Genomic DNA, 72089 nt, shown 5'->3' on the forward strand with positions numbered 1-72089 from the left:
AGGTTAGTATTGTGGAGTAACTACAATGTTGTTGATCCATCCTCAGTTTTCTCCTGTCACAGCCATCAAACTCAGATTTGTCATTTTTTACAAATTTGTAATATATTTTTTAAACATAATTCCACTTTGACATTATGGGGTATTGTGTGTAGGGCAGTGACACAACATCTACATTTAATCTATTTTAAATTCAGGCTGTAACACCACCAAATTGTGGAAAAGTGAAGGGGTGTGAATACTTTCTGAAGGCACTGCATAACTATATTGACACATTTCAGAAAGATGTCTGAATCTACAGTATTGTTTGGTTGATTCTTCTCTAGGTTTGTAGGCTGAGAGAGACGTGAGAAGCAAAATTCATACTATTTACTTAGTTGCCACCCACACAACACGGGGCAAATTGAGAAAGCCAACCAGCATGTACATCAACATTTCAATCACACAGTAAGATGATAACAACGATTTGATCTGTAAAAATGATCCTGAAGATTCAACCCAGAGGAGATCGTCATGCTCAATTGACCTTAGTCTGTAGAAGAAGCAGAAATGAAGTCACAGGCCTTTACCAGCTGGTGGGGGAAATGGAGCTACTCCATATATACATATATCAGCATCATTTTCAAAAAGTGGTTTGGCCTTTACACTTTTTCAAAATGATGCTGATATATTTCCCCCACCAGCCGGTAAAGGCCTGTGACTTACCTTCTGCTTATTCACTAAAACTGGTATGGCAGAAGCACACATTTGAGGACAGACATAATGATAACTCCATGCTGTCATTGTAATTATTTATCTATTAAGATACCTAAATATGAGCTCTTGCATAGCATGACATGAATACGTTATAGAGATGCTATGGATCCATTTCATTAACCTTTAATAATGTGGTTGGGACCTGTACCTATAACACGTTCATGGAAGTCTTATAGATGTGCAGTGAATGCATTAAGGATATGTAGTCAAAGAAAATCGTTACCAATATTTCTAGGATGGTGCTTGCAACACCAGGGTTGTGGGTTCGATTCCCACAGGGGACCAGTATGAAAATGCATGTGGCTCTGGATAAGAGTGACTGCTAAATGCCTAAAATATAAATATGAGTTCCCGGTATGTCACAAAACTGTGTCCGTCATCATCCCAAAGAAGAATGCTTCAGATCACAGTAACTCAGTTAGCTAACGTAGAGAATAGTAGAGCTACAAGAGAAATAAACACATTCACCTCGTCACACACACAGTCACACACACACTGCACATGAGGACGAAGATGGTACTTTTTGGAGAAATGTACTCTGGTCTGATGAAACAAAAATAGAACTGTTTGGCCATAATGACCATCGTTATGTTTGGAGGGAAAAGGGGGAGGCTTGCAAGCCGAGGAACACCATCCCAACCGTGAAGTACGGGGGTGGCAGCATAATGTTGTGGGGTTGCTTTGCTGCAGGAGGGACTGGTTCACTTTACAAAATAGATGGCATCATGAGAGGGGAAATTATGTGGATATATTGAAGCAACATCTCAAGACATCAGTTTAAGCTTGGTCTCAAATGGGTATTCCAAATGGACAACCCCAAGCATACTTCCAAAGTTGTGGCAAAATGGCTTAAGGAAAACAAAGTCAAGGTATTGGAGTGGCCATCACAAAGCCCTGACCTCAATCCTATAGAAAATGTGTGGGCAGAACTGAAATAAGCGTGTGTGAGCAAGGAGAGGCCTACAAACCTGATTCAGTTGCATCCGCTTTGTCAGGAGGAATGGGCCAAAATTCACCCAACCTATTGTGGGAAGCTTGTGGAAGGCTATCCGAAACATTTGACCCAAGGTAAAGAATTTAAAGGCAATGCTACCAAATACTAATTGAGTTTGTAAACTTCTGACCCACTGGGAATGTGATGAAAGAAAGAAAAGCTGAAATAAATAATTTTCTCTATTATTCTGACATTTCACATTCTTAAAATAAAGTGGTGATTCTAACTGACCTAAGACAGACATAAGACAGACCTAAGACAGGGAATTTTTACTAGGATTAAATGTCAGGAATCTTGGAAAAGTGAGTTTAAATGTGTTTGGCTAAGGTGTATGTAAACTTCTGACTTCAACTTTATTTGACATTAGGTTGAGAGGCAGTGCATCAATTATCCCCTTGAGAAATATAGATTGCAGACCTGTGAAGAACATATCAGAGAGCTGTGAAAGAATACAAAGCACTGGCAGTACTCCTACAATTGATCCTTTGCACCCAAGGTGAGTTTTGCAACCTCAGACAACTATTTCCTGGGAAGCCCAATTCCCCATTTAAACTAAAGAAAACCCCTCACAATGACCTCGAACTGTGTTTTGAACATTATAAAACCCTGTTAACCTGCTCATAAGCCGCTCATCCCTAACTAGAGGTTCTGCGTTGTTTCAGGCCCTGAACAGTGCAGGCCTCTCTTTGCTGGATCTAAAAAAGGACAGAACTCCGCTTAAAACATCAACACTGTCCTTATAATGCAATTATAAAACATTGCAATATTAATATAATGGTTATGATTTGAATAGATAACCTCACAAAAACAAAATAATGATGACCATGTTGCCATCCCGAAAAAAGATTGCAGTCAGAGTTTAGTATATCTGCAGAATGCTGCAAATACGGTGTCCAAAATAACACTCTTTTTACTGCAGTAATTATGCAGTTTAACTGCAGTTACAGTGCAGTATAAATACAGTTTAACTGCAGTACACTACAGTTCTTCTGCAATTACTGCGTTCAAAATACCAGAGTCGACTGCAGTTACTGCACTTTTAACGCAGTTTCAAAAATGCAATATTTTTTGGGGAAGGTCTCTCTTTTATTAATATACAACTAAATGAAACACAGACTACCCCTTGCCAATCAGGAAACCTTTGGGTATGTTGTGGTGGACTGTCATTACAGTTGCTTCATGGGTAATATGTAAAAGGTTTAGTGTGGCTAGCCACTGGATGACTCTGAATTCACAGTGTCAACATAGAGTCAAAGCTACTAACCACTTTTGGATGCTCTCCTGATGGGGACAACAGATGAAAGTTATATTCATAATATAGCTAGCTTAGCTAGCTAACATTCATTTGTAGGAATGAATTTATATTACAGTTTTTCCCAATTGTTTACACACTAAAACTGGCCAATGAGGCACAATGACCCACACCTGTAATTATTTTATCAGAACCATATACCAAGTCTGTATTTGGTTTAGCAGAACCATACACCAAATCTGCAATACTACTGCCATGTGTTTTCCTTTACACTCAGATTGTAATTCTGTCACAAACATTTGGCAAAACACAAGCCACAATTCTCTTCCTTTGGCACAACCTTCACAAATAAAATGTATTGTGTTCAAATGCAAAGCAACACTGTTCAACAAGCTAAGCTTAGTTACCAATTGATTACTTTCACAGGTGCAAACAGTAATTGCGTAAACGTTGGCTTTGATATCAGACTTTTGGTGCAGGTAAAAAGGCTCCAGTTGAGTACGCCTGTGTGGAAGCAAACTTAGCAGGTGGAGGTGGAGGTAGAAATCAAATGTTATTTGTCACATGTACCGAATACAACAGGTGTAGACCGTACCGTGACATGTTTACTTCAAACCCAGTGGTACAGAATATAGCACTGTAAAGACTGTAGATTCCAATATGTACTGTAATGGGAAACAAAGGCAATGTTTCATGTGTCACGAACTGGCTCAAAGTTCGGAACAAAAAGGGAGACAATGAAGATAATAAGGAATAACAAAGTATATTTATTAACTAAAGTAAACTAAATACAATTAACATTGGTGTGTGTAGTCAGTAGTGTAAGTCAGTGGTTGTGTGCATAAATGTGATAATGAGGGGGTGTTGAAAGGTACAAACGCAAACAAACAAAAACAGCCACAAAAACTGTCACAAACAAAATCTATCAGTGTCTGCATGGAGAGAGTCTCCTCGATGAATGGGGAAGACGTGCGTTTATCCTGGGACACACCCGAGCCCAGGTGTGTCCCATTTCGCTGACGACCCTTCCGGCTCCGCCCACCGACATCCTATTAAGGAAAACAAGAGCAAAGAGAAAGATTTCGGGAGACAGAGTGGGAGGGTCGTCACACATGTATTACTACTGTATGTATGAAATTGGGAGCTATACTATTTTGTAACATGTTTATCTTGTATACTGTACTACTGTAGTGTTCACTGTACTGCATGCTATTTTGGTTTTGTAGAATTGAAAGACGACCACCACGTACGTGGTGGTAAAACGTGTCTATTTACAGACAAACAGGAGGTGGCCATTGTGTAAATGGTAGTTGAAAATAATGCCACAAGACTGCGGGAAATCCAACAACAGATTATTTAAAACCCTGCCATCTTCCATCACATCAGAGTGAGCTTATCAATCGTAGCCCGCGTCCTTAAAAACCAGCATCTCCCTGGATGAAGCACATCTGCAGTCCCATTTGAAAGGAATTCCCAAACAGTGAAGGTAAAATTGTACAAATATGTGCAAGTAAGTAAAGCACTAGTATTACACTCTAAATACATTAGAGACTCATTAATGTTGCCTGTGAAGTTTACTAGACAGCAATTACAGTATTTATTGTCATTTCAGAGATTCATGGAGTTGGATGCAAGTCCCATCCCCCAGGAACTCATATTCATGTATGAGGCTGGATTCAATTTGGTGAAGACGAGGAGGAGAGGAAGGAACATCATTGGTCAAAACATGGTCCACTGCCATGCCACCCTTGGACCATACAACACTGCCCATCTCCTTAATTTCATGAACACTTTACATTAAAATCTTTTTCAGCCAGAGCAGAGAGGGCCAGGTGATCCTGAGCAGAGAGGGCCAGGTGATCCTGAGCAGAGAGGGCCAGGTGATCCTGAGCAGAGAGGGCCAGGTAATCCTGAGCAGAGAGGGCCAGGTGATCCTGAGCAGAGAGGGCCAGGTAATCCTGAGCAGAGAGGGCCAGGTGATCCTGAGCAGAGAGGGCCAGGTGATCCTGAGCAGAGAGGGCCAGGTGATCCTGAGCAGAGAGGGCCAGGTGATCCTGAGCAGAGAGGGCCAGGTGATCCTGAGCAGAGAGGGCCAGGTGATCCTGAGCAGAGAGGGCCAGGTGATCCTGAGCAGCAAATGTATGTTCTAATTTTCCATCGGGCTGCTCATGACCACAACTGTTTCCATGACAATCCCAGGTTTACAACTTTCTATTTCCCACCATATTCCCATTTCTCAACCCCACCGAGGAGATGTTTTCAGCATGGTGGTGGAAGGTGTATGATCACAACCCCACTGAGGAGTTGTTTTCAGCATGGCGGTGGAAGGTGTATGATCACAACCCCACTGAGGAGTTGTTTTCAGCATGGCGGTGGAAGGTGTATGATCACAACCCCACCGAGGAATTGTTTTCAGCATGGCGGTGGAAGGTGTATGATCACAACCCCACTGAGGAGTTTTTTTCAGCATGGCGGTGGAAGGTGTATGATCACAAACCCCATGAACGTATGACCCTTCTCCAGGCACTGGAGGAGGCCTGTGGTGACATTCCAGCAGAGTCCTGTCAGGGGTGGATGCGTCATGCAAGTAGATATTTTCCCTGTTGTCTGGCCAAGGAGAATACCGCCTGTGATGTTGATGAAAATCTGCAGCCGGACCAAAACACTAGACATGACTGATTTTGTTTTCGCAGTGGAGTATTTGAGTCTTGACTTATGATTTTGATGTTACTATATTTTGACAGTTTCTTTATCTATTCTGTACAATTGATCTAACACATGGTACTGTGGCACGAATAGGCCTGTTTTTCTTCCTTTGCATATGCAAAATATATTTACTGTTATGTTTGCATTTTTACTGTATGTGTGCTTACAGTATGTTAGACATGTACTGAGTCATGTTGAAATATAGAACTAAAATGTTTGCATTTGTGTTCCTTTCTTGTTTGAGTACACACACACAATATATATACAGTTTAACAAGAGAATATTAGTATTTACACTGAAACAGGTTATGATAGTAGTGTTTTGAATATGTTACATTTGTGTGATCTCGGTTGTCACTAAGTTAGATTAATTTAATGTGTGTGTGTGTGTGTCTCATTTGCATGCAGTTTCATTTTGAGCATGGAGTACATGATTTTGATTGCTGTGTTTAATTTTGCAAGATGTCTGTGGGGAAATTGGCTAACTGTTTTGTGTTTAGAGTTTTAAGTACCTGAGATGTAGTTTCAGCAAACGTGTGTTAACAATTGGGAAAATTTTAACTGGCTGGACAGCTAGCATTAGTCGAATTTTCAATTGTGGCCAGTGGAGATAGCTAACCAGCTAGCAAACAACGTAACAAAAGTATAATTTCAGATTTGAAAAATACTCCAACAGGCTCTGCATTTTAAGAATCACAGCCGCAAGTACCCCTGGTACATTGTTAAATTATGTAGCCATAGAAACAATTTTTTATTTTATATTAAAATTGTCTATTTTATTTTATTATTAAAATCCATTGCCCCTCCCCCGTGCGTTTGAAACTAGAGCTTGTCTGATGGCTGGTCGGCCATGAGCTTGGTTAGCGACAGTTGCTATCCATCGGAGCACTGCGATTGGTTGCCCACAATTCTGGGGCGTGGCTTAGCGAAGAGTCAATTGTCTTCCATTGTCATAGCCACTGTCAAACCAATATTCTGTATGGAATTGTTCAGTTCAGTTCAGTTCCAAGCATGTTTGCATAGGGAATTTCTCGTCCGTGTTATCAAATAAGTGTGGGTTTCACAGAGCTTTAGCCAAAAGTAATGTATTATCTGGGTAAAACAGTGTCATCTGAGATTTGCATGGTGTCACATTGATGGGAAAAATAACTAAACTAGGTTGGGCTGGAATAACAATATAATTGATTATCAAGAGTACTGATTTTGAAAGTTGTGACTTGTTATAACACAGATGGTCATGGAGCTGCTGTGTGTGTGCAGACGTTTTAACACATCTGATTCTAATATTCAACTGATCAAGGTCTTAAAGTTGGATCACAATTATTTGAAACAGATGTGTTAGTGTTGGGCTCTTGAAGTTGGCCACCCCAATTGGCCTACGTTAGATCAGTCACGACTACTTGTCACACAGGCTGTCACCTGAAACCTTGGATACGTCCGGGTCTGTCTGGGTTAGTAGCGGTTATATTAAAACCAGAATCCAGAAGAAGTTTCTAGGTCAGGCAAAACCATTTTCTCCTCTATCTCAGAGAGTGGCATTTTTGTAACTATCAGAGAGAAAGTCAAGAAGTACTAAAGAGGATTTTCATAATTAAAATAAACCTGGAAAACTTCTGATGATAGCATAGGTACCAGAATCCTTGGGACCAAACTGCAGCACTGTGTGTGTGTGTGTGCGTGTGTTTAATTCACAATTTTTATTAGGATCCCCATTAGCTAACTCCGTAACACTAGCTAATCTTCCTGGGGTCCAACACCAATTAGTAAGACATTACAAACAATTACAAATCAAGACTTCACAAACATTCAACAAGTAGACAATAAAATACCTGACAGGAAACACATTTAATATTCAGTTGATGCGTTCCTGTCCAGTCACATGGTCTGTGGCATTAGATGTTCTTTCTATTTCCCATCCAGTCACATGGTCTGTGGCATTAGTTGTTCTTTCTATTTCCTGTCCAGTCACATGGTCTGTGGCATTAGATGTTCTTTCTATTTCCTGTCCAGTCACATGGTCTGTGGCATTAGATGTTCTTTCTACTTCCTGTCCAGTCACATGGTCTGTGGCATTAGATGTTCTTTTTATTTCCTGTCCAGTCACATGGTCTGTGGCATTAGATGTTCTTTCATTTTTTTTCTTGAAGGTGGATTTACTTTTTACCTGAGAAATATGGATTGGTAAAGAGGTCCATTCAGCTATGGCTCGATATAAAACTATAGATTTAAGGCAATCTGTCCTTGGCGTGAGTGTGTGTGACTTCATCGGCACAGCGAGTAGCAGAATAATGAGTCACTTCTAAGAAAACATCTGCTGAGACACCAATATGCAATTGACCTGTGAGGGGAGAGAGCGAGGGAGGAGAAGGGACTAGGAGGGGGCTTGAGAGGTAAAAAAATGTGTCTTGAATGAGAGAAAGGTAGGGTCAACAGGGAGGAGAGAGAGGGAAACCAAGAGAGGGAGCCTTGAGAGTGTTCCTAGAACCCTTAGCTACACTCTGCCTCAGGAAACCAGCTAGTCAAAATAAAAACATCTACATTCACTTTGTAATAAGGAGAAGTTGGCTCCGACGGAGAAAGGCGACATCAAACGAGTTTCATGTTTGTCTTTTTAAAAAAAATCTACAGAATGTTCATAGTGTTATCACATATGACCGCCAAGCACTTCTGGACATCAGATCGACTCTGACTCAGGTGTTCAGCTGTTCGTACTGAACCCTATTCCTGTGTTCCATGGGGGACCTAAACGCTGCAGGCGTAAACGTGGGAGACGAGGTGGAGTCCTACTGAAATTGAGGCGAAGAGAAAAAAGAACTGCCCTCCGTTCTATTGGAAAATGTCCAGTCACTTGAAAATAAGATGGATGAGCTTTGTTCGAGATTTTCTCTTTTTTTATTTTTTTATTTTTTATTTTACCTTTATTTAACTAGGCAAGTCAGTTAAGAACAAATTCTTAGTTTAAAGATTCTCTTATCATAGAGACTTGAAAAGCTACAATATCATAGGTCTTACTGAAATGTGGCTGGATGACGCTATGCACGTAGTACTCCGTGGATTCTCCATGCGGCGGCAGGATCTGGAGGTGGTACCAAAGTTCATCCATTTCAGAATGATGGAGTCCACTGTGTCCTTGGGGACCTTTAATGCTGCAGAATGTTTTGGTACCCTTCCCCTGATCTGTGCCTCAACACACTCCTGTCTCGGAGCTCTACGGACAGTTCCTTCGACCCCATGGCTTGATTTTTGCTCTAACATGCGCTGTCTTCTGTGAGACCTTACATAGACAGGTGTGTGCCTTTCCAAATCATGTCCAATCAATTGAGTTTACCACAGGTGCACTCCAATCAAGTTGTAGAAGCATCTCAAGGATGATCAATGGAAACAGGATGCACTTGAGCTCAATTTCGAGTCTCATAGCAAAGGGTCTGAATACTTATGTAAATAAGGTATTTCTGTTCTTTAAAAACCTGTTTTTGCTTTGTCATTATAGGGTATTGTGTGTGCACTGATGAGGAAAAAATGTAATTTAATTGCTTTTGTAATAAGGCTGTAACGTAACACAATTTTGAAAATGTCAAGGGGTCTGAATGCTTTCCGAATGCACTGTACACAACATATGCACAACCACTCACACCCACTACACTGTCACTCCCACACAAATTCCTCACACATTCCAACACTACAAAGAAAAAGACGTACACGCACACTCACACACTCACACTTTTACACTAATCATTTGCTACTCCATTCTTTGTTTTATGTGTATTACTATCTATCTTGATGCCTGATCACTTTTAACCTGCCCTCATGTACATACTGTATCTACCTCAAGTACCTCATACCTCTGCACATTGATCTGGAACTGGTACTCCCTGTATATAGCTCCACATTGATCTGGTACTGGTACTCGCTGTAAATAGCTCCATTCTTGTGTATTTTATTTGATTCTTGAAAATGTTACACATCTTTTCTCTTCCACTCTGCATAGTCGGGAAAGTTTTGTGAGCGTTTCACTGTAAAGTCTACACCAGTTGTGTTCGGTCATTAATAGAATTTGGTTTGATTGGATTATTATCGATTATTAAGTTTAGCACTGTTTATTACCATTGACATTCTGGAGAGATAAGCACACCCTTAAACGAATCAGGGGAGGCAGTAGTTACTCCTTTACGGGAAAAGTATTTGTGGAAACAACCGGTAAAACTACCACATTGATATTTGTTAGAGAGCTAAACAGGCCTTCCTATCAAACTGTGTATCAGAGAGTTGGCGTTCATTGGTCCCCGAGGGGCTGGAACAAATACAGAGGGAGAGAAACTGTGTTATTAGAGACTGTAGTCTGATGTGGACCTTCAACTTTCATTTTTTTCTTGCTCTTTTTACCCTACAAAAGTAATTATGGCATTCCTTCCGAATGATTGGTAGTTTAGCCACTGGCTCACAAGCACTGTACAGTACCCTCCCCATAATCTGCCGACTCCGGGAGTGTGTGTAACCGATGTCAAGTATCTAGCTAGTGGCGCGCTAGTAGCGTTCAACTGGTGAGGTCACTTATTCTGAGACCTTGAAGTAGTTGTTTTCCCCGTGGGGGGGCTTTTGTTGTATGTGGCAGGGCTTACAGACGATGACAGATTACAAAGAGAATCCACACACATGGAGCAATAGGTAATGATGCTTCTTGGGTGACAGAGGCTTAATTAAGATAGTTGTCTTGACTACTTTCTTGTGTTCTTCTCGCTGGCACCAAAAGTAAAAATAAATAAATAAATGTAATGATAAGAGGGCAGAATGCGGACAGACCATCAAGTAATTAGCATCCACATTATTCTTACAGAATTTCCATGTGCACAAGGATAATGGAAATTGAATCAAAGCCTCCTGGATGACAACCTGTTTTTAACCAAAACAACATCATTTGTAACTGATTTTTTCCTACATAACATAGGCACAGCAAATCACCTCTAAGAAGTGGGGGTTCAACAAGGGTTATTTTAAGATCCTCAAAGTTCTTCAAAGAACCTTAGGGTTCTTGGCACTAAAAATTGCCCCCAAAAGAACCCCATAGGAGGTGGGGTTCATCGAGGAACCTCCTTAGTTGGTCAGGGTTCTGATCAACACTGCCGAGGCAGCGGTGTAGCCTAGTGGTTAGAGTGTTGGACTCGTAACCGAAAGGTTGCAAGATCAACTCCCCAAGGTAAAAATCTGTCATCCTGTCCCTGAAAAAGGCAGTTAACCCACTGTTCCTAGGCCATCATTGAAAATAAGAATTTGTTCTTAACTAGTTAAATAAAAGGAACATAACTTCCCAACTGAAACATTTGAAAGGACAGCAGGTGCAGGAACTTAAAGGAAAATATCAACATAAGGTTTGATGTTGTTTTATGAGGATACCATCTATATTTTCATATTTGTGGAAATCTTTCTAAAACACAAAATGGACACAAGTCAATGGATATCAGTCAAGAAAGAGGTAAGAATATGTAGGCTATAAGAACATGTTGAAGGCTAGCTGTATTTGGTGCAGATGACTGAACTGCTCACTTTTGCATCTGTCTGCAGGCATACAGATAAGGAGGCATACTAAGGTATGCAAATTGGTATTGGTATGTTATGCAGATCACATGTACCATCCTCCTCCTTATCCCTTCAATACATGTCCCATAGGCCTCTACATTATGGACTAGGCGTATGAAAACCATCATTAAAACCTTTTTCTTCAGTTCACATTTACGACATAAACTAAAGTATGAATACTGTCGTGTGCATGTTTTGTTAAACATCTCTATAATTACATTTGTTTGGACTCACAGAATTCACCCTCCCTACACTTCCCATGAATATAACAGGAAACCTGTTCAATCCCCATGCACTGCAAAATCCTTCTGGCTATGGGTATGGAGAACATCAACACATTAACATCAACAGGCCAGAGGATATATACCCATTGGACTTGGGGCTTTGCTGGGAGTTTACCTCATATTTAGATTTTGTTATTCTGCTTTACCACTAAAATCATAAAAGACGCTCACAACTAAAAGATAATGTTATTGTTGTCATTGTTATGCGTATTATTAATAACAACAACAATAATGGGAGGGGAGTTATTTAAAAAATGTACTTTTGGGGGGTATTTTTAAAGTACAATAGGTACTTTAAAAGGTTCTTCGACGATACGTTTGAAGAACCCTTTTAAAGGGTCCGTCGAAGAATTTATAGATGTTCCCCCCCCCCCCCCCCACAGTTTCAATTGGAATTATTTTAGAATCCTCAAAATAGAAATGCTATCAGAAACTTCTTACAAATGACGGAGTCATCCGTGATTCACCAAACAATACTTTAAAACAAGAAGCAAACTACTTCAAGCATATGTTCTCTTTTCAGTTTCCTCCATTTCTACTAACTGAAGTTAACGGTCAGGATTTTTCACTAATAATTGTGTAAAATTAATAGATTTACATAAAGACTTGGGGGCCAAATTGCAGAGTAGGAACTTCTTGATGCAAATGAAGCCTTTATGCCAGGGAAAACTCCAGGGCTGGATGGCATTAGCATGTTTAACCGCTTCTATAAAAAAGGTAAACTATAAGATACTCAGAAAGAAGGTCTGATTTCACTATTACTAAAACAGGACCCAGGTGGTAAGTATAACGATTCAGTCCACCTATAAAACTGAAGGCCCCATCTTCAGTGTTGTGATGTAAAAATTCTAGCAACATGCATAGCACAGAATTATTTATTTTTTTGCTGAATACTATTCATCCTGATCAGACAGGTTTTTTTACATGGTTGATACATTGGAGATAATATAAGACAAGTACTTGAAACAATAGAGCACTATGAAAAATCTGTGAAACCAGGTATTCATAGCAGTTTTGAAAATGATTTTGATAAATTGTATATCATACACTGCAGTTGAGGAACAAATGGGAAAGTAATTCTGCTTTGAAAGTTGATAAACGTGTAACCCCACTTTTGAGAAAATGGCCTTTGAATGTGTTGGTACCTACTGGAGAGCTCTTCTTTGTCTACACCCATTCAGCATCGTTCACACCCTCTTATGCCTTAGCCCCACCCATCTCTTTAAGGATTCACATGTGAGGCCATGTGCTAAACAGTGAGTATGGTAGTGTACAACAAAGATTTCAAGACTAAACCTGGTTTATACTACTTCTATCTACATGTCTGTATACAGTTGTCGCAGTGACATCAAGAACATTCTATTGTTGTCCGACATCAAACTTGTCATTGTTTTATAATATGTTATTTAACCTTCATTTAACTAGGCAAGTCAGTTTAAGAACATTGTTATTTTTATTTTTTTTCAATGACGTGCTACACCGGCCAAACTCGGACGACCCTGGGCCAATTGTACACCGCCCTATGGGACTCCCAATCACAGCTGGTTGTGATACAGCCTGGAATGGAACCAGGGAGTCTGTAGTGACCTCTCTGAGATGCAGTGCCTTAGATCGCCACTCGGGAGCCCAATGATGACAGAGTATTAACATGACATCAGCAGCCTCCAAAAATAACTGATGCATTTTACCACCAATAAACCCATCCGTTTAAAGCTTCATTTAGTATTTGTCAATCTAGCAAACCAGGCAACTAAAAGCAACTTTCTAAACAATGTTTTTGGTTCATTTCTAGCTTGTTAGAAGGTGTAAATGGTACAGCGAAATGGTTATGATGGAGTCTTTTGTTTAGACATGTAGCTAGCAAGCTAAACAATGAACCATAATCCTAACTTGTAACATTACTACCCTGCATGAATCTACAGTTACCTAAGGCTAACCAACTAGCTAGGTTCAATGTTAGCTAGCTAGCTAACGTTAGGCTATGACTAGCAATGCAAATGGCTCTACATTGATCATACACGTAACGTTAGCTAGCGAGCCAGCCAGCCATCTAACGTTATCTAGCTAGCTAACAGTACGCATTAACTTGCAATGAAAATAACTTTCTGACAAAATTAGAAATGTATTAATTATGAAAATGTAGCTAGCTAGACTCTCTCTCTAACTGGTATACATGGAGGAACGCTTCTCCCTCTCTGTCATGGATGCCATGGTTGCCCTTAGTTTGAAGATGTTTACAATAGCCTTCTGTGTTCTCTTTTCGACTCCTTCCGCACCTGCATTCTCCAGTGCGCTTCCACAGGGCATTCCACTGATTTAAAAAATCCAGAAAGTGGAGAGCCTTAGCAACACTTGTGCAGCTCTTCATGATATCTTTCAAAAAAGCTGCTTTAGAAAGGATTACATACACATACTAAACAGATAATGTTATAGACAGAAGTGTGCTACATGGCAGACCAATCTGCACTCATCACTCGGCATATCCAGCACATCCATTATCTCAGCCAATCATGGCTTGAGGGAAGGTTCCTGGCTTTTTCCGTGGCTAAACCAACTAGGCTCTTCATTAAACAACTGTACTCGTATTTACAGATGGAAAACACACTTGCTTTTAAGGCGCATGAAAGTTCACTTGTTTCAGAAGGCATTTTGATTAGAATGTGAAGTAGTGACGTGCGACGTACTCCTAGATCCCTGAAACAAATCACAAATCTGCTTTACAAGTCACATAATAAATTGCATGGGACTCACTCTGTGTGCGTTAGTAGTGTTTAACATGATTTTTTAATGTCTACAACCTCTCTCTATCCCTCACATACAATTATCTGTAAATTTCCTCAGTCGAGCAGCTAATTTCAAAAACAGAATCAACCACGAAGACCAGGGAGGTTTTCCAATGCTTCGCAAAGAAGGGCACCTATTGTTAGATGGGTAAAAAAACTAAAAACAAAAGAGACTTTGAATATACCTTTGAGCATGGTAAATGTATTAATTACACTTTGGATGGTGTATCAACACACCCAGACACTACAAAGATACAGGTGTTCTTCCTAACTCAGTTGCCAGAAGGAACGAAACCTCTCAAGTTTAATGGTTGGGATATTAAAACTGGATGGATCAACAACATTGTAGTTACTCCACAATACTAATCTAATTGACAGAGTGGAAAGAAGGAGGCCTGTACAGTGATGGTAGGGGTCCAGATTTTGCAGCTCATTCAGAACATCAGCTGAACGGATTTGGGAGAAGGAGAAAGGAGAAAGGAGTCTTGGTTTGTCTGGACACCCCTGGGAAGGCTTGGTTAGCCTGGACACCCCTGGGAAGGCTTGGTTAGCCTGGACACCCCTGGGAAGGCTTAGTTAGCCTGGACACCCCTGGGAAGGCTTGGTTAGTCTGGACACCCCTGGGAAGGTTTGGTTAGCCTGGACACCCCTGGGAAGGCTACAGTAGAAGTAGTCATTTGGGCTGATTCAGATGCCCATGATATTTATTGTGTTGTGGGTTCCCAGACCCAATAAAGGTTATTTAAAACTCAAACACTCTCTCTCTATATATATTTGTTCTCTCTCTCTCCCTCTCCCTCCCTCCCTATCTCTTTCTTTTCTCTCTCTCCCTCTCTTTCTCTTTGTTTTCTCTCTCTTTTTTTTCTCTCTCTATTTGTTTTCTCTCTTCCTCACTCTCTTTCTTTTCTCTCTCTCGCTCCCTCTTTCTTTTCTCTCTAACATCTCTCTCCCCCTCTCTCTTTTCACTCTCGCTCTCTCTTTCTCTCTCTCCTCTCTCTCTCAATGAATATTGTAGATACTTGTTGAACCTCTCTGGTATGATAACTATACCATATTAAAAGCCCCTGAGGTTGATCTCTGCGCCCCTACAGAAGTCTGATTAGCCTAGATACATCTGTTGTTGTTTGCATTGGACGCATCTCAATCCACCACATCCACCTGCGTTCCACTTCCACATCTGTTGTGAAAGGTGACAGAGCTAAAGCAGTGTTTGTCAGACCATGACCCATCCCGAAAAACGTCTTGGCCTAAAAACTATTATGGAAATGGAAAACCTCCATGGAAATATTAGACTCTCACGAACAGAGTGGTTTTCCATTTTGCTCTACGAGCCCCAGCTAGTGTTTTGAGACTCGTCTGATGTTGGTACAACCGATCTGCCAACTTCAGTCCTTAGCGTCCGAACAGTTCGGACTACACACCACTCTTTGGAATGATGAGACTCTCACGAACACGTACATGTCGGTTGTTGTGCTCTAGGACTTCCACAGGCCTCACAAGACCCGCCTGACCCGCAAAAAACGAATGGAAGTGTTTATGGAGTCTGTTTACTGCCAAAAATAAGGGGTTAAATACATGTACAAAAATGCTTATAATGTTTCCTGATCTTTCTTATATCTCTCAGACAGATACTTCAGAATAAACTAACTTACATTTTTTGGGGGATTGACTATCTCTTGTTCAATGTAGTGACTCTATTATTCAATGTATTTGTATGGGCTAAAAAGGACAACTTACTTACTTATCAAATAATTGTAAAGTATACATTTTTGTACACTTCAAATTTAAAATTGAATAGCAAAATGATCATTGGTATGACCTTGAAAATATTCCATATAGTTTAGTAAAACCTGTGAAGAGACAGAATCATTAGATTATTATTCTGGTATTTCCCCAACACAGTTTGTTTCTGGTCGTAATTTGTAAATCGCAATCTGTTGATAATATGTGATTAGAATGGTTCAGAATCGATCTAAGACATTTGCAGCACAGTTGAAAAACATATGGAATTCAAAAGAGGGTGTTCTATGGAAATGGGTGGGATTGGCTGAGAGACAATGAGAGGTGGATTTAATCTGTGATAGGGGGATGGATGGCCCCAAACAAGGGCCAAGGGATTTTACTTTGCGTTCTGTTGAAGTGTGTGATCGTTGATTGTGAGCTTAAAGCCAATTTAACAAAATACATTTACAATATTGAAAACTCACAATTCCAAAGCAAACCTCTAAAACAGACGGAGAGAGTTGCCGTAACTGCAGGCAACAGAGATTATGGAGTGTGTGTGGCCGTTTTGATTTACAGAGTGTGCTGCAGTTTTGTCTAGTTCACGTCCTGTTAGCGTGACGTTTAGGCATTCATTCCAAGTGGTTAAGGTCAGGTAACTTCACCATTCTAAGAACGGCTTGGCAGTGGATAATCTGTTGGAGCACGGCCTGCTCAATTTACATTCTCAAGCATGGTTACTGATTTTCTGATTTTAAAGTACGTCTTGGGGCAAAAAAGAGAGAAAATAATTAAATGTCACTTATAATCCATTGAAAATTCATAACAGTCGAGGCATAAGTCGATCCAGGCCTCTGGGTTATCCAAGGTCTCTGGGAGTCCAGCAGCAGTCATCTCATTTTAAACGGCCCATCTTTGATTGATCTGCCCTATGTCTCAGAGTCGCTCTGAGAGGGGAATACCCAGGTTGATTGATCGAGACTACGAGTCTGTAATGGAAAAATAAAGAGAGTGAACAAATGTGAACGATGATGAAGGCCAATGATAAAGATGTGTCTAGTGACTTGCTGGCGTCGAGGCTCAGCCTGATGGACACAATCACGATTTATGGCATTGTTTGCATGACAGACCATCTGTGGGCTATCATAGGGGTCATACACATCTTATCTGTGGCAATCTCAATGAAGATAGATTCCCACAGAAGTCTTAGGGTCACTGAAGCCAGAGGAGAGGTGAATACTGATGAAACTTGAATCGATGAAATGAATGTTACTGTGTGAAATAAATTGTCACATTTGGATTATTTAAAGAGTTCATAAAGAGCCATGGGCATTTTGCTATGCTTCATTTCTACTATAAGTGCTATGGATTTATTGTTACAGAGAAACTAATGGCGGATAGTTCGAAGAGGAGGGACACACGGGTGCGCTCTGATAATTTAGATAAGAGGTGTGATGATTAGATCCCAGAATGTGTGTTGTTTTCATGCCTTTGTTTAAATGTTTTGGGCCAAGCAAAGTGATGTTAATTGGACGATGGAAGATATTGGGAGTTGGCGTTCTTGGAAAGAATCAAAGCTGGGTTTAATAAACGGTGGTCATGGAGTCATTGGCAAACCGATTTCCTGATGTACGTTTTTTATGTCATAGTGGTGAATTTTCTATGAGGTTAAAAGACTGAGTATTCTTTTCATTGTGAGGATTTCTGCTATGTACCATATGTTAATTTGTATTCTTATTTAATTGTAATGAATCTAATCATTTTTTAAATGGATACCGACCGTAGTCCTCACATTCCAGAGTAATATTCCTTGATTTATTATTTTTGTTTAATGGTAAATGTTTTTCACAATATACATAGCATATATGCTCACTCTCTAACTGTGTATCTCTGAGCTAAGGTTAACTCAATCATTTAATGCCAGGACATTGATTGCAAGATACTAGCTCTTTGTTCCGTAGCCTCTTAGTTAATTGCATAACGGTAATGTCATGTATTGTCATGTTGTGTCTTTCTGTCCTTTCCTTTCACCCTGTCTCCCTCTGCTGGTCGTACTAGGTTACCGTTTCTGTCCCTCTTTCCCCCAGCTGTTCCTTGTCTTCTCTGACTACCTCATTCACCCCTTTTCCCACCTGTTCCCTTTTTCCCTCTGATTAGGTCCTCTATATCTCTCTCTGTTTTTGTTCCTGTCTTTGTCGGATTCTTGTTTGTGTGTCTCATGCCTGAACCAGACTATCATCGTGTTTGCTGCAACCTTGTCCTGTCCTGTCGGAATCTACCTGTCCATCTGAGCCCACGTGTGTTCATCATTAAAGAAACTCTGTTTGTTAATTCGCTTTTGGGTCCTCATTCACGCACCTGACAGAAGAATCCGACCAAGAATGGACCCAGCGACTTCGGATCCTCTCCACTCAGCCGTCGAGATCCAGGGAGCGATGCTAGGCAGACACGAGCAGGAATTGTCTGCTGCTCGACATGCCGTTGAGACCCTGGCCACCCAAGTCTCCAACCTCACAGAACAGGTTCACCATCTCCGCCTCGATCCACCGGCCACTTCCAGGGCTTTCGAATCTCCGGAGCCCAGAATCAATAACCCGCCGTGTTACTCTGGGGAGCCCACTGAATGCCGCTCGTTCCTCACCCAGTGTGATATTGTGTTTTCTCTCCAGCCCAACACTTACGCCAGGAGCACTGCTCGTGTCGCCTACGTCATATCTCTCCTTACTGGACGGGCTCGTGAGTGGGGCACGGCAATCTGGGAGGCAAGGGCTGAGTGTACTAACCAGTATCAGGACTTTAAGGAGGAGATGATACGGGTTTTTGATCGATCTGTTTTTGGGGAGGAGGCTTCCAGGGCCCTGTCTTCCCTATGTCAAGGCAATCGATCCATAACAGACTACTCTATTGAGTTTCGCACTCTTGCTGCCTCCAGTGGCTGGAACGAGCCGGCTTTGCTCGCTCGTCTTCTGGAGGGTCTCCGCGCAGAGGTAAAGGATGAGATTCTCTCCCGGGAGGTTCCTTCCAGCGTGGATTCCTTGATTGAACTCGCTATTCGCATTGAGCGACGGGTTGATCTTCGTCACCGAGCTCGTGGAAAGGAGCTCGCGTTCTCCGTTGCCCCCCTCTCCGCATCACTACCATCTTCCTCTGCCGGCTCGGGAGCTGAGCCTATGCAGCTGGGAGGTATCCGCATCTCGACTAAGGAGAGGGAACGGAGAATCACCAACCGCCTCTGTCTCTATTGCGGTTCTGCTGGTCATTTTGTCACTTCATGTCCAGTAAAAGCCAGAGCTCATCAGTAAGCGGAGGGCTACTGGTGAGCGCTACTACTCCTGTCTCTCCTTCAAGATCCTGCACTACCTTGTCGGTCCATCTACGCTGGACCGGTTCGTCAGCTTCCTGCAGTGCCTTAATAGACTCTGGGGCGGAGGGCTGTTTTATGGACGAGACCTGGGCTCGGGAACATGACATTCCTCTCAGACAGTTAAGGGAGTCCACGGCCTTGTTCGCCCTGGATGGTAGTCCTCTCCCCAGGATTCAGCGTGAGACGCTACCTTTAACCCTCACTGTTTCTGGTAATCATAGCGAAACCATTTCTTTTTTAATTTTTCGTTCACCTTTTACACCTGTTGTTTTGGGCCATCCCTGGCTAGTTTGTCATAATCCTTCCATTAATTGGTCTAGTAATTCTATCCTCTCCTGGAACGTTTCTTGTCATGTGAAATGTTTAATGTCTGCTATCCCTCCTGTTTCCTCTGTCTCTTCTTCACAGGAGGAGCCTGGTGATTTGACAGGGGTGCCGGAGGAATATCACGATCTGCGCACGGTGTTCAGTCGGTCCAGGGCCACCTCTCTTCCTCCACACCGGTCGTATGATTGTAGTATTGATCTCCTTCCGGGAACCACTCCCCCCCGGGGTAGACTATACTCTCTGTCGGCTCCCGAACGTAAGGCTCTCGAGGATTATTTGTCTGTAGCTCTTGACGCCGGTACCATAGTCCCCTCCTCCTCTCCCGCCGGAGCGGGGTTTTTTTTTGTCAAGAAGAAGGACGGGTCTCTGCGCCCCTGCATAGATTATCGAGGGCTGAATGACATAACAGTGAAGAATCGTTATCCGCTTCCTCTTATGTCTTCAGCCTTCGAGATCCTGCAGGGAGCCAGGTTTTTCACTAAGTTGGACCTTCGTAACGCTTACCATCTCGTGCGCATCAGGGAGGGGGACGAGTGGAAGACGGCGTTTAACACTCCATTAGGGCACTTTGAATACCGGGTTCTTCCTTTCGGCCTCGCTAACGCTCCAGCTGTCTTTCAGGCATTAGTCAATGATGTCCTGAGAGACATGCTGAACATCTTTGTTTTCGTTTACCTTGACGATATCCTGATTTTTTCACCGTCACTCCAGATTCATGTTCAGCACGTTCGACGTGTCCTCCAGCGCCTTTTAGAGAATTGTCTTTTTGTGAAGGCTGAGAAGTGCACTTTTCATGCCTCCTCCGTCACATTTCTCGGTTCTGTTATTTCCGCTGAAGGCATTAAGATGGATCCCGCTAAGGTCCAAGCTGTCATTGATTGGCCCGCCCCTAAGTCACGCGTCGAGCTGCAGCGCTTTCTCGGCTTCGCGAACTTCTATCGTCGTTTCATCCGTAATTTCGGTCAGGTGGCAGCTCCTCTCACAGCCCTTACTTCTGTCAAGACGTGCTTTAAGTGGTCCGTTTCCGCCCAGGGAGCTTTTGATCTCCTCAAGAATCGTTTTACATCCGCTCCTATCCTTGTTACACCTGACGTCTCTAGACAGTTCGTTGTCGAGGTTGACGCGTCAGAGGTGGGCGTGGGAGCCATTCTTTCTCAGCGCTCCCTCTCTGACGACAAGGTCCACCCATGCGCGTATTTTTCTCATCGCCTGTCGCCGTCGGAACGTAACTATGATGTGGGAAACCGCGAACTGCTCGCCATCCGGTTAGCCCTAGGCGAATGGCGACAGTGGTTGGAGGGGGCGACCGTTCCTTTTGTCGTTTGGACTGACCATAGGAACCTTGAGTACATCCGTTCTGCCAAACGACTTAATGCGCGTCAGGCGCGTTGGGCGCTGTTTTTCGCTCGTTTCGAGTTCGTGATTTCTTATCGTCCGGGCTCTAAGAACACCAAGCCTGATGCTTTATCTCGTCTCTTCAGTTCTTCAGTAGCCTCCACTGACCCCGAGGGGATTCTCCCTGAGGGGCGTGTTGTCGGGTTGACTGTCTGGGGAATTGAGAGGCAGGTAAAGCAAGCGCTCACTCACACTCCGTCGCCGCGCGCTTGTCCTAGGAACCTTCTTTTCGTTCCCGTTCCTACTCGTCTGGCCGTTCTTCAGTGGGCTCACTCTGCCAAGTTAGCCGGCCACTCTGGCGTTCGGGGTACGCTTGCTTCCATTCGCCAGCGTTTTTGGTGGCCCACCCGGGAGCATGACACGCGTCGTTTCGTGGCTGCTTGTTCGGTCTGCGCGCAGACTAAGTCCGGTAACTCCCCTCCTGCCGGCCGTCTCAGGCCGCTTCCCATTCCCTCTCGACCGTGGTCTCACATCGCCTTAGATTTTGTCACCGGACTGCCTTCGTCAGCGGGGAAGACTGTTATTCTTACGGTTGTCGATAGGTTCTCTAAGGCGGCTCATTTCATTCCCCTTGCTAAGCTTCCTTCTGCTAAAGAGACGGCACAAATCATCATCGAGAATGTTTTCAGAATTCATGGCCTTCCGTCAGACGTCGTTTCGGACAGAGGTCCGCAATTCACGTCTCAATTTTGGAGGGAGTTTTGCCGTTTGATTGGGGCTTCCGTCAGTCTCTCTTCCGGCTTTCACCCCCAGTCTAACGGTCAAGCAGAACGGGCCAATCAGACTATTGGTCGCATCTTACGCAGTCTTTCTTTTCGCAACCCTGCGTCTTGGTCAGAACAGCTCCCCTGGGCAGAATACGCCCACAACTCGCTTCCTTCGTCTGCGACCGGGCTATCTCCTTTTCAGAGTAGCCTCGGGTACCAGCCTCCGCTGTTCTCATCTCAGTTCGCCGAGTCCAGCGTCCCCTCCGCTCAGGCTTTTGTCCAACGTTGCGAGCGCACCTGGAAGAGGGTCAGGTCTGCACTTTGCCGTTATAGGACGCAGACTGTGAGGGCTGCTAATAAGCGTAGAACTAAGAGTCCTAGATATTGTCGCGGTCAGAGAGTTTGGCTCTCCACTCAGAACCTTCCCCTTAAGACGGCTTCTCGCAAGTTGACCCCGCGGTTCATTGGTCTGTTCCGTATTTCTCGGGTCATTAATCCTGTCGCAGTTCGACTTCTTCTTCCGCGATACCTTCGTCGCGTCCACCCGGTCTTCCATGTCTCCTGTATCAAGCCCGTTCTTCGCGCCCCCGCTCGTCTTCCCCCCCCCCATCCTTGTCGAGGGCGCACCCATCTACAGGGTCCGTAGGATTTTGGACATGCGTCCTCGGGGCCGTGGTCACCAGTACCTCGTAGATTGGGAGGGGTACGGTCCTGAGGAGAGGAGTTGGGTTCCCTCTCGGGACGTGCTGGACCGTGCGCTGATCGAGGATTTCCTCCGTTGCCGCCAGGTTTCCTCCTCGAGTGCGCCAGGAGGCGCTCGGTGAGTGGGGGGGTACTGTCATGTATTGTCATGTTGTGTCTTTCTGTCCTTTCCTTTCACCCTGTCTCCCTCTGCTGGTCGTACTAGGTTACCGTTTCTGTCCCTCTTTCCCCCAGCTGTTCCTTGTCTTCTCTGACTACCTCATTCACCCCTTTTCCCACCTGTTCCCTTTTTCCCTCTGATTAGGTCCTCTATATCTCTCTCTGTTTTTGTTCCTGTCTTTGTCAGATTCTTGTTTGTGTGTCTCATGCCTGAACCAGACTATCATCGTGTTTGCTGCAACCTTGTCCTGTCCTGTCGGAATCTACCTGTCCATCTGAGCCCACGTGTGTTCATCATTAAAGAAACTCTGTTTGTTAATTCGCTTTTGGGTCCTCATTCACGCACCTGACAGGTAAACCTAAACATGAGCATCTTATAATATTCTTTACGCAAGGCTCGCAACCTTGGCTATACCCACTAGATACGATCATAGGCCTATAGCATTCAAATAATAATGGAGTCAGATAGTACATTGTATTAGGGTCATAGACCCGGTACACTTAGTACATTGCCATTATTCTACAAGTCAAAGTGATCGCAGGGCTTTAAGCTTCAGCAGTCCTCTCTGATGAAAGCCCGTTCTCTCTCTCTCCTCTCCCTCTTCCTCTCCCCTCCTCCTCTTCAGCTTGAGTTTTGACCCTCCCTCCTTTCCTCCCTTATCTGATTGAAAGCAGCTAGTCTAGTCATCAATAAGGCTGAATAGAGCTGGCCAGCTATATTTATGTTTTCATTAACACTCTCCAGATGTAGCCGTCTTCAGATCGTTTCTCGCACACGCACACACAACCACACACACACACACACACACACACACACACACATACACATACACATACACACACACACACACACACTCACTCACTCACTCACTCACTCACTCACTCACACTCTCTCTCTCTCTCTCTCTCTCTCTCTCTCTGGAGGCCCGATGAGCTTCCCACTATGACTACAAATAATCCATATCTTTTGGTTTTATAGCTTTTATTATTATGAATATAAACTGAATTCATTTGATATTTATTTATTTTGTTAGATTTATCAGGAAGGCTAAAAGCACTGGTATTTCTTCTCTGTGACATGGTCAGGTTCCCATGATCCAGCATCCTGGTCTTTTTTTTTTTTTATTTTTTTTTTATTTCACCTTTATTTAACCAGGTAGGCTAGTTGAGAACAAGTTCTCATTTGCAACTGCGACCTGGCCAAGATAAAGCATAGCAGTATGAGCAGACAACACAGAGTTACACATGGAGTAAACAATTAACAAGTCAATAACACAGTAGAAAACAAAGGGGGAGTCTATATACAATGTGTGCAAAAGGCATGAGGTAGGCGAATAATTACAATTTTGCAGATTAACACTGGAGTGATAAATGATCAGATGGTCATGTACAGGTAGAGATATTGGTGTGCAAAAGAGCAGAAAAATAAATAAATAAAAACAGTATGGGATGAGGTAGGTGAAAATGGGTGGGCTATTTACCAATAGACTATGTACAGCTGCAGCGATCGGTTAGCTGCTCAGATAGCTGATGTTTGAAGTTGGTGAGGGAGATAAAAGTCTCCAACTTCAGCGATTTTTGCAATTCGTTCCAGTCACAGGCAGCAGAGTACTGGAACGAAAGGCGGCCAAATGAGGTGTTGGCTTTAGGGATGATCAGTGAGATACACCTGCTGGAGCGCGTGCTACGGGTGGGTGTTGCCATCGTGACCAGTGAGCTGAGATAAGGCGGAGCTTTACCTAGCATGGACTTGTAGATAACCTGGAGCCAGTGGGTCTGGCGACGAATATGTAGCGAGGGCCAGCCGACTAGAGCATACAAGTCGCAGTGGTGGGTGGTATAAGGTGCTTTAGTGACAAAACGGATGGCACTGTGATAGACTGCATCCAGTTTGCTGAGTAGAGTGTTGGAAGCCATTTTGTAGATGACATCGCCGAAGTCGAGGATCGGTAGGATAGTCAGTTTTACTAGGGTAAGCTTGGCGGCGTGAGTGAAGGAGGCTTTGTTGCGGAATAGAAAGCCGACTCTTGATTTGATTTTCGATTGGAGATGTTTGATATGAGTCTGGAAGGAGAGTTTGCAGTCTAGCCAGACACCTAGGTACTTATAGATGTCCACATATTCTAGGTCGGAACCATCCAGGGTGGTGATGCTAGGCGGGGATGCGGGTGCAGGCAGCGATCGGTTGAAAAGCATGCATTTGGTTTTACTAGCGTTTAAGAGCAGTCGGAGGCCACGGAAGGAGTGTTGTATGGCATTGAAGCTTGTTTGGAGGTTAGATAGCACAGTGTCCAATGACGGGCCGAAAGTATATAAAATGGTGTCGTCTGCGTAGAGGTGGATCAGGGAATCGCCCGCAGCAAGAGCAACATCATTGATGTATACAGAGAAAAGAGTCGGCCCGAGAATTGAACCCTGTGGCACCCCCATAGAGACTGCCAGAGGACCGGACAGCATGCCCTCCGATTTGACACACTGAACTCTGTCTGCAAAGTAATTGGTGAACCAGGCAAGGCAGTCATCCGAAAAACCGAGGCTACTGAGTCTGCCGATAAGAATATGGTGATTGACAGAGTCGAAAGCCTTGGCAAGGTCGATGAAGACGGCTGCACAGTACTGTCTTTTATCAATGGCGGTTATGATATCGTTTAGTACCTTGAGTGTGGCTGAGGTGCACCCGTGACCGGCTCGGAAACCAGATTGCACAGCGGAGAAGGTACAGTGGGATTCAAGATGGTCAGTGACCTGTTTGTTGACTTGGCTTTCGAAGACCTTAGATAGGCAGGGCAGGATGGATATAGGTCTGTAACAGTTTGGGTCCAGGGTGTCTCCCCCTTTGAAGAGGGGGATAACTGCGGCAGCTTTCCAATCCTTGGGGATCTCAGACGATATGAAAGAGAGGTTGAACAGGCTGGTAATAGGGGTTGCGACAATGGTGGCGGATAGTTTCAGAAATAGAGGGTCCAGATTGTCAAGCCCAGCTGATTTGTACGGGTCCAGGTTTTGCAGCTCTTTCAGAACATCTGCTATCTGGATTTGGGTAAAGGAGAACCTGGAGAGGCTTGGGCGAGGAGCAGCGGGGGGGGCGGGGCTGTAGGCCGAGGTTGAAGTAGCCAGGCGGAAGGCATGGCCAGCCGTTGAGAAATGCTCATTGAAGTTTTCGATAATCATGGATTTATCGGTGGTGACCGTGTTACCTAGCCTCAGTGCAGTGGGCAGCTGGGAGGAGGTGCTCTTGTTCTCCATTGACTTCACAGTGTCCCAGAACTTTTTGGAGTTGGAGCTACAGGATGCAAACTTCTGCCTGAAGAAGCTGGCCTTAGCTTTCCTGACTGACTGCGTGTATTGGTTCCGGACTTCCCTGAACAGTTGCATATCACGGGGACTATTCGATGCTATTGCAGTCCGCCACAGGATGTTTTTGTGCTGGTCGAGGGCAGTCAGGTCTGGGGTGAACCAAGGGCTGTATCTGTTCTTAGTTCTGCATTTTTTGAACGGAGCATGCTTATCTAAAATGGTGAGGAAGTTACTTTTAAAGAATGACCAGGCATCCTCAACTGACGGGATGAGGTCAATGTCCTTCCAGGATACCTGGGCCAGGTCGATTAGGAAGGCCTGCTCACAGAAGTGTTTTAGGGAGCGTTTGACAGTGATGAGGGGTGGTCGTTTGACTGCGGCTCCGTAGCGGATACAGGCAATGAGGCAGTGATCGCTGAGATCCTGGTTGAAGACAGCGGAGGTGTATTTGGAGGGCCAGTTGGTCAGGATGACGTCTATGAGGGTGCCCTTGTTTACAGAGTTAGGGTTGTACCTGGTGGGTTCCTTGATGATTTGTGTGAGATTGAGGGCATCTAGCTTAGATTGTAGGACTGCCGGGGTGTTAAGCATATCCCAGTTTAGGTCACCTAACAGAACAAACTCTGAAGCTAGATGGGGGGCGATCAATTCACAAATGGTGTCCAGGGCACAGCTGGGAGCTGAGGGAGGTCGGTAGCAGGCGGCAACAGTGAGGGACTTATTTCTGGAGAGAGTAATTTTCAAAATTAGTAGTTCGAACTGTTTGGGTATGGACCTGGAAAGTATGACATTACTTTGCAGGCTATCTCTGCAGTAGACTGCAACTCCCCCCCCTTTGCTTTATGGCCTCTGTCAGAATGGACTGTAATGCACCATAATCAAGAGATTAAGGGCTACACTAAAACATGTGGGTTCCTCAAGGATTCTTTGGGATGGGTGATGGTTCTATGTGGAACCATACCAACCCAAGGAACTCTTTGAGCCCTTCAATGGTTCTTTGCAGTTAAAAAAAGGGCTATTTCCCTTTTAACCTAAAATGCAGGTTGAGAATAAGGTGAGAGTGTCATTCCAGTTTATGTAATGTGTTGTGTTTTGTTATTGCATATTATATGTGACTATAACGAGTGATGGTGTCTTGTGATAGAATCACATATTGCCTTGTGTCAACTGAGAGTGGATGACTAAGTCAGTAGTTCTCAATTGTCGCCTCAGGGACCCAGTCGTTTCAGAGCTAGCACACCTGATTCAACTTGTTAATAAACACAATAATAAAACCTATGGAATTTTGACAATATAATGCTGTTAAACCAGAATAAATAAAAACCTGTGTGGTTCTACAAAGAACCTTTCAGATTGCGAATGGTTCTGTATAGAACCATTCTCCATTGATGTTCTATAAAGAACCATAAACAGCATTCTATATAGCCCCAAAAAGGTTGTAACCATAGCAGAACACTTTTTGGTGCTATATAGAACCATTTTGTATTGTTCTTTCTAGAACCTTAGGAAAGGACTTTTTATAGAACCATACAGGTTCTAATTATAGCCTTATAAAAAAAGCTATCACATAGCACCAAATAGGGCTCAGCTATGGTTACAAGCCAAATAACCCACACTATATAGAACCATTTGTTTTTAGTGAGCAGATTCAATCAGATTTACATCAGCATAGTGTTGTATGGCAGTGACAGACGTGGAACTGTGTTCGAGCTGTCAAATCCACAAGTCGCTCATTGTTGTGTTACCGTATAGCAGACACTGCCAGTGGATACAACGAAACCACACCCACTATAATCCGACAAATCACATGCAGACGCCTTAGATGTTCAATAAACCGCGTTACAAATGAAAACGTTGGAATACTGGTAGGCATGAATCTCCCCAATCTAAATCAACAAGAGAACATGCATTATCTTAACATCAATAGTTTGACATTTGAGAGACATTATCTCTAGCGTTGATAGAGCCTACACTTCCTGCCGCTGTTTTGAACTTCTAGCGCAGCAGGGATAATAATGAAGGGAGTGGTTTGTGACTCAGAGCAGCCGCTCACCGATATGTCAGCTCATACCACAGTTATACCTCCAAGCCAAAACATCTGCTATGTGGCTGTCGGCCAACGTTGGTTTAACGGTGGTTAATGCTGAGTGAATCCAAGCCAAACTTAAATACGCATAGCTTAACACTGACCATGGCACATAAGATTTTTTTTTTTACAGATGATACAGATATATAGTCTAGAAGAGAGGTCTGTTGCCATTCAACATACAGTATGCGATTGTAGAATCTCCCACATTTACTGTCAAACAATGGATATCGAACAAGCTGTTATTCCCTGTAGACTTACCTCTTTCTATCATCAACCTATTTAGAACCATGTAGTTTTCTTTGGCTGCATCCCACAGATTTCCCTGTAAAGATCTGTGGATCCCAGCCGAGCCTGTCTCTCTGTCTCTCCAATGCTGTGACGGATTGAGGAATTCTGTGGGACATGTGAAGAGTTCCAGAAAGTCAACCCCTCTCCGTTCCAGAAAGGCTCTGTGTGTTCCTGTCCCACTTTCTCACCAGTCAGACTGTGTGTGTGTGTGTGTGTGTGTGTGTGTGTGTGTGTGTGTGTGTGTGTGTGTGTGTGTGTGTGTGTGTGTGTGTGGATAAAGAGAATAACCATAAACTCTATAGGGAAGCCTGTCTCCAGTCTCTCTGTCTCCAGTCCCTCCGTCTCCAGTCTCTCCGTCTCCAGTCTCTCCGTCTCCAGTCCCTCCGTCTCCAGTCCCTCCGTCTCCAGTCCCTCCGTCTCCAGTCCCTCCGTCTCCAGTCTCTCCGTCTCCAGTCCCTCCGTCTCCAGTCTCTCCGTCTCCAGTCTCTCCGTCTCCAGTCCCTCCGTCTCCAGTCTCACCGTCTCCAGTCCCTCCATCTCCAGTCCCTCCATCTCCAGTCCCTCCGTCTCCAGTCTCTCCGTCTCCAGTCTCTCCGTCTCCAGTCCCTCCGTCTCCAGTCCCTCCGTATCCAGTCCCTCCGTCTCCAGTCTCTCCGTCTCCAGTCTCTCCGTCTCCAGTCTCTCCGTCTCCAGTCCCTCCGTCTCCAGTCCCTCCGTCTCCAGTCTCTCCGTCTCCAGTCCCTCCGTCTCCAGTCTCTCCGTCTGCAGTCCCTCCATCTCCAGTCTCTCCGTCTCCAGTCCCTCCGTCTCCAGTCTCTCCGTCTCCAGTCTCTCCGTCTCCAGTCTCTCCGTCTCCAGTCCCTCCGTCTCCAGTCCCTCCGTCTCCAGTCTCTCCGTCTCCAGTCCCTCCGTCTCCAGTCTCTCTTGTTTTCCAAGTATTCACATTTCTGTTTTGCATTCCATTCACCGCCAGTGTAAGAACTTCTAACTAATGCTTACAAAGTCTGGGACAGGGGAGTTTTCCAAGACTTCCAAGATAATACTGTCTACTCTCTTGCACCTGTACATTACCTTGTCATCCATAAGCTTTCTTTATCACTTTAGATCTCACGCACCTCTGGTATCAGCCCCCTAAAAAGCCTGTCGTTGAAAAAGAGACATGGGAGTAAATGTTAAATTAGTGGCTTCAAAGTAATATTTAAGTGATGTCATAGCTCGGAGAACCACTGACATCTTTATTATCCCCCCCTTGCGTACGTTAGTTAGTGACTCTGCCTCCACCATAAGGTCATAGGCTCCGGCAGATGTTTTCCACAGGGTTGCTGTGAGAAGGCGGGAAGCTGTCTGGAAAAAGAAAACCCATTAATATAATGAGTGTGGGAACGGATGCGATATTAGGCCTTCTGTGATACGCTCGCACCACCATTACTTTAATCATGGCAGAGCTACACAAACACTGGCATGGTGGGCATACTGGAAATAGAAAAAAAAGAGTAGAAAATAAGATAATGGTGTGATGGATGGACAAAAGAGACACGGAAGGAGGGATGTGTGGATAGAGAAACGGTCTGACATTGACCGGTAGTCAGGTGAGTTAAGTGAACAGCTGGTGGTAATAGTTGTGCGATGTTTAGAATATGTCTGACTACTGATATGAACTTCCAGTATGACTTTCAGTTCAATATTACTTGAGAGTTTGTTGAGTCCATATTGGGGTCAAATTAAGAACTTGGGGGAGGCGACAGTGATTCAGTGGTCAATTAATGATGGGACCTTTACGGCAAAGTCTGTCACATAGAAAGAGATCAGGAAATGTTAGTTGAATATAAAATGTTTGTAGTCACTTACTAACCTAAAGCTAACCCAACTAACTCATCTAAATAAATATGTGGATATGGGATGATTATCACCAACTGACACATCCATTGTCCCAGCCGTGATGGAATGGGATAGAACTAAGAGTTAGAACTAGAGATCCTATGGGAACAATGGTCATGGAACTGGAAGCAATTTATATGGTAATAGCTAGAAAGGGATGAAGGAAGAATTACAGGGACGTTATCAATGTCACTTTTCTCTAGGAAATACATCTGCTAAATGGAAGCCTCAGTGAATAGAGCTGAATTAATTCATACATAATGATCTCTCTCTCTCTCCCTCTCTCTCTCAATACAGGTTGTTTTATCTTATAAACACATTTCCTCAAACAACAACACTGTGGTTTTCCAAAAGAATAGGCATTGTATATAGAAATTATGTCTTTCAACAAATACTTATTAATCAGAGGGTTACTATAAGAAAGAGAGACAGAGCGAGAGAGAGAAAGACATTTCCATAGCTGATTTTATACAAGGTATAAATGTGGCATCGAGCTGATGATTCATTCTCTATGAACTGGGGTGTAGCAGCATGTGAATAGGATTTAGGGCTTATGTCCAGTGTTCTGTGACATTATCTCAGTAATTACAACCTCGCCCACTCACACCTGTAGCTCCGTTTATCATACGCACGCACGCATGCACGCACGCACGCACGCACACACACACACACACACACACACACACACACACACACACACACCTGCAACCCCAGGTTGCTGGCGTGGTCTCTGGAAGAACATATAGATGAAAAAGGAGAGGAAAAAGTTGAGTTAGTTGAGTAGAAAAAAATCTCATTCCTCGTAAAAATGTTAAATGCGAAAATGAAGGGGTTTGGCTCTCAATAAGGCACCTGAGAGGTATTACAGTACAATAAATTCCCCAGAATGTTCTCAAGTGGGGTAAGAGAAAGCAGAGGACATATTTGGAAGGAGGGAGCGAGTTGAATGAGCAAAGAGAGGTTGAAAGAAAATGATTGCAAAATGTTCCTAAAGTTGTAAAAAAAAGATAATGTGCTATTAAAAAGATAATGTGCTACTAAAAAGATAATGTGCTACTAAAAAGATAATGTGCTACTAAAAAGATAATATGCTACTAAAAAGATAATGTGCTACTAAAAAGACCATGTGCTACTAAAAAGATAATGTGCTACTAAAAAGTTAATGTGCTACTAAAAAGATGTGTTACCAAAAAAGATAATGTGCTACTAAAAATACAATTTGTTACTAAAAAGATAATGTGTTACAAAAAAGAGCATGTGCTACTAAAAAGATAATGTGCTACTGAAAAGATAATGTGCTACTAAAAAGATAATGTGCTACTAAAAAGATAATGTGCTACTAAAAAGATCATGTGCTACTGAAAAGATAATGTGCTACTAAATAGATAATGTGCTACTAAAAGATAATGTTCTACTAAAAAAGAATGTGTTACTAAAAAGATAACGTGCTACTAAAAAGATAATGTGCTACTAAAAAGACAATTTGCTAATAAAAAGATAATGTGCTACTAAAAAGTGTCATGTATTGTCATGTTGTGTCTTTCTGTCCTTTCCTTTCACCCTGTCTCCCTCTGCTGGTCGTACTAGGTTACCGTTTCTGTCCCTCTTTCCCCCAGCTGTTCCTTGTCTTCTCTGACTACCTCATTCACCCCTTTTCCCACCTGTTCCCTTTTTCCCTCTGATTAGGTCCCTATATCTCTCTCTGTTTCTGCTCCTGTCTTTGTCGGATTCTTGTTTGTGTGTCTCATGCCTGAACCAGACTATCATCGTGATTGCTGCAACCTTGTCCTGTCCTGTCGGAATCTACCTGTCCATCTGAGCCCACGTGTGTTCATCATTAAAGAAACTCTGTTTGTTAATTCGCTTTTGGGTCCTCATTCACGCACCTGACAGAAGAATCCGACCAAGAATGGACCCAGCGACTTCGGATCCTCTCCACTCAGCCGTCGAGATCCAGGGAGCGATGCTAGGCAGACACGAGCAGGAATTGTCTGCTGGTCGACATGCCGTTGAGACCCTGGCCACCCAAGTCTCCAACCTCACAGAACAGGTTCACCATCTCCGCCTCGATCCACCGGCCACTTCCAGGGCTTTCGAATCTCCGGAGCCCAGAATCAATAACCCGCCGTGTTACTCTGGGGAGCCCACTGAATGCCGCTCGTTCCTCACCCAGTGTGATATTGTGTTTTCTCTCCAGCCCAACACTTACGCCAGGAGCACTGCTCGTGTCGCCTACGTCATATCTCTCCTTACTGGACGGGCTCGTGAGTGGGGCACGGCAATCTGGGAGGCAAGGGCTGAGTGTACTAACCAGTATCAGGACTTTAAGGAGGAGATGATACGGGTTTTTGATCGATCTGTTTTTGGGGAGGAGGCTTCCAGGGCCCTGTCTTCCCTATGTCAAGGCAATCGATCCATAACAGACTACTCTATTGAGTTTCGCACTCTTGCTGCCTCCAGTGGCTGGAACGAGCCGGCTTTGCTCGCTCGTCTTCTGGAGGGTCTCCGCGCAGAGGTAAAGGATGAGATTCTCTCCCGGGAGGTTCCTTCCAGCGTGGATTCCTTGATTGAACTCGCTATTCGCATTGAGCGACGGGTTGATCTTCGTCACCGAGCTCGTGGAAAGGAGCTCGCGTTCTCCGTTGCCCCCCTCTCCGCATCACTACCATCTTCCTCTGCCGGCTCGGGAGCTGAGCCTATGCAGCTGGGAGGTATCCGCATCTCGACTAAGGAGAGGGAACGGAGAATCACCAACCGCCTCTGTCTCTATTGCGGTTCTGCTGGTCATTTTGTCACTTCATGTCCAGTAAAAGCCAGAGCTCATCAGTAAGCGGAGGGCTACTGGTGAGCGCTACTACTCCTGTCTCTCCTTCAAGATCCTGCACTACCTTGTCGGTCCATCTACGCTGGACCGGTTCGTCAGCTTCCTGCAGTGCCTTAATAGACTCTGGGGCGGAGGGCTGTTTTATGGACGAGACCTGGGCTCGGGAACATGACATTCCTCTCAGACAGTTAAGGGAGTCCACGGCCTTGTTCGCCCTGGATGGTAGTCCTCTCCCCAGGATTCAGCGTGAGACGCTACCTTTAACCCTCACTGTTTCTGGTAATCATAGCGAAACCATTTCTTTTTTAATTTTTCGTTCACCTTTTACACCTGTTGTTTTGGGCCATCCCTGGCTAGTTTGTCATAATCCTTCCATTAATTGGTCTAGTAATTCTATCCTCTCCTGGAACGTCTCTTGTCATGTGAAATGTTTAATGTCTGCTATCCCTCCTGTTTCCTCTGTCTCTTCTTCACAGGAGGAGCCTGGTGATTTGACAGGGGTGCCGGAGGAATATCACGATCTGCGCACGGTGTTCAGTCGGTCCAGGGCCACCTCTCTTCCTCCACACCGGTCGTATGATTGTAGTATTGATCTCCTTCCGGGAACCACTCCCCCCCGGGGTAGACTATACTCTCTGTCGGCTCCCGAACGTAAGGCTCTCGAGGATTATTTGTCTGTAGCTCTTGACGCCGGTACCATAGTCCCCTCCTCCTCTCCCGCCGGAGCGGGGTTTTTTTTTGTCAAGAAGAAGGACGGGTCTCTGCGCCCCTGCATAGATTATCGAGGGCTGAATGACATAACAGTGAAGAATCGTTATCCGCTTCCTCTTATGTCTTCAGCCTTCGAGATCCTGCAGGGAGCCAGGTTTTTCACTAAGTTGGACCTTCGTAACGCTTACCATCTCGTGCGCATCAGGGAGGGGGACGAGTGGAAGACGGCGTTTAACACTCTGTTAGGGCACTTTGAATACCGGGTTCTTCCTTTCGGCCTCGCTAACGCTCCAGCTGTCTTTCAGGCATTAGTCAATGATGTCCTGAGAGACATGCTGAACATCTTTGTTTTCGTTTACCTTGACGATATCCTGATTTTTTCACCGTCACTCCAGATTCATGTTCAGCACGTTCGACGTGTCCTCCAGCGCCTTTTAGAGAATTGTCTTTTTGTGAAGGCTGAGAAGTGCACTTTTCATGCCTCCTCCGTCACATTTCTCGGTTCTGTTATTTCCGCTGAAGGCATTAAGATGGATCCCGCTAAGGTCCAAGCTGTCATTGATTGGCCCGCCCCTAAGTCACGCGTCGAGCTGCAGCGCTTTCTCGGCTTCGCGAACTTCTATCGTCGTTTCATCCGTAATTTCGGTCAGGTGGCAGCTCCTCTCACAGCCCTTACTTCTGTCAAGACGTGCTTTAAGTGGTCCGTTTCCGCCCAGGGAGCTTTTGATCTCCTCAAGAATCGTTTTACATCCGCTCCTATCCTTGTTACACCTGACGTCTCTAGACAGTTCGTTGTCGAGGTTGACGCGTCAGAGGTGGGCGTGGGAGCCATTCTTTCTCAGCGCTCCCTCTCTGACGACAAGGTCCACCCATGCGCGTATTTTTCTCATCGCCTGTCGCCGTCGGAACGTAACTATGATGTGGGAAACCGCGAACTGCTCGCCATCCGGTTAGCCCTAGGCGAATGGCGACAGTGGTTGGAGGGGGCGACCGTTCCTTTTGTCGTTTGGACTGACCATAGGAACCTTGAGTACATCCGTTCTGCCAAACGACTTAATGCGCGTCAGGCGCGTTGGGCGCTGTTTTTCGCTCGTTTCGAGTTCGTGATTTCTTATCGTCCGGGCTCTAAGAACACCAAGCCTGATGCTTTATCTCGTCTCTTCAGTTCTTCAGTAGCCTCCACTGACCCCGAGGGGATTCTCCCTGAGGGGCGTGTTGTCGGGTTGACTGTCTGGGGAATTGAGAGGCAGGTAAAGCAAGCGCTCACTCACACTCCGTCGCCGCGCGCTTGTCCTAGGAACCTTCTTTTCGTTCCCGTTCCTACTCGTCTGGCCGTTCTTCAGTGGGCTCACTCTGCCAAGTTAGCCGGCCACCCTGGCGTTCGGGGTACGCTTGCTTCCATTCGCCAGCGTTTTTGGTGGCCCACCCGGGAGCATGACACGCGTCGTTTCGTGGCTGCTTGTTCGGTCTGCGCGCAGACTAAGTCCGGTAACTCCCCTCCTGCCGGCCGTCTCAGGCCGCTTCCCATTCCCTCTCGACCGTGGTCTCACATCGCCTTAGATTTTGTCACCGGACTGCCTTCGTCAGCGGGGAAGACTGTTATTCTTACGGTTGTCGATAGGTTCTCTAAGGCGGCTCATTTCATTCCCCTTGCTAAGCTTCCTTCTGCTAAAGAGACGGCACAAATCATCATCGAGAATGTTTTCAGAATTCATGGCCTTCCGTCAGACGTCGTTTCGGACAGAGGTCCGCAATTCACGTCTCAATTTTGGAGGGAGTTTTGCCGTTTGATTGGGGCTTCCGTCAGTCTCTCTTCCGGCTTTCACCCCCAGTCTAACGGTCAAGCAGAACGGGCCAATCAGACTATTGGTCGCATCTTACGCAGTCTTTCTTTTCGCAACCCTGCGTCTTGGTCAGAACAGCTCCCCTGGGCAGAATACGCCCACAACTCGCTTCCTTCGTCTGCGACCGGGCTATCTCCTTTTCAGAGTAGCCTCGGGTACCAGCCTCCGCTGTTCTCATCTCAGTTCGCCGAGTCCAGCGTCCCCTCCGCTCAGGCTTTTGTCCAACGTTGCGAGCGCACCTGGAAGAGGGTCAGGTCTGCACTTTGCCGTTATAGGACGCAGACTGTGAGGGCTGCTAATAAGCGTAGAACTAAGAGTCCTAGATATTGTCGCGGTCAGAGAGTTTGGCTCTCCACTCAGAACCTTCCCCTTAAGACGGCTTCTCGCAAGTTGACCCCGCGGTTCATTGGTCTGTTCCGTATTTCTCGGGTCATTAATCCTGTCGCAGTTCGACTTCTTCTTCCGCGATACCTTCGTCGCGTCCACCCGGTCTTCCATGTCTCCTGTATCAAGCCCGTTCTTCGCGCCCCCGCTCGTCTTCCCCCCCCCCATCCTTGTCGAGGGCGCACCCATCTACAGGGTCCGTAGGATTTTGGACATGCGTCCTCGGGGCCGTGGTCACCAGTACCTCGTAGATTGGGAGGGGTACGGTCCTGAGGAGAGGAGTTGGGTTCCCTCTCGGGACGTGCTGGACCGTGCGCTGATCGAGGATTTCCTCCGTTGCCGCCAGGTTTCCTCCTCGAGTGCGCCAGGAGGCGCTCGGTGAGTGGGGGGGTACTGTCATGTATTGTCATGTTGTGTCTTTCTGTCCTTTCCTTTCACCCTGTCTCCCTCTGCTGGTCGTACTAGGTTACCGTTTCTGTCCCTCTTTCCCCCAGCTGTTCCTTGTCTTCTCTGACTACCTCATTCACCCCTTTTCCCACCTGTTCCCTTTTTCCCTCTGATTAGGTCCTCTATATCTCTCTCTGTTTTTGTTCCTGTCTTTGTCAGATTCTTGTTTGTGTGTCTCATGCCTGAACCAGACTATCATCGTGTTTGCTGCAACCTTGTCCTGTCCTGTCGGAATCTACCTGTCCATCTGAGCCCACGTGTGTTCATCATTAAAGAAACTCTGTTTGTTAATTCGCTTTTGGGTCCTCATTCACGCACCTGACAGGTAAACCTAAACATGAGCATCTTATAATATTCTTTACGCAAGGCTCGCAACCTTGGCTATACCCACTAGATACGATCATAGGCCTATAGCATTCAAATAATAATGGAGTCAGATAGTACATTGTATTAGGGTCATAGACCCGGTACACTTAGTACATTGCCATTATTCTACAAGTCAAAGTGATCGCAGGGCTTTAAGCTTCAGCAGTCCTCTCTGATGAAAGCCCGTTCTCTCTCTCTCCTCTCCCTCTTCCTCTCCCCTCCTCCTCTTCAGCTTGAGTTTTGACCCTCCCTCCTTTCCTCCCTTATCTGATTGAAAGCAGCTAGTCTAGTCATCAATAAGGCTGAATAGAGCTGGCCAGCTATATTTATGTTTTCATTAACACTCTCCAGATGTAGCCGTCTTCAGATCGTTTCTCGCACACGCACACACAACCACACACACACACACACACACACACACACACACATACACATACACATACACACACACACACACACACTCACTCACTCACTCACTCACTCACTCACTCACACTCTCTCTCTCTCTCTCTCTCTCTCTCTCTCTGGAGGCCCGATGAGCTTCCCACTATGACTACAAATAATCCATATCTTTTGGTTTTATAGCTTTTATTATTATGAATATAAACTGAATTCATTTGATATTTATTTATTTTGTTAGATTTATCAGGAAGGCTAAAAGCACTGGTATTTCTTCTCTGTGACATGGTCAGGTTCCCATGATCCAGCATCCTGGTCTTTTTTTTTTTTTATTTTTTTTTTATTTCACCTTTATTTAACCAGGTAGGCTAGTTGAGAACAAGTTCTCATTTGCAACTGCGACCTGGCCAAGATAAAGCATAGCAGTATGAGCAGACAACACAGAGTTACACATGGAGTAAACAATTAACAAGTCAATAACACAGTAGAAAACAAAGGGGGAGTCTATATACAATGTGTGCAAAAGGCATGAGGTAGGCGAATAATTACAATTTTGCAGATTAACACTGGAGTGATAAATGATCAGATGGTCATGTACAGGTAGAGATATTGGTGTGCAAAAGAGCAGAAAAATAAATAAATAAAAACAGTATGGGATGAGGTAGGTGAAAATGGGTGGGCTATTTACCAATAGACTATGTACAGCTGCAGCGATCGGTTAGCTGCTCAGATAGCTGATGTTTGAAGTTGGTGAGGGAGATAAAAGTCTCCAACTTCAGCGATTTTTGCAATTCGTTCCAGTCACAGGCAGCAGAGTACTGGAACGAAAGGCGGCCAAATGAGGTGTTGGCTTTAGGGATGATCAGTGAGATACACCTGCTGGAGCGCGTGCTACGGGTGGGTGTTGCCATCGTGACCAGTGAGCTGAGATAAGGCGGAGCTTTACCTAGCATGGACTTGTAGATAACCTGGAGCCAGTGGGTCTGGCGACGAATATGTAGCGAGGGCCAGCCGACTAGAGCATACAAGTCGCAGTGGTGGGTGGTATAAGGTGCTTTAGTGACAAAACGGATGGCACTGTGATAGACTGCATCCAGTTTGCTGAGTAGAGTGTTGGAAGCCATTTTGTAGATGACATCGCCGAAGTCGAGGATCGGTAGGATAGTCAGTTTTACTAGGGTAAGCTTGGCGGCGTGAGTGAAGGAGGCTTTGTTGCGGAATAGAAAGCCGACTCTTGATTTGATTTTCGATTGGAGATGTTTGATATGAGTCTGGAAGGAGAGTTTGCAGTCTAGCCAGACACCTAGGTACTTATAGATGTCCACATATTCTAGGTCGGAACCATCCAGGGTGGTGATGCTAGGCGGGGATGCGGGTGCAGGCAGCGATCGGTTGAAAAGCATGCATTTGGTTTTACTAGCGTTTAAGAGCAGTCGGAGGCCACGGAAGGAGTGTTGTATGGCATTGAAGCTTGTTTGGAGGTTAGATAGCACAGTGTCCAATGACGGGCCGAAAGTATATAAAATGGTGTCGTCTGCGTAGAGGTGGATCAGGGAATCGCCCGCAGCAAGAGCAACATCATTGATGTATACAGAGAAAAGAGTCGGCCCGAGAATTGAACCCTGTGGCACCCCCATAGAGACTGCCAGAGGACCGGACAGCATGCCCTCCGATTTGACACACTGAACTCTGTCTGCAAAGTAATTGGTGAACCAGGCAAGGCAGTCATCCGAAAAACCGAGGCTACTGAGTCTGCCGATAAGAATATGGTGATTGACAGAGTCGAAAGCCTTGGCAAGGTCGATGAAGACGGCTGCACAGTACTGTCTTTTATCAATGGCGGTTATGATATCGTTTAGTACCTTGAGTGTGGCTGAGGTGCACCCGTGACCGGCTCGGAAACCAGATTGCACAGCGGAGAAGGTACAGTGGGATTCAAGATGGTCAGTGACCTGTTTGTTGACTTGGCTTTCGAAGACCTTAGATAGGCAGGGCAGGATGGATATAGGTCTGTAACAGTTTGGGTCCAGGGTGTCTCCCCCTTTGAAGAGGGGGATAACTGCGGCAGCTTTCCAATCCTTGGGGATCTCAGACGATATGAAAGAGAGGTTGAACAGGCTGGTAATAGGGGTTGCGACAATGGTGGCGGATAGTTTCAGAAATAGAGGGTCCAGATTGTCAAGCCCAGCTGATTTGTACGGGTCCAGGTTTTGCAGCTCTTTCAGAACATCTGCTATCTGGATTTGGGTAAAGGAGAACCTGGAGAGGCTTGGGCGAGGAGCAGCGGGGGGGGCGGGGCTGTAGGCCGAGGTTGAAGTAGCCAGGCGGAAGGCATGGCCAGCCGTTGAGAAATGCTCATTGAAGTTTTCGATAATCATGGATTTATCGGTGGTGACCGTGTTACCTAGCCTCAGTGCAGTGGGCAGCTGGGAGGAGGTGCTCTTGTTCTCCATTGACTTCACAGTGTCCCAGAACTTTTTGGAGTTGGAGCTACAGGATGCAAACTTCTGCCTGAAGAAGCTGGCCTTAGCTTTCCTGACTGACTGCGTGTATTGGTTCCGGACTTCCCTGAACAGTTGCATATCACGGGGACTATTCGATGCTATTGCAGTCCGCCACAGGATGTTTTTGTGCTGGTCGAGGGCAGTCAGGTCTGGGGTGAACCAAGGGCTGTATCTGTTCTTAGTTCTGCATTTTTTGAACGGAGCATGCTTATCTAAAATGGTGAGGAAGTTACTTTTAAAGAATGACCAGGCATCCTCAACTGACGGGATGAGGTCAATGTCCTTCCAGGATACCTGGGCCAGGTCGATTAGGAAGGCCTGCTCACAGAAGTGTTTTAGGGAGCGTTTGACAGTGATGAGGGGTGGTCGTTTGACTGCGGCTCCGTAGCGGATACAGGCAATGAGGCAGTGATCGCTGAGATCCTGGTTGAAGACAGCGGAGGTGTATTTGGAGGGCCAGTTGGTCAGGATGACGTCTATGAGGGTGCCCTTGTTTACAGAGTTAGGGTTGTACCTGGTGGGTTCCTTGATGATTTGTGTGAGATTGAGGGCATCTAGCTTAGATTGTAGGACTGCCGGGGTGTTAAGCATATCCCAGTTTAGGTCACCTAACAGAACAAACTCTGAAGCTAGATGGGGGGCGATCAATTCACAAATGGTGTCCAGGGCACAGCTGGGAGCTGAGGGAGGTCGGTAGCAGGCGGCAACAGTGAGGGACTTATTTCTGGAGAGAGTAATTTTCAAAATTAGTAGTTCGAACTGTTTGGGTATGGACCTGGAAAGTATGACATTACTTTGCAGGCTATCTCTGCAGTAGACTGCAACTCCCCCCCCTTTGCTTTATGGCCTCTGTCAGAATGGACTGTAATGCACCATAATCAAGAGATTAAGGGCTACACTAAAACATGTGGGTTCCTCAAGGATTCTTTGGGATGGGTGATGGTTCTATGTGGAACCATACCAACCCAAGGAACTCTTTGAGCCCTTCAATGGTTCTTTGCAGTTAAAAAAAGGGCTATTTCCCTTTTAACCTAAAATGCAGGTTGAGAATAAGGTGAGAGTGTCATTCCAGTTTATGTAATGTGTTGTGTTTTGTTATTGCATATTATATGTGACTATAACGAGTGATGGTGTCTTGTGATAGAATCACATATTGCCTTGTGTCAACTGAGAGTGGATGACTAAGTCAGTAGTTCTCAATTGTCGCCTCAGGGACCCAGTCGTTTCAGAGCTAGCACACCTGATTCAACTTGTTAATAAACACAATAATAAAACCTATGGAATTTTGACAATATAATGCTGTTAAACCAGAATAAATAAAAACCTGTGTGGTTCTACAAAGAACCTTTCAGATTGCGAATGGTTCTGTATAGAACCATTCTCCATTGATGTTCTATAAAGAACCATAAACAGCATTCTATATAGCCCCAAAAAGGTTGTAACCATAGCAGAACACTTTTTGGTGCTATATAGAACCATTTTGTATTGTTCTTTCTAGAACCTTAGGAAAGGACTTTTTATAGAACCATACAGGTTCTAATTATAGCCTTATAAAAAAAGCTATCACATAGCACCAAATAGGGCTCAGCTATGGTTACAAGCCAAATAACCCACACTATATAGAACCATTTGTTTTTAGTGAGCAGATTCAATCAGATTTACATCAGCATAGTGTTGTATGGCAGTGACAGACGTGGAACTGTGTTCGAGCTGTCAAATCCACAAGTCGCTCATTGTTGTGTTACCGTATAGCAGACACTGCCAGTGGATACAACGAAACCACACCCACTATAATCCGACAAATCACATGCAGACGCCTTAGATGTTCAATAAACCGCGTTACAAATGAAAACGTTGGAATACTGGTAGGCATGAATCTCCCCAATCTAAATCAACAAGAGAACATGCATTATCTTAACATCAATAGTTTGACATTTGAGAGACATTATCTCTAGCGTTGATAGAGCCTACACTTCCTGCCGCTGTTTTGAACTTCTAGCGCAGCAGGGATAATAATGAAGGGAGTGGTTTGTGACTCAGAGCAGCCGCTCACCGATATGTCAGCTCATACCACAGTTATACCTCCAAGCCAAAACATCTGCTATGTGGCTGTCGGCCAACGTTGGTTTAACGGTGGTTAATGCTGAGTGAATCCAAGCCAAACTTAAATACGCATAGCTTAACACTGACCATGGCACATAAGATTTTTTTTTTTACAGATGATACAGATATATAGTCTAGAAGAGAGGTCTGTTGCCATTCAACATACAGTATGCGATTGTAGAATCTCCCACATTTACTGTCAAACAATGGATATCGAACAAGCTGTTATTCCCTGTAGACTTACCTCTTTCTATCATCAACCTATTTAGAACCATGTAGTTTTCTTTGGCTGCATCCCACAGATTTCCCTGTAAAGATCTGTGGATCCCAGCCGAGCCTGTCTCTCTGTCTCTCCAATGCTGTGACGGATTGAGGAATTCTGTGGGACATGTGAAGAGTTCCAGAAAGTCAACCCCTCTCCGTTCCAGAAAGGCTCTGTGTGTTCCTGTCCCACTTTCTCACCAGTCAGACTGTGTGTGTGTGTGTGTGTGTGTGTGTGTGTGTGTGTGTGTGTGTGTGTGTGTGTGTGTGTGTGTGTGTGTGTGTGTGGATAAAGAGAATAACCATAAACTCTATAGGGAAGCCTGTCTCCAGTCTCTCTGTCTCCAGTCCCTCCGTCTCCAGTCTCTCCGTCTCCAGTCTCTCCGTCTCCAGTCCCTCCGTCTCCAGTCCCTCCGTCTCCAGTCCCTCCGTCTCCAGTCCCTCCGTCTCCAGTCTCTCCGTCTCCAGTCCCTCCGTCTCCAGTCTCTCCGTCTCCAGTCTCTCCGTCTCCAGTCCCTCCGTCTCCAGTCTCACCGTCTCCAGTCCCTCCATCTCCAGTCCCTCCATCTCCAGTCCCTCCGTCTCCAGTCTCTCCGTCTCCAGTCTCTCCGTCTCCAGTCCCTCCGTCTCCAGTCCCTCCGTATCCAGTCCCTCCGTCTCCAGTCTCTCCGTCTCCAGTCTCTCCGTCTCCAGTCTCTCCGTCTCCAGTCCCTCCGTCTCCAGTCCCTCCGTCTCCAGTCTCTCCGTCTCCAGTCCCTCCGTCTCCAGTCTCTCCGTCTGCAGTCCCTCCATCTCCAGTCTCTCCGTCTCCAGTCCCTCCGTCTCCAGTCTCTCCGTCTCCAGTCTCTCCGTCTCCAGTCTCTCCGTCTCCAGTCCCTCCGTCTCCAGTCCCTCCGTCTCCAGTCTCTCCGTCTCCAGTCCCTCCGTCTCCAGTCTCTCTTGTTTTCCAAGTATTCACATTTCTGTTTTGCATTCCATTCACCGCCAGTGTAAGAACTTCTAACTAATGCTTACAAAGTCTGGGACAGGGGAGTTTTCCAAGACTTCCAAGATAATACTGTCTACTCTCTTGCACCTGTACATTACCTTGTCATCCATAAGCTTTCTTTATCACTTTAGATCTCACGCACCTCTGGTATCAGCCCCCTAAAAAGCCTGTCGTTGAAAAAGAGACATGGGAGTAAATGTTAAATTAGTGGCTTCAAAGTAATATTTAAGTGATGTCATAGCTCGGAGAACCACTGACATCTTTATTATCCCCCCCTTGCGTACGTTAGTTAGTGACTCTGCCTCCACCATAAGGTCATAGGCTCCGGCAGATGTTTTCCACAGGGTTGCTGTGAGAAGGCGGGAAGCTGTCTGGAAAAAGAAAACCCATTAATATAATGAGTGTGGGAACGGATGCGATATTAGGCCTTCTGTGATACGCTCGCACCACCATTACTTTAATCATGGCAGAGCTACACAAACACTGGCATGGTGGGCATACTGGAAATAGAAAAAAAAGAGTAGAAAATAAGATAATGGTGTGATGGATGGACAAAAGAGACACGGAAGGAGGGATGTGTGGATAGAGAAACGGTCTGACATTGACCGGTAGTCAGGTGAGTTAAGTGAACAGCTGGTGGTAATAGTTGTGCGATGTTTAGAATATGTCTGACTACTGATATGAACTTCCAGTATGACTTTCAGTTCAATATTACTTGAGAGTTTGTTGAGTCCATATTGGGGTCAAATTAAGAACTTGGGGGAGGCGACAGTGATTCAGTGGTCAATTAATGATGGGACCTTTACGGCAAAGTCTGTCACATAGAAAGAGATCAGGAAATGTTAGTTGAATATAAAATGTTTGTAGTCACTTACTAACCTAAAGCTAACCCAACTAACTCATCTAAATAAATATGTGGATATGGGATGATTATCACCAACTGACACATCCATTGTCCCAGCCGTGATGGAATGGGATAGAACTAAGAGTTAGAACTAGAGATCCTATGGGAACAATGGTCATGGAACTGGAAGCAATTTATATGGTAATAGCTAGAAAGGGATGAAGGAAGAATTACAGGGACGTTATCAATGTCACTTTTCTCTAGGAAATACATCTGCTAAATGGAAGCCTCAGTGAATAGAGCTGAATTAATTCATACATAATGATCTCTCTCTCTCTCCCTCTCTCTCTCAATACAGGTTGTTTTATCTTATAAACACATTTCCTCAAACAACAACACTGTGGTTTTCCAAAAGAATAGGCATTGTATATAGAAATTATGTCTTTCAACAAATACTTATTAATCAGAGGGTTACTATAAGAAAGAGAGACAGAGCGAGAGAGAGAAAGACATTTCCATAGCTGATTTTATACAAGGTATAAATGTGGCATCGAGCTGATGATTCATTCTCTATGAACTGGGGTGTAGCAGCATGTGAATAGGATTTAGGGCTTATGTCCAGTGTTCTGTGACATTATCTCAGTAATTACAACCTCGCCCACTCACACCTGTAGCTCCGTTTATCATACGCACGCACGCATGCACGCACGCACGCACGCACACACACACACACACACACACACACACACACACACACACACACCTGCAACCCCAGGTTGCTGGCGTGGTCTCTGGAAGAACATATAGATGAAAAAGGAGAGGAAAAAGTTGAGTTAGTTGAGTAGAAAAAAATCTCATTCCTCGTAAAAATGTTAAATGCGAAAATGAAGGGGTTTGGCTCTCAATAAGGCACCTGAGAGGTATTACAGTACAATAAATTCCCCAGAATGTTCTCAAGTGGGGTAAGAGAAAGCAGAGGACATATTTGGAAGGAGGGAGCGAGTTGAATGAGCAAAGAGAGGTTGAAAGAAAATGATTGCAAAATGTTCCTAAAGTTGTAAAAAAAAGATAATGTGCTATTAAAAAGATAATGTGCTACTAAAAAGATAATGTGCTACTAAAAAGATAATGTGCTACTAAAAAGATAATATGCTACTAAAAAGATAATGTGCTACTAAAAAGACCATGTGCTACTAAAAAGATAATGTGCTACTAAAAAGTTAATGTGCTACTAAAAAGATGTGTTACCAAAAAAGATAATGTGCTACTAAAAATACAATTTGTTACTAAAAAGATAATGTGTTACAAAAAAGAGCATGTGCTACTAAAAAGATAATGTGCTACTGAAAAGATAATGTGCTACTAAAAAGATAATGTGCTACTAAAAAGATAATGTGCTACTAAAAAGATCATGTGCTACTGAAAAGATAATGTGCTACTAAATAGATAATGTGCTACTAAAAGATAATGTTCTACTAAAAAAGAATGTGTTACTAAAAAGATAACGTGCTACTAAAAAGATAATGTGCTACTAAAAAGACAATTTGCTAATAAAAAGATAATGTGCTACTAAAAAGTGTCATGTATTGTCATGTTGTGTCTTTCTGTCCTTTCCTTTCACCCTGTCTCCCTCTGCTGGTCGTACTAGGTTACCGTTTCTGTCCCTCTTTCCCCCAGCTGTTCCTTGTCTTCTCTGACTACCTCATTCACCCCTTTTCCCACCTGTTCCCTTTTTCCCTCTGATTAGGTCCCTATATCTCTCTCTGTTTCTGCTCCTGTCTTTGTCGGATTCTTGTTTGTGTGTCTCATGCCTGAACCAGACTATCATCGTGATTGCTGCAACCTTGTCCTGTCCTGTCGGAATCTACCTGTCCATCTGAGCCCACGTGTGTTCATCATTAAAGAAACTCTGTTTGTTAATTCGCTTTTGGGTCCTCATTCACGCACCTGACAAAAAGAGCATGTGCTACTAAAAAGAGAATGTGCTACTAAAAAGAGAATGTGCTACTAAAAAGATAATGTGCTACTAAAAAGATAATGTGCTACTAAAAAGATAATGTGCTACTACAAAGATAATGTGCTACTAAAAAGAGAATGTGCTACTAAAAAGATCATGTGCTACTGAAAAGATAATGTGCTACTAAATAGATAATGTGCTACTAAAAGATAATGTTCTACTAAAAAGAATGTTCTACTAAAAAGATAATTTGCTACTAAAAAGATAATGTGTTACTAAAAAGATAACGTGCTACTAAAAATATAATGTGCTACTAAAAAGACAATTTGCTACTAAAAAGATCATGTGCTACTAAAAAGATAATGTGCTAATAAAAAGATAATGTGCTACTAAAAAGATACATTACTAAAATGGTGTTCTGGCTTTGTGTGGAACAAAGGTGTTCTCCAGTAAATGCAGAAGGGGTACCCATTAATTGTCACAAACACTGGTTTTGTTCTGTAAGTGGCATTTGTGCTCTTTTCAAGGGATGGGTCCCAACCTCTTTAGTGGCCTAGGATCCATGTGTATAGGGGTGTTCTGCCAGTTACAGGGACGTCAACCCTACTTGGGATGTGGGAGGTTTTTGCAGGAGGGAATTTGGATGACAACTGGAGGTCCACAGGGTCATTGTTCAGTGAAATGGGTTCATACATTTAGACAATATGTAGTGAGAGAAAAAGTGGCAGGAGCTACAGTATGTTAATCAGGGAATCTATCATGGCTCAGCTATGTGGATAACAAGCAGACATTGATTCTGGTGGTACTGGTACACACAAAAACATGACGGTTCTAGATAGTACCACATATGTGGAGGTATGTGCGTAAGTAGGGAGTGAGTTATAAAGTGGATGTCTTTGTATTATGGAATTTAGAAAGTTCTCAGTTCTCTAAACTGTACAGACCTTTTGCATGAGCTTAGCTTAGTCTTTGCCTAATTATTATTAAACCCAGCGTCTTACAAACCTCAGGGATTGGGCAAAGCTTATTGATTGTTAGTTATTATCATTGGGATTGAAAATTCCCGTGACAGACGGTCATGAAGAGGGCACGACAACACCTTTTCCCCCTCAGGAGACTGAAAAGATTTGGAACGGGTCCTCAGATCCACAAAAGGTTCAACACTGGTATGGCAACTGCTCGGCCTCCGACCGCAGGGCACTACAGAGGGTAGTGCACACGGCCCAGTACATTACTGGGGCCAATCTTCCTGCCATCCAGGACCTCTATACCAGGTGGTGTCAGAGGAAGGTCCTAAAAATTGTCAAAGACTCCAGCCACACAAGTCATAGACTGTTCTCTCTGTTACCAAACGGCAAGCGGTACCAAAAGGCTTCTTAAAAACTCTTAAGGATCCGCCCCTTTTTTTTCAATTTTCGCCTAAAATGACATACTCAAATCTATCTGCCTGTAGCTCAGGCCCTGAAGCAAGGATATGCATATTCTTGGTACCATTTGAAATGAAACACTTTGAAATTTGTGGAAATATGAAAGGAATGTAGGAGAATATAACGCAATAGATCTGGTAAAACAAAATACACAAAAAAATACGTAATTTTGTATTTTTTTGTACCCTCATCTTTGAAATGCAAGAGAAAGGCCATAGTGTATTATTCCAGTCCAGGTGCAATTTAGATTTTGGCCAATAGATGGCAGCAGTGTATGTGCAAAGTTTTGGACTGATCCAATGAAGCATTGCACTTCTGTTTAAAATGGTGCACTCTCCTCAAACAATAGCATGCTATTCTTTCACTGTAATAGCCACTGTAAATTTGACAGTACAGTTAGAATAATATATATATTTATAAAAAAGTATTATTTACCTCAGATCTGCAATCCTTCAGGAAGCTAGCCAGAAACTCCAGGAGGCTGGCCAGAAACTAGCCAGAAGCTAGCCAGGAGCTAGCCCAGAAGCTAATCAGAAGCTAACCACGGTTTGTGGTCATCGGCTGTCCTTTAGTTCGAAAATCTATCGCCAGTTTTGTACGGCGCAGCGCGGCTCGGAACGGAACATACCGGACCAATTTTTCTCTCCATGTCCCTGGATTTCAACTGCTCTCTGGACATTCATACCCGGATCTCACAGCTAGCTAGCTGCTATCCGTGTGACAGTCGGCTTTCGTCGATTCCGGAGCAAACATCGATTGTTCCGGTGCTAGCCAGCTCCGTCAATCACGCCTGAGTTCCATCATTCACTCCTGGGCTGCAGTCACCTATCCGGACCCGTTTCACTGCCTACGCGGAGCCCCACCGGGCCTTCACAACCGGACTGCCGACGTTATCTACCTGAAGGAGATCCGGCTGGCTCCTCTGTCGCGACGTTACCGGAACGCCCATCTGCGGCCCGCTAACCGTTAGCTGTCTTTCCGGCTGCTATCTGAATAGACAATCGAAAATTTATTTATTTGAATTATTATGTTTTCTTCTCGGGCCTCTATAACTATATCTATTGTTCTTATTTTTGTTGTTGTGTGATTTGGATTAATCCCCTCTACCACACGGAACCCCACTAATCTACTGACCGAACGCAAGAGGTGGCTAACAACAGACTCCATCCTATGCTAGCTTGCTACCGGTTGGCTTGGCTAGCTGTCTAAATCGCCGTGACCCTAAACCAACCTCTCCACTCACTGGACCCTTTTGATCACTCGACTAAGCATGCCTCTCCTTAATGTCAATATGTCTTGTCCATTGCTGTTCTGGTTAGTGTTTATTGGCTTATTTCACTGTAGAGCAGGGTAGCCTAGTGGTTAGAGCGTTGGACTAGTAACCGGAAGGTTGTGAGTTCAAACCCCCGAGCTGACAAGGTACAAATCTGTCGTTCTGCCCCTGAACAGGCAGTTAACCCACTGTTCCCAGGCCGTCATTGAAAATAAGAATTTGTTCTTAACTGACTTGCCTGGTTAAATAAAGGTAAAATAAAAAAAATAAAAAAATAAAAAGAGCCTCTAGTCGTGCTCACTATACCTTATCCAACCTATTAGTTCCACCACCCACACATGCAATGACATCTCCTGGTTTCAATGATGTTTCTAGAGACAATATCTCTCTCTTCATCACTCAATACCTAGGTTTACCTCCACTGTATTCACATCCTACCTTACCTTTGTCTGTACATTATACCTTGATGCTATTTTATCGCCCCCAGAAACCTCCTTTTACTCTCTGTTCCAGACGTTCTAGACGACCAATTCTTATTGCTTTTAGTCGCACCCTTATTCTACTCCTCCTATGTTCCTCTGGCGATGTAGAGGTGAATCCAGGCCCTGCAGTGCCTAGCTCCACTCCTATTCCCCAGGCGCTCTCTTTTGACGACTTCTGTAACCGTAATAGCCTTGGTTTCATGCATGTTAACATTAGAAGCCTCCTCCCTAAGTTTGTTCTATTCACTGCTTTAGCACACTCTGCCAACCCGGATGTTCTAGCTGTGTCTGAATCCTGGCTTAGGAAGACCACCAAAAATTCAGACATTTTAATTCCAAACTACAACATTTTCAGACAAGATAGAACTGCCAAAGGGGGCGGTGTTGCAATTTACTGCAAAGATAGCCTGCAGAGTTCTGTCCTACTATCCAGGTCTGTACCCAAACAATTTGAACTTCTACTTTTAAAAATCCACCTCTCTAAAAACAAGTCTCTCACCGTTGCCGCCTGCTATAGACCACCCTCTGCCCCCAGCTGTGCTCTGGACACCATATGTGAACTGATTGCCCCCCATCTATCTTCAGAGCTCGTGCTGCTAGGCGACCTAAACTGGAACATGCTTAACACCCCAGCCATCCTACAATCTAAACTTGATGCCCTCAATCTCACACAAATTATCAATGAACCTACCAGGTACCTCCCCAAAGCCTTAAACACGGGCACCCTCATAGATATCATCCTAACCAACTTCCCCTCTAAATACACCTCTGCTGTCTTCAACCAAGATCTCAGCGATCACTGCCTCATTGCCTGCATCCGTAATGGGTCAGCGGTCAAACGACCTCCTCTCATCACTGTAAAACGCTCCCTGAAACACTTCAGCGAGCAGGCCTTTCTAATCGACCTGGCCGGGGTATCCTGGAAGGATATTGACCTCATCCCGTCAGTAGAGGATGCCTGGATATTTTTTAAAAATGCCTTCCTAACCATCTTAAATAAACATGCCCCATTCAAGAAATTTAGAACCAGGAACAGATATAGCCCTTGGTTCTCCCCAGACCTGACTGCCCTTAATCAACACAAAAACGTCCTATGGCGTTCTGCATTAGCATCGAACAGCCCCCGTGATATGCAGCTGTTCAGGGAAGCTAGAAACCATTATACACAGGCAGTTAGAAAAGCCAAGGCTAGCTTTTTCAAGCAGAAATTTGCTTCTTGCAACACTAACTCAAAAAAGTTCTGGGACACTGTAAAGTCCATGGAGAATAAGAACACCTCCTCCCAGCTGCCCACTGCACTGAAGATAGGAAACACTGTCACCACTGATAAATCCACCATAATTGAAAATTTCAATAAGCATTTTTCTACTGCTGGCCATGCTTTCCACCTGGCTACTCCTACCCCTGTCAACAGCACTGCACCCCCAACAGCAACTCGCCCAAGCCTTCCCCATTTCTCCTTCTCCCAAATCCATTCAGCTGATGTTCTGAAAGAGCTGCAAAATCTGGACCCCTACAAATCAGCCGGGCTAGACAATCTGGACCCTTTCTTTCTAAAATTATCTGCCGAAATTGTTGCCACCCCTATTACTAGCCTGTTCAACCTCTCTTTCGTGTCGTCTGAGATTCCCAAAGATTGGAAAGCAGCTGCGGTCATCCCCCTCTTCAAAGGGGGGGACACTCTTGACCCAAACTGCTACAGACCTATATCTATCCTACCATGCCTTTCTAAGGTCTTCGAAAGCCAAGTCAACAAACAGATTACCGACCATTTTGAATCTCACCATACCTTCTCTGCTATGCAATCTGGTTTCAGAGCTGGTCATGGGTGCACCTCAGCCACGCTCAAGGTCCTAAACGATATCTTAACCGCCATCGATAAGAAACATTACTGTGCAGCCGTATTCATTGATCTGGCCAAGGCTTTCGACTCTGTCAATCACCACATCCTCATCGGCAGACTCAACAGCCTTGGTTTCTCAAATGATTGCCTCGCCTGGTTCACCAACTACTTCTCTGATAGAGTTCAGTGTGTCAAATCTGAGGGTCTGTTGTCCGGACCTCTGGCAGTCTCTATGGGGGTGCCACAGGGTTCAATTCTTGGACCGACTCTCTTCTCTGTATACATCAATGAGGTCGCTCTTGCTGCTGGTGAGTCTCTGATCCACCTCTACGCAGACGACACCATTCTGTATACTTCCGGCCTTTCTTTGGACACTGTGTTAACAACCCTCCAGGCAAGCTTCAATGCCATACAACTCTCCTTCCGTGGCCTCCAACTGCTCTTAAATACAAGTAAAACTAAATGCATGCTCTTCAACCGATCACTACCTGCACCTACCCGCCTGTCCAACATCACTACTCTGGACGGCTCTGACTTAGAATACGTGGACAACTACAAATACTTAGGTGTCTGGTTAGACTGTAAACTCTCCTTCCAGACCCATATCAAACATCTCCAATCCAAAGTTAAATCTAGAATTGGCTTCCTATTTCGCAACAAAGCATCCTTCACTCATGCTGCCAAACATACCCTTGTAAAACTGACCATCCTACCAATCCTCGACTTTGGCGATGTAATTTACAAAATAGCCTCCAATACCCTACTCAACAAACTGGATGCAGTCTATCACAGTGCAATCCGTTTTGTCACCAAAGCCCCATACACTACCCACCATTGCGACCTGTACGCTCTCGTTGGCTGGCCCTCGCTTCATACTCGTCGCCAAACCCACTGGCTCCATGTCATCTACAAGACCCTGCTAGGTAAAGTCCCCCCTTATCTCAGCTCGCTGGTCACCATAGCATCTCCCACCTGTAGCACACGCTCCAGCAGGTATATCTCTCTAGTCACCCCCAAAACCAATTCTTTCTTTGGCCGCCTCTCTTTCCAGTTCTCTGCTGCCAATGACTGGAACGAACTACAAAAATCTCTGAAACTGGAAACACTTATCTCCCTCACTAGCTTTAAGCACCAACTGTCAGAGCAGCTCACAGATTACTGCACCTGTACATAGCCCACATATAATTTAGCCCTATCAACTACCTCTTTCCCAACTGTATTTAATTTATTTATTTATTTTGCTCCTTTGCACCCCATTATTTTTATTTCTACTTTGCACATTCTTCCATTGCAAAACTACCATTCCAGTGTTTTACTTGCTATATTGTATTTACCTTGCCACCAAGGCCTTTTTTTGCCTTTACCTCCCTTCTCACCTCATTTGCTCACATTGTATATAGACTTGTTTATACTTTATTATTGACTGTATGTTTGTTTTACTCCATGTGTAACTCTGTGTTGTTGTATCTGTCGAACTGCTTTGCTTTATCTTGGCCAGGTCGCAATTGTAAATGAGAACTTGTTCTCAACTTGCCTACCTGGTTAAATAAAGGTAAAATAAATAAATAAATAAATAAATAACAAGAATTTATTAAGCTTTCTGCCAAAATCAGATATGTCTATGTCCTTTGAAATGTTCTTGTTACTTACAACCTCATTATAATCGCATTAGCCTAGGTTAGCTCAACTGTCCCGTGGACGGGGCATCAAACCCGAATAGGTTTGAAAGCATTGTTGGTTAAGGGCTTGTAAGTAAGCATTTAATAGTAAGGTATACCAAAAAGAGCAGTAAAATGTGGTTTAATAATTGATCAAATGTATTTAATTAAATTACTTATACTTATAAATTACTACACCTGTTGTTTTCAGCGCATCTGACAAAAACAATTTGATTTAATTTAATTTGAGGTGTGCCTTGTTAAAAAGATTACTGTGGAATATCTTTCATTCTTTATGTTTGAGACAATCAGTTGTGTTGTGACAAGGTAGGGGTGGTATACAGAAGATAGCCCTATTTGGTAAAATATCAAGTCCATATTATGGCAAGAACAGCTCAAATATGCAAAGAGAAACGACAGTCCATCATTACTTTAAGACATGAAAATTTCAAGAAGTGCATTCGCAAAAACCATCAAGCGCTATGCTGAAACTGGCTTTCATGAGGACCGCCACAGGAACGGAAAACCCAGAGTTACCTCTGCTGCATAGGATAAGTTCACTAGAGCCTCATAAATTGCAGTCCAAATAAATGCTTCACAAAGTTAAAGTAACAGACATAACTCAATATCAACTGTTCAGAGGATACTATGTGAATCAGGCCTTCATTGTCGAATTGCTGCAAAGAAACCACTACTAAAGGACACCAAGAAGAAGAAGAGACGTGCTTGGGCCAAGAAACACGGATATTAGACCGGTGGAAATCTCTCCTTTGGTCTGATGAGTCCAAATTTGAGATTTTTGGAACCTTCCACTGTGTCTTTGTGAGACGCAGAGTAGGTGAACGGATGATCTCCGCTTGTGTGGTTCCCATCATGAAGCATGGAGGAGGAGGTGTGATGGTTTGGAGGTGCTTTGCTGGTGACACTGTCTGTGATTTATTTACAATTCATGTTACACTTAACCAGCATGGCTACCACAGTGTTCTGCAGCGATATGCCATCCCATCTGGTTTGAACTTAGTGGGACTATCATTTGTTTTTCAATAGGACCTGCAGGCTGTGTAAGGGCTATTTGACCAAGAAGGAGAGTGATGGAGTGCTGCATCAGATGACCTGGCCTCCACAATCACCCGACTCAATCCAATTGAGACGGTTTGGGATGAGTTGGACAGAGTGAAGGAAAAGCAGCCAACAAGTGCTCAGCATATGTGGGAACTCCTTCAGAAAAGCATTCCAGGTGAATCTGGTTGAGAGAATGCCAAGAGTGTGCAAATCTGTCATCAAGGCAGAGGGTAAGTATATTGAAAAATCTGTTTAACACTTTTTTTGGTTACTACATGATTCTGCATGTGTTATTTAATAGTTATGATGTCTTCACTATTATTCTACAATGCATAAAATAGTCAAAATAAAGAAAAACCCTTGAATGAGTAGTTGTGTCCAAACTTTTGACTGGTACTGTATGCAAATGTAACATTTCAGTTTTTCTAAAACCTGTTTTTTCTTTGTCATTATGCGGTGTTGTATATACATTTACGAGGGAAAAATTTTTTTTAATCAATTTTAGAATAAGGCTGTAACGTAACAAAATGTGGAAAAAGTCTGAAGGCACTGTATCTGTTGGTCACAGATACCTTTAAAAAACGTAGGCGTGTGGATCAGAAAACCAGTCAGTATTTGGTGTGACCACCTTTGCTTAGAGTTGATCAGGCTGTTGATTGTGGCCTGTGGAAAGCTGTCTCACTCCTCCTTAATGGCTGCTAAGTTACTGAATATTAGCGGAAACTGGAACACGCTGTCATTCAGATCTATCCAGTGCATCCCAAACATACTCAATGGGTGACATTTCTGGTGAGTATGCAGGCCATGGAAGAACTGAGATATTTTCAGCTTCTAAGAATTGTCACAATTGATCCTTGTGACATGGCATCGTGCACGATCATGCTGAAACACGAGGTGATGGCGGCAGATGAATGGCTTTACAATGGAACTCAGGATCTCGTCACGGTATCTCTATGCATTCAAATTGACACAAATAAAACACAATTGTGTTCGTTGTCCGTAGCTAATGCCTGCCCATACCATAACCCCACGCCACAATGTTGACATCAGCAAACTGCTCGCCCACACCATGCCATACACATTGCCTGCCCGGGAGAGTTGAAACCTGGGATTCATCCGTGAAGAGCACACTTCTCCAGCGTGCCAGTGGCCATCGAAGGTGAGCATTTGCTCACTGAAGTCAGGTACGACACCAGACGCAGTCAGGTGAAAACACTGATGAGGACGAGAAGCACATAGATGAGCTTCCCTAAGATGGTGTCTGACAGTTTGTGCAGAAATGTTTCAGTTGTGCAATCCCACATTTTCATCAGCTGTCTGGGGTGGATGGTTTCGGATGGTCCCTGAGGTGAAGAAGCCAGATGTAGAGGTCCTGGGCTGGCGTGTTTACACGTGGTCTGCGGTTGTGAGCCAAGATGGAAAATACTGCCAAATTCTCTAAAATGATTTTGGAGGCAACTTATGGTTGAGAAATTAACATGAAATTATCTGGCAACAGCTCTGGTGGACATTCCTGCAGTTGGCATACTAATTCCACACTCATTGAGACATCTGTGACATTGCGTTGTGTGACAAAACTGCACATTTTAAAGTGGCCTTTAATTGTCCCCAGCACAAGGTTCACCTGTGCAATGATCATGCTGTTTAATCATCTTCTTGATATGACTAACACCTATGACACCTGTCAGGTGGATGGAATATCTTGGCAAAGGAGAACTGATCAGTAACAGGGATGTAAACTCATTTGTGCACAGCATTTGAGGGACATAAACATTTTGTGCATATGGAAGATTTCGGGGATCTTTTACATGTTGCGTTTGTATTTTTGGTCAGTATACATTTCTGTCATGGGTTAAGGAATTCAAAAGGTGTTATGATCCTCTACAAAAACTATTATGGACACATTGGAATTGACTGAAATTTGGAGGCTTAAAACCCTGTATCTTGAAAGATATACTTGGAGCGGGTTGGATCAAGCTAATCGGATTGATTATTTTCTGGAATCCTTTATTCTGACGCCAGAAGTGAAAAAAGTATTGATTGAGGATCGAATGTGATTGTTCCTGAACTTATATCTCTTCATATCACTATGACATACTTTAAATGAGGACAGGGATATTGGAAATTTAACCAGGGTTTATTGACTCACACTACCAGGTGAAGCTGGTTAAAGAATGCCAAGTGTGTGCAAAGCTGTCATCAAGGCAAAGGGTGGCTACTTTGAAGAATCTAGAATCTAAAATATATTTTGATTTGTTTATCAATTTTTGGTTACCACATGATTCCATATGTGTTATTTCAGAGTTTTGATGTCTTCACTATTATTCTACAATGTAGAAAATAGTCAAATAAAGCAAAATCTTTTAATTAGTAGGTGTGTCCAAACCTTTGACTGGTAGTGTAAATATATATATTTTTTATAAGTATTTACAGTATAACCAAGGCAAAATATAAAAAAATGCTGTTAGTTGCCAATATGGTTCTGTTCTGTAGGTTGCACTATGTGCTCGTTTCAAAGGATGGGTACCAATCTCTCAAAGGCCCAAGGACACGTGTACAGGGGTGGTCTGTCAGTCACTGGGACGGCAACCCATCTTGGGATGGGGGAGGATTTAGCAGGTGGAATATTAGAGGACAATTGGAGGTTCACAGCTACAGTATATTGACATTTAATCATCATGGTACTTTTTAATGGTACACTTACAAACATACAGTGGCAAGAAAAAGTAGGTGAACCCTTTGGAAATACCTGGATTCCCGCAAAACACCAGTTTCAATATCAACAGCGAAGAGGTGACTTCCAGGCAGAGTTACTCTGTCCAGTGTCTATGTTCTTTTATTGGCCAGTCTGAGATATGTATTTTTCTTTGCAACTCTGCCTAGAAGGTCTGCATCCCGGAGTCGCCTCTTCACTATTGACGTTGAGACTGGTGTTTTGCGGGTACTATTTAATGAAGCTGCCAGTTGAGGACTTGTGAGGCACCTGTTTCTCAAACTAGACACTCTAATGCACCGGGGCCTCCCACTCCTCTTTCTATTCTGGTTAGTGCCAGTTTGTACGCAGACGACTCATATTTTATTTTAAACCCACAGTTTCTAACCGCTCTCTGGATTACAACCAAACTATGGTAAATCTACCATACTACGTATTGGATCGCTAAAAAATACAACTTTAACTTTACTGTGTTTACCAATAAAATGGTCTGACATTGAAGTGGACAGACTCGGTATTCATATCTCGAAAGAAAGAAACTATTTCACTACAATACATTTGAATAGAAAGTTACAAAAATAGATAAGGTCTTACTACCATGGTAAGGTAAATAAATACCTGTCTTGATTAATTTTTTTGTCATATCCTAGTTTACATATTTGCTAATGTCCCTGCCTAGACAGAACAACTTGTTTTTGAAACTATATGAGCAAGAAATGTTTCACTTTATTTGGAACGGCAGGCGAGACAAAATTAAGCGGGCCAAATTGTATAATGAATATGAAATATGAAATTATTAAATATTAAAGCATTGAACCTCTCACTAAAGACTTGAGTCATACAAAAGTTGTACTGAAATTCAAACTGGTTCTCTAGCAGATTAGTAAGAATGTCTCACCCCATGTTCAAGAATTACCCTTTTCCCTTTATTCAGATTATAACCTCTCACTTTCAAATATTTGAAAATGAAATAATCTCCAGAATATCGCTATTTTCAAAACAAGCCATAGAAAGTTGGTTGCAATTTCAGCTTAATCCACCAGAAAAGACAGAACAAATATTAGAACAGATACTATGATTCAACGCAAATAGACTAACTGATTAAAAAAAAAAACATTTTAGGATTGTCACGTTCGTCGTAATGAGGAGACCAAGGCACAGCACGATAAGAATACATTCTTCTTTTAATGAAGAATAAACACTGAACAAACTTTACAAAACAACAAAGAAGCTATGTGCCGTGACGCAAGTACTGACAGGCAACTAGACATGGACAACCCACAAAACCAAAAATGGAAAATGGCAACCTAAATAGGATCCCCAATCAGAGACAACGATAAACAGCTGTCTCTGATTGGGAACCAATTCAGGCCACCATAGACATATAAACACCTAGACCTAGAAAAAAACACATAAACATACAAAACCCCCTAGACAATACAAAATAACTACACAAACCACCTTTGTCACACCCTGACCTACCCAGATAATAAAGAAAACAAAGATAACTAAGGTCAGGGCGTGACAAGGATATTTAAAAGACTGGTGGAGTTATGTCACATGTGCAGCTAACAAAAATATATGGAAATGTCTGCTCTATCTAAAATTACAACCAACTGATTGCATCGTTACTGCAAAAAGGAGGAGGCAAGTGGAAGATGGAGAAGGTACGGAACTTGTCGGCCCGACATTAAAGAAAATTGTGATAAATAAAAAAGTATACCAGTTCAAATTAAGGACCACAAAAATGTACCGCTGCGCTATTCAGGTTGCAAAAATGTTGGGAAGAGATTTTTGATGTGTCGATTCCATGATGCCTCCCTGCCAATCTTTTCCCTCCCTCTCTCTATCCCTTTCATTTTTTTTTTTATTATCTTTGAGTTTGTTCACACGTCTCATCTTTATCCCTTCTCCTCATACTGTACCTAGCCTTCTCCTCTCCCCGCTCTCCACCCTCACAACGCTCTCATCTCCTTTCCCTGTCTTCTATCTCAACACTTCAAAGATTTCAATTTGGGAGGAAATCTTGCCCGGATTGCGCCCCACTGTGATAACTTAATTGTTCATTCTGTTTGAATTTCATTTTCATTTCCAGTCTCTCCTTTCTGCCCCTTAATCTTGATTTATAGAAAGACAATCATTTAGTTATGGTTCAATGCCTTTGTTTTTGAGTGGATTATTATTTTAAAAGCAACCTTTTGGTATTTTCTTCATTAGTCCATACAGTCCCAAAATGTTTTGCATGTCAGCAATCATGTTTTCAAGCTGGACTTTCAAAAAGCATCATGATGATGTGTCCTACGCTGGGTTCTAAACAACTGGTAACTTTGTTTAGAGAAAACGAGCTCCGACTTGGAAAAACTATTTTGAACTCGGAATTTCAAGTCGGAAACTCCACTTCAACAGCTCCGACTTTCCAACCTGAAAATCACTGATGTAATGATTTGACTACATTTTTTTTCAGAGTTCCCAGTTGTCTTGAAAGCACCATTTTATCTTGAAAACTTGACTGCTCATTGTGACGATGTGGGCCGCTGACACTTTGCTTCTTGAAAGTCCAATATCTTGAAAACTTGACTGCTCATCGTGATGATGTGGGCCGCTGACAATATGGGCTCTATTCAATCTGCATCATGGAAGCTCAGCTTTACTGTGTGATTTAAATTTAAAGGGAATGTTCCCGCTTTAAGCGGAGACTGCATTAATGCTGAACACAGTATATGTCGGCTCAATTGGAAATTACCTTTAAATTTGTCTTGCAGAATCTGTAACGCTTCAGCTATACAAATTGAATAGATCCCTAAAACCAATCAATCCATGCTTACACTATGTACCCACCACATTATTTTGAGAGAAAAGGAATCGGTCCAAAAGACATCCTTTGGGAGTAAATTATTTCTCCAACAACATCAAATATATCTAAAATCAATCCTTTAAGAGTTCAGTATGGTAATACATTAACAAATAAAATAGCAAAAATATGACTTCTCTTTCAGCAGCTTGTCAGTTTAGTCTGAGTTCCTCTGAACAGAGCACTTTTGAAAGAGAGTACATATTTGGTAACACTTTTGTTAGTCCCCTACATCTATAGATGTACCCACAACACTAGAAGTTAACGTGAAGAGGAATACGATCACGAACAACACAACAAGCACAACACAATAAGAACAACACAACAAGGACAACACAACAAGAACAACACAACAAGGACAACACAAAGCCATGAGGAACACTAGAAGTCAATTATGCAGGAAGTGATGATGTATTTAATTTGTTGGACAGAAAGGGGAGGGGGCGGGAGATGCAAAAGCGGTACTGTTATTTTGTGACCCTCTCGTTGTTCCCCTGGGTGGAGACTGTTTGATCAGAGTGGAGTAGAGGACAGACAGAGGGTGGGGATAACCCTAACCAGAACCCAACCACACAAGCCACAGAATGTTCACACACACCACATATGCTGCTGCTAGTCACTTTACCCCTACCTATATGTACAGTATATAGCTACCATAATTACCTTCTGCACATTGACTTGGTACTGGTACTCCCAGTATATAGCCATGTTGTTTTCTACTCTCGAGCAGGTTCTTAACAAGGGAATCTCTGTACTTTGTGCCATTCATCTTTGCCTCGATCCTGGCTAGTCTCCCAGTCCCTGCCACTGAAAAACATCCCCACAGCATGATGATGCCACCACCATGCTTCACCGTAGGGGTGGTGCTATGTTTCTTACTGACATGACGCTTGGCCAAATATTTCAATTTTGGTTTTATCAGACCAGAGAATCTTGTTTCTCATGGTCTGAGAGTCTTTAGGTGCCTTTTTTTAAAACTCCAAGCAGGTTGTCATGTGCCTTTTACTGATGAGTGGCTTCCGTCTGGCCACTCTACCATAAAGGCCTGATTGGTGGAGTGCTGCAGAGATGGTTGTCCTTCTGGAAGGTTCCAAATCATCTTCAATCAATTTAATTTACCACAGGTGGACTCCAGTCAAGTTGTGGAAACATCTCAAGGATAGTCAATGGAAACAGGATGCACCTAAGCTCCATTTCATGTCTCATAGCAAAGGGTCTGAATACTTATGTAAATAAGGTATTTCAGATTTTTTTTTACATACATTTGCCAATAATTCTAAAAACATTTTTTTCCTTGTCATTATGGGGTATTGTGCGTAGACTGATGAGGACACATTTGTATTTCATCTATTTTTGAATAAGACTGTAAAGTAACAAAATGTGTAAAAAGGAAGGTGTCTGAATACTTTCTGAATGCACTGTATAGCCAGTGCATTCAGTGCACCAGTACTCAATATTTTTTATTTGTTATTCACTTTGCCAATATGAATATTTTTCATTTGAAGTTTAACTCTACATTGTTGGAAAATGACTTGTAAGTAAGCATTTCACTGTTGGTCTACACCTGTTGTATACAAAGCATGTGACAAATAAAGAGTGATTTAATTTGAAAACCCACACACACACCAGACTAGAGCAGACTAGACCTCAGGCCAGCCCTCTCAGTAGCTCTGCTTATCTGGGAAGAGGTTTATATTTAGCAGACAGAGTTATGATCTAGCATCCACGGGTCTATGTCCAGCTATGAAGGTCACCAGGAGGTCATGGAGAGGTCAACCAATATCTTTGATCTCATGGAACTTCAGATTCCATGGAGAGAGGGAGAGAAAGCAAAAGAGAGAGAGAGAGACACTACCTAAACCAGTCAGAATAGTCCACGTCTCTTTGTCTGTATACTCCAGTCTGGACAATCCACTGAGACTGCCAACAGAAAGGGAACCAGAGTGGACACGCAGGCAGCTTTCAGCAGGCAAACATGAGAAGGAAGTAAGCTTTTAGAGTCATTTCCTGTGGCTTAATGTAGGTTAATGTAGCTTAATGTGAGTTATTGTATCGGAATGTGGGTTATTTTAGCTTAAGGTGGGTTATTGTGGCTGGCTTACCTCAACAGTGAGAGCACAGATGACAGAGTGCACAGATGATTTAACTTAAAATGCATAATGTTCAGTCTGCAGAAGAAGGAAAATAGCTGGACTGTGGGTAATTCTCAGGTACTGGACTGGACTCTGGTGCTATGTCTCCCAATTCTCTAGAATTCTATAAGGGTGGAGTTCAGAACCGAATTATGCACATGTAAATAGAAATAAATTCCCTTCTTATGCACTTTTCTCTCAATATTTCTTCTGACCTTGAACTTACCGGGGAAAAGCCATTGCCAGGAAGGTACATGTTTTGGGATGTAGATCCAAAACATAAAGGTGTGGTGTGGCTTTTTTTATTTTACTTTTTTTTATTATTTTCTAGATTGTAGAATAATACTGGAGACATCAAAACTATGAAATAACACATATATAATCATGTAGTAACCAAAAAAGTCTTAAATAAATTAGCCACCTTGAGGACAGCTCTGCCCACTCTTGGCATTCTCTCAACCAGCTTCACCTGGAATGCTTTGCCAACAGTCTTGAAGGAGTTCACACATATGCTGAGAACTTGTTGGCTGCTTTTCGATCACTCTGTGGTCCAACTCATCGCAAACCATCTCAATTGGGTTGAGGTCGGGTTATTGTGGAGGCCATGTCATCTGATACAGCACTCCATCCCTTTTCTTCTTGGTCGAATAGCCCTTACACTGTTTTGGGTCATTGTCCTGTTGAAAAACAAATGATATTCCCACTAAGTGCAAACCAGATGGGATGGCGTATCGCTGCAGAATGCTATGGTAGGCATGCTGGTTAAGTGTGCCTTGAATTCTAAATAAATCACCGACAGTGTCACCTGACAAAGCCCCATCCCACACCATCACACCTCCTCCTCCATGCTTCACAGTTGGAACCACACACGCAGAGATCATCCGTTCACCTACTCTGCATCTCACAAAGACCTGGCGGTTGAAACCAAAAATCTTACATTTGGACTCATCTGACCATAGGACAGATTTCCACCGGTCTAATGTCCATTGCTCATGTTTCTTTGCCCAAGAAAGTCTCTTCTTATTATTGGTGTCCTTTGGTAGAGGTTTCTTTGCAGCAATTCGACAATGAAGGCCTGATTCACGCAGTCTCCTCTGAACAGTTGATATTGAGATGTGTCTGTTACTTGAACTCTGTGAAGCATTCATTTGGGCAGAAATTTCTGAAGCTGGTAACTCTAATTAACTTATCCTCTGTAGCAGAGGTAACTCTGGGTCTTCCGTTCCTGTGGCGGTCCTAAATGAGAGCCAGTTTTAGCATAGCGCTTAATAGTTAAAACATTTAATTTTTTTAATAATTGAAATTTAACGAATTGACTGACCATGTTTTAAAGTAATGATGGACTGTCGTTTCTCTGTGCTTATTTGAGCTGTTCTTGCCATAATATGGACTTGGTCTTTTACCAAATAGGGTTATCTTCTATATACCACCCCTAACTTGTCACAACACAACTGATTTGCTCAAACACATTAAGAAGGAAAGACATTCCAAAAGGCAAGCCTGTTAATTGAAATACATTCCAGGTGACTACCTCACAAAGCTGGTTGAGAGAATGCCAAGAGTGTTCAAAGCTGTCATCAAGGTAAAGGGTGGCTACAATGAAGAATCTCAAATATAAAACACATCTTGGTTTGTTTAACACTTTTTTGGTTACTACATGAATCCATATGTGTTATTTCATAGTTTTGATGTCTTCACTATTATTTTGTAATGTAGGAAATAGAAAAAATATAGAGAAACCCTGGAATGAGTAGGTGTGTCCAAACTTTTGACTGGTACTGTATGTGCTTGGCTAGTGTTTTTTTTTTATAACTAGCTAGCTAGTTACCTAGCTAAATAATGTGTGTTAGCTTGGCAAACATTAGCATGTAGCTGACCTAACTATATAGACAAGAAGGCGGGAAGAGTTTCTGCCACTTGCAATTTTAAGGTAATGTCTTCCTCTTGACTTTTTATTGTTAAATATCTTAGTATCACAGACATAACTGTTTTAGTAGGGGGAAGTCATAATAATATTGGATGTCATTCCCCTGTTGACCCTCCTTCTGACAGGAAGGACCTGCTCCTCTCCATTACCCAACACACAGTAACTTCATTGCTATGTATATATTGTAGAAATAGGGTTATGTCAGCAGGTACGCATCATCATCAGCATTATCTCAGCAGGTATGCAATATTTTGTATTTTGGTGTTCCAGGGGTGTGTGAAACGGCTTCTACGTGGAATCAAAAATAACTCTTCAGTAACTCTTCCACAAAAAAGAGTAAGCTAGGTTCTAGCAATTATAACGGGTAACTTGTTTAGTGTATACAGTAGTAGTAGTAGTAGCTCTCAATTGCTGCTCTCAACATAATTGGCAGTTCCCAATAGTAAACATGCTGTATCCTTTAATCTCTACCGTTTCACCTGTTTTTAATCTTTCAAGTCTCATCCTAATGTCTATAAATTGTTTCTAATATTGTATGTTTGTGTACAAAATAGAAGCAGAGCATTCTAATGGGGGAGGCAACATCATGCTGTGGGTGGGCTCATCAGTGAAATATCTCTGAACCACTCTCCTAAGGGGAGAGACAAAGACCCCTTTAAGATTTAGGTAGTATATTTTTTTCCTTAGTGGTTGATCATTTGATTCATGTTTTACAGATAATTATACCGCAGTGCGGCTAAAACTACCAGAGGCAGAGGCACACAGATTTACAGACAGACACAGAGTCTTTTGTGAAGGTGAAACGCAGACGAATGTAAGTTCTGTTTAGTTGTATTATTTTCATGTTTTGTGACTTGTAGTGAGCATTGAATAAATGGCCTTAGTATAAAGATGTTCAGTCTCATTTAAACTTCCCAGGAGAATATGATGACGACGAGCACCAGGAGTATGTCAGAGAGAAACATACCCAGTGCACCAGCAATTTATAAACAACAAAGAGCAACAGTAAAGAGAACACTGCAGAGTGCACCAAAATCAATAAACCACTGCAATCCAAAGACTATTTGTCTCCTGGGTCATCAGACTCCAGAGGACACGCCTCTCCTGGGCTATCTGACTCCAGAGGACACGCCTCTCCTGAGCCATCTGACTCCAGAGGACACGCCTCTCCTGGGCCATCTGACTCCAGAGGACACGCCTCTCCTGGGCCATCTGACTCCAGAGGACATACGTATCCTGGCCCATCAAACTATAGAAGGCACGCCTGTCTTGGGCCATCAGATTCCAGAAGACACGCCTCTCTTGGGCCATCAGATTCCAGAAGACACGCCTCTCCTTGGCCATCCGATTCCAGAAGACATGCATCTCCTGGGTCATCTGACTCCAGAAGACACGCCTCTCCTGGGCCATTCGACTCTAGAGGACATATGTCTCCTGGCCCATCAGACTACAGAAGACACGCCTCTCTTGGGCCATCAGATTCCAGAAGACACACTTCTAGTGAGCTTATACAGAGTCACCAGATTTGAGAAGGTATGCCCTTTTCTGGAAATGTTGCACCAAATAAATACAATATCAATATGTCCGTAGGAAAATGTTTTCAATGAACCTTTAACTTAATTTGAGAAGGTGTAGTATATTGCAATTCTATAGTTTTTTATTGTCAATGTATAACAGGTTGGTAAAAACATTTGAATTGAATTGACATTACAACCCCAATAAGATGTTACCGGGAAATTCAAAAAAAAAAAAAATGATTTAGGTACGCCATTTTTTACATTAGTCTACTGTTGATCAACTTCCAAAATGTCAGTTATTTGTATACAAAAAGTCTCACAGAATGATACATTTTACATTGTGTTTTGAGTAGGGATTGCCAGAATGCAACAAATAATGTACCTAAGTACTGTACTTTATAGCATAAGTAATACATTAACAAAACAAATGAAACTAGTTTATGAATGTTTGAACTTCCAGTAGGGCTGAGCTAATGGAGTCCAGATGGTTAACAACTAGTAATGCCTCTGCTGAGTCTCTTGATTACTGTCTGGAAGAGTCTCAACGCAAGGACCACAAACCACTGAAGAGAACAACTGTGAGCATTTGATTTGCACTAAGGAATTGTGCTGAGTAATGATGTAACAATTCACAGGTCCTTATGCTCTCCGATTGAAATGTTGAAGATAGCTTTGCAAACCCCTAATGTAGTATGCATCGTAAAAAATATATATTTTTAAATATTGTGAATCGCCAGCGCAGAATTTTTTTATTTATTATTTATATTACATTATTAAAAATGTTCCCAAAAAATACCTCCTATCTTATTTGACAGCTGATGCGTACTCTCCTCTCCTTCTTTCACGCATTGTCTAGTCTAGCTGAACACTACCTAGCTTCACATGCTGACCAACACAAGTTTGACAGTTTTTTATTTTAGGCTGTATTAGTTTGCTCATTTGACAGCTTATTGTTATCTATTCCCTGTGTGTAAAGATAAAGCAGTATTTGTTTTTACTGACTGTCAACAGACATACTGCATGTGCATGTGATACAATTTGTAGTTTGGGGTTTAGTTCTGTTAAAACTGTTGATAACCTTCCACAAACCTGCACACATTTTGTGTAGTATCTACACAATTTGAAGGCAAAATACGCGACTATGAAAGACAACCCCAAAAAATAATTTTTGACAGGGTTTTCAAAATGCTAAATTCTCCAATTCACTGCCTACCCTGTTCCCATGTTCTGGAGTGATGAATCACGCTTCACCATCTGGCAGTCCAACGGACAAAACTGAATTTGGCGGATGCTAGGAGAAGGCTACCTGCCCGAATACATGTTAAGTTTGGTGGAGGAGGAATAATGTTCTGGGGCTGTTTTTCATGGTTCAGGCTAGCCTCCTTAGCTTGAAGGGAAATCTTAACGCTACAGCATACAATGACATTCTAGACGATTCTGTACATTCAATTTTATGGAAACAGTTTGGGGAAGGCCCTTTCCTGTTTCAGCATGGTCTCTAGAGAAATGGTTTGTCGAAATCGGTGTGGAAGAACTTGACTGACCTGAACAGAGTCCTGACCTTATCGAGCACCTTTGGGATGAATTGGAACGCCAACTGCGAGCCAGGCCTAATTGCTCAACATCAGTCAGCCAACCTCACTAATTTTCTTGTGGCTGAATGGAAGCAAGTCCCTGCAGCCATGTTCCAACATATAGTGGAAAGCCTTCCCAGTAGAGTGGAGGCTTTTTTAGAAGCAAAGGTGGGACCAACTCCATAATAATGCCCACGATTTTGGAATGAGATGTTCTATGAGCCGGTGTTCACATACTTTTGGTCATGTAGTGTATGTCACACCAGATGTAAATATATCGGCCATGACAGTATGACCATATTATGATAGATTATGACAAGTTAGGTCAGCTGTTATGACATTGTGACATGGTAATGTTTGTGTCATAAAGTGTTGTGTTACCTACTATCCTAACCCTAAATAATCTACAAGATCAGAGTATTTTTAAATCTACCAATTGGTGATGAAAATGAGACGAATGTGCATGTATTTAGGCCTATATGGCTTTCTTTCATTGGTCGCTAATATTCTGAACTTTTTTTCTCAATATGCTGTTTTTTCTAATCAGCCTATCGAGAACATTTTAATTAAAGGTACACTGAATTTAAAGGGATGGCTTTATATAAATGTACTGAGAACACTATTGAATTAGAAAACTCCATGAGAAAATCTGTTGGCCAGCAAGTGGGAGGGTTTTCAGCAGATGAATTAAATATGTTCAGTGCGAGCAAGGTTGACACACCTGCAAATCTAGCCTTTTGAGTGACTAAAATGTGACCAACCAGCTCGAAAGGATTTATGTAGCAATATTTTAAATTGTGTCTTTTACGTTGGATAAAAGTAGAGACTCAGAGCTAGACAATGGTATATCATACACTGTAGTTGAGGAACAATGGGAAAGTCATTCTGCTTTGAAAGTTGATAAATTTGTAACCTCACTTTTGAGAAAATGGCCCTTGAATGTTTTGGTACACCTGGAAAGCTCTTCTTTATCGACACCCATTCAGCATCATTCACACCCTCTTAAGCCTTAGCCCCACCCATCTCTTTAGGATTTACATGTGAGGCCATGTACTAAACAACCCAAAGACATCTACGAAGAAGGACTGTGTGATGATGGCATCTCAGGTAAGCAGCACTGGGCGTTCTCCCGTCCAACTTCTACATAGAAGTAGTCAGTAGTTAGCTCCTACGATTTAGTGTCGGTTCATAACATTCTACTTTACTACATACATACATATATACTTATACATACATACCGTAGAATGATAAATCATGCAATTATTATTCTCAAGTGAACCAAAAGCATTTAGCTACAAACGTCTGTTCTCGACATTTTCAGTTGTATTCATCTAACTTTCTTTCATGGCAACTCATAAGCAGGCCATGTCCTATTTGTTTCATAGTCGATATATAATCATATTTCATGACAGTGTAATGGTTAGCTTTTTTGCAGAAAAATCATACTGCGTTTCCATGAGCTAATGATACTGTACATAGGACTACTTTAAAACACACACTTGCACTCAGTGTTGTCATACATGCATTGTTTTTAATCATATAACGTGAACTAATTGGGATATTGCTTCATTGCAGGGAAGAATGGCTCAGCAGCTATTGATCAGGTTGAGGGATAGGTTAAGATCTATAATCAGCAGAGTACCCATTGATTTGTGTGCAGACAAGCGTTACAGTTTGTTCGAGCTGGGGTAAATTATATTGATATTCCCACGGAGATGGTAGATGGTCTGCAACAGTTTATTGAAGATGTCAGCACCTATCTCACACACAGTGTTGTCCCTTCACTATTTAATGAAGTCGTTATCAGCACTTATAGTGGCAATGTAGGACGGCCAAAACTAGAAATTACTCGTGACACATTTCAAAGTATGCTGGATAATGCTTTTCCTCTGGCTAACTCAGCTGACATGCCTGGCATTTCAAGGTCAACCATTTACAGAAGGATGAAAGAACACAATATGTCTGTCAGGGAATGCTATTCCGATATGTCAGATGAAGAGTTAGACCAGAAAGTCAGGGCCATTAAGGCACGGATGCCTCATGTGGGCTTTAGAATGGTCAAAGGAAGTCTCAGAGCAATGGGCCATCGTGTACAATGGCGAAGAGTTGGGGAGTCTTTGCAGCGCGTAGATGGTGCAGGTTTCAGAATGACGAGCTTCATTGCATTCTTCGGTTAATATACTCTGTTCCTGCTCCCCTGTCTCTTGTCCACATTGATGCAAATCATAAATTGATAAGGTACTAAGATGTATAATGTCTCCATCAAATCTCCATCATGAAGATATTTTAACTTTTTTATTCTTACTTTTTCGTAGACCAATTTTCAATGATGTATGAAATTGGAGTTGTTCTTCATCAACTGGTAATAAATAAATAATTAAGCAAGTTAATAGGTTAAACATTTCACTTTTAAGTACAATGCTTTTTTCCCAAGATACAACATTGTCATCTTTGGCGGTATAGATGGATTTACAAGGAAGGTAAGTATATTATTTTGTATACATATTGTACATTTCCCATCACCTAATGAACAATCACAACACCAACCTGGTGTTAAGCGTAGGCTCCTCCTCTTGTATAGATGTTCTATCTGGACACTGCAGCCAATAACAAAGCAGCAACTGCTTTTGGATACTTTATGGGTGGAGTCGGCAGAAATGGATGGCCTTCAAGGTAAATATTAATATAGTAGAATGAAAAAATCAATGACTTGCATTATGCATATTCATCCTAACCACTAATGTATTGTAACGTCTTGTGACGAGTTACTTTCTGTATTAAAACCCTTGACATCTTCCTCATCAAACCTCCTAAGACGTCTTTCTGGGCTGTATTGACGTATCCTGGAAACGAAATCTGCTGCTTTAGATTGACCAGTCGTATCTCAGTTATTCAGTTTTCATATCTACAAAAAAATAACCTATTTTCTTTACTTTCAGAGTGCGAGCTGATCAAGGGGTTGAAAATGTACATTTTGCCAGATGTATGTTCACTGTCTGAGGAACAGGCCGTGGAAGATTTATTGCTGGCAAAAGTGTCCATAACCACAAGTAATTAAACTGTTCTGTGTTTTTTTTCTTTCTTCCTCTCTGCCTGTCTCGTTGTACATGGAACCTGTCTCACATGCATTCATTTAAAAAAGATGTCAGCTGCTAATTTTAAAATTTACATAAACACTCAGACATTTTTACTGGACTATCAAGCCCCAGTTGCTCCCAAGTCATGATTTCTCTGGGGCTTAGCCTTGCATTAACCAAGTGGTGAGACACATAGCCCTCTATATTTAAATGTTTCAGGTACACTCAGATAGGTGTCTGCGCCACATACAGTCAGTAAGCACTCACAGAGGCACACACAACTTGCCTTTCTATAACCTCGATCCCCCCTCAGTGTTCACTATTTATGGAGGAGACCACAGGACCACAGACATTAGCCCCCCCCCCCCCCCCGCCCCCCCACAAAACCTTTTATTTCTCTCTGTTAGAGCGGAACGCTTATGGAGAGATCTTTGGAGTGCTGTGACATGTCAGTACTACAACTTGCTGCACAGTTTGGAGGAAGAAGCCTACCTTGACCTGTCGAATTCTATCCACCTCTTCTGTGTGGGATACGGGTTCCTACCTCGTCTGCGGGTAGATCTGCAGCATTTCACAGAGAGTTGGAATAATCATCCTTTAAGTACAGAGGCGAATCTGACACCTCACCAGTTGTGGCATATCGGAGGTCTGAGCCAGACTCTACAGAGGTATGGGTCTATGTGATACGTGAATGGCTTGACAGATCTTCCTTTAAATATATCGTCACTAATATAGATTTGTTTCTTTTGAATTTTCCAGATTCAGCAGGTGGAGGACCTGCTTTTTTTCAGCAGGATAATCTGGAATCTGGAAACACTGACAATGGGGTCATTGTTCCTGACATCCCATGTCCCCTGTCTACTGAGAATCGTGCTGTGCTGCAACGTCAAGTGAACCCTACCACTGACTCCTCATCTTTTGGTAAGGACATGCATGCTCTTCGATTAGTTATGAGTCCACAGCCTTTTTAAGTGCAGTTCTCCCACACTATGTAGGATATTGTTTTAGCCCCAGTGCAACTCTTGATACTGGAATTTTTTTTTTTTTTTTTTTGGAAAAGAAAACAACACCTGTTAACTGGTATGATGTAAACAAACTGTTTCAGTCATTGAAAAGAGCTTTTATGAAATGTAATGTCATTTTTTAAAATTACAATTATTTTCCACAAAGCAGCATTGTTAATTTTCACTTCTCTCTAAAAACAAACCCAACATTTGAACAAATAAAACTGATAAATAGCATGCAACAAATCAGCATTATGTTGTGTATAACAGTGTCAAAATAATCACGTGAATAATTGTAACGTGTTCACGGCACTACTGTTGGACCTGCAGCAAACAGGTTCCAAGTTCAGAGGTGAATCTATAGTACATTCTAATGACGCATTGATCTATAACACACTATCCAGTTCCAGAAGTGTCCAAGAATCCACATGGCTCCTGAGGTGACTTTCTTTCCCCATATCATTTATCGAGCTGTCACCTTTACAGTTGGTGGTACGTGACATCCAGCGTCTTAACATGAAAATCAAAAAGCAGGCAGTGACATAACAAGGTTACAGTGACACAGAGCTCAGTGAACGGTGTCAAGCCATTCTGATCAAATTGTCTTCTGATTAATGAATGATTTACTTTACCTCACGTTAGTCTCATTCCAAAAGTCGTAAATTGTTGGTTATCTGCACGAACCCAGTGTTCACTATGAGTCATCCATACATCAATTGTCTTAAATCATTTATTTATTAACTAACTAAACAATCACAGAAATGCATAAACAAACAGTAGATAGTTACAAGGAATGATAAGAGAATGTGCACTAGTGGGCTAATCCGGCATCGAGTCTTGGTGGACAAAACGGGGAGTGGGGTCAGCTGAGAAGTCACTACAGAGTTGATAATTATAACAATTGAAATGCTAATCCTTTGCACATGAATGCTCACTCATTCGGGAACAATTGCAATCAATATATATATTTACGCTCAGTGTGTCGCCTTGATCGCTGTTAAAAAGTTAGTTAGTTCAGAGTTCAGAGTGACATTCATTCATGTTGTTGTAGAATGGATGTTTCGGCGGTTGTCGTTCTTCGCGTTCAATGATGCCGAATTCCTAGCTGCAGACTAGTAATTAATATCAAAGACTTGTTCTTATTCTGTCGGTATCAATAGTCTAAGAGTTTAGCCACATGGTATGGTTAAAAGATTCAGCAATGGTCTACAACCTTTGTACTCCAGTGATTGAGAGAAACATGGTTTGGTGATAATTTCTCAATGTTGGGTTTTTATTCGGAATTGCAGAAAAGGGGCTGTCCCAGGATGCCTGACCCTAACTGGGTTCAGGGGTGGTCCTCTGATTTAGTTAAACTCAAAAGGGAATTGGAGTTTCCTCCATTAAACAGTCCAAAATCACATTGTAAAATTGTGTAAACAGTATCATACTCACTCATTCATCTTATACAACAATTAGATGTAAACCTCATATCTGAGGCTATTATATAAACAGCGTTATGGTAATGTGGCCACACCGTCTCCCATGAGCTTCCCTAAGTTGTAACAAACGGACCAGTTCGTAGCTGGATTCTTCACCGATCTTTTATACTTTCTCCGGAACATGAAATTTGTTCGTACCTCAAGTTCTGTGAGGTGGAAGAAA

General features: G+C 43.2%; 2 long non-coding RNA genes across 3 annotated transcripts; both read right to left on the bottom strand.

Moving 5' to 3' along the window:
- Positions 1 to 3746: 3746 nt before the first annotated feature.
- On the bottom strand, positions 3747 to 29741 carry LOC149976535 (uncharacterized). Of its 2 annotated transcripts, none has more exons than XR_016487115.1 (4): positions 29653 to 29741; positions 29511 to 29535; positions 28366 to 28500; positions 3747 to 4048 (listed from the first exon to the last, which is right to left on the bottom strand). It is a non-coding gene; the product is annotated as an uncharacterized LOC149976535 (long non-coding RNA). The 2 variants fall into 2 exon arrangements; XR_016487114.1 differs by having other exon boundaries at positions 29467 to 29535.
- An 11583-nt stretch (positions 29742 to 41324) lies between these two features.
- LOC149976536 (uncharacterized) lies at positions 41325 to 43477 on the bottom strand. The gene is made up of 3 exons (XR_016487116.1): positions 43389 to 43477; positions 43203 to 43271; positions 41325 to 42234 (listed from the first exon to the last, which is right to left on the bottom strand). It is a non-coding gene; the product is annotated as an uncharacterized LOC149976536 (long non-coding RNA).
- Between the last annotated feature and the right edge of the window lie 28612 nt (positions 43478 to 72089).

Source organism: Oncorhynchus mykiss, chromosome 16 (assembly GCF_057628025.1).
Source record: "Oncorhynchus mykiss isolate SJ-2025 chromosome 16, ASM5762802v1, whole genome shotgun sequence".
Lineage (NCBI taxonomy): Eukaryota > Metazoa > Chordata > Actinopteri > Salmoniformes > Salmonidae > Oncorhynchus > Oncorhynchus mykiss.